A 72089-nucleotide genomic window follows, 5' to 3' on the forward strand; every position below is an offset into this window, starting at 1 on the left:
CCCCATTAACCACTTTTAATTCATCATGGCCCTCCAACATAACACCACAGACAGTGAATGGGCCCCAAAAATGGACATAAAAATAGATCCCAAACAGATGACCTTTGAAGTTCCCATCACCCTGTTGCCTCTAGCAAGAAAGGTTCTTTACCTACGCTATGCTCTTGACATTGACTCTCACCAGGACTTTTCAGTGAAATGGCTGGATGAAGCTGAAAATCCCCTTCGCCACATAACTGTCCAAGATAGTGATTCGTTCACGAATATTCCAACGGCGCTCCCATCGTCTGACCTATACAGAACAAAAATCGTGGTGCAATGCGGCAGTACAAAACTTGTCACCATTACGGTGTTTTACATGCACCACAGGGACAATTCTGATACAAGGCAACAAGTGCCCTACGTGGAGGATGACGGAATTCAACAACATTGTACAGTGCATTCAGACACTAAACAAACTGCCAGCAGACAGCACGTACTACTGATAGCACTACTCTACATGCCGAGCTGACCAGGCTGCCGCTGCCATCTACGTCACGCTCTGCCAGCGGCGGTCTGGTCATGAGCGATACAGATCCCACAAGAACAGAGGTGCCAGATCAGCAAAAACCGCAGATAAGCGAAAGACCCATCAGAGCCTCGCGTCGGCTTCGAGAGCAAGCTGAGGCAACGTCCCCTACTTTAATCTCGCCCACCCCCTCCCGGCCGCCCACTCCTTCCCCCGCCCTAGTCCTTGAGACTGAGCAAGTTGCACCAGACAGTGACAAGGACGACGACTGTGGGATAACCAGCAGTGCCGTTATCTCCTCTGATCCTTCGCCCTCCTCACCGTCTGTTAATGTGCGACCCCCTGAGGTCACTGTCACTGACAGCGAAAGTGTGAATGACCCTCAGATCTCACCACTGCACCTCCTACAGCCCCCCGCTGATTCTTTGACCACAGTCGATCAGGCGTCAGAGGCAACCACCGTGACAGAAGCCCCCACCTTTGCTTCCCCCTCCCTAGCCCTGCCAGATGTCATTTCGCTGATAGAAACGGCAAAAATGCAGGTTAAGGTTGAACTGAAGCAGCACATGAAGATGAAATTTGACAAGATTCTTGAAATCACGGAAACACTTCAGAAAGAGAATAGCATTTTCTCCAAAGAAATTCACTCCCTTAAATCACAACTAGGTGACTGCAAAAAGCAACTGCAGGAACAAAGAAGTTCACACCAGAAGCCAGAGACATCTTCCGTATATATCTTCCTGTCTGTACAAAAAATAAGGCTGAAGGTTCATTCTCCTTACACTCCACAGGAACAACAAACTGCATAAAAACCAAACCCCCGGTCACGGCGGCTGTCTCATATATATGGACTGAAGAATCAGCAAAACGATTTCAAGCTGCACTGAACATAGCGCCAGTTCAAACATCTATTTTTAATTTGCAGCACAAATTAAGCAATACCACCAGCACATGCTCACAGAATACTGATGACAAACACTCGTGTTGAGGAGCTCACAAATATTCTCCAATCGGCTGCCGATATATCACTAACCTGCCGACCTAAAAAAGGCCAACAGTAAGAAACGAAGATGTAACAAAAGATGGTTTGACAACGAATGTGGCAAACAAAGAAAATTCTTTCTTTCTTTCTTTATTTGGTGTTTAACGTCGTTTCAACCGTTCAAGGTTATATCACGACGGAACAAAGAAAAGAAGTTAGGTCACTCCTAAATGCCTTAAACAGAGACCCCTTCAACCGCGGTGTAAGAGAAAAATATTTTACACATAGAAAAAAGTACAACAGCCAACTACGAAAAAAGAAACTAGCCTTCAAAACCTCACTGGTCACAATGTTAAATGAAGCAATGGACAAAAACCCTTCCTCTGTATGGAAACTAATTAAGCTACTCAAGGACTCAGAGTCCGCACACAACCGGAACCAGACGCAAGTGAGTGGAGCCAAATGGATTGCCCACCTTGAGAAGCTGCTCGGTCAAAACACCGAGATAGACGGTACCCGTGATTCAATCATGAAAGAAAAGATAGCTCAACAAACACATCAAACAAACCTACTAGATTTTCCAATAAGAGCCACAGAGATAGAAAAGGCTGCTCGACATATAAAGCCGAAAAAATCTCCAGGAATAGACGGTATTACAACAGCTCTTCAACCAGTTAATACAATATGGAACATATCCCGAACAATGGAAGAAAGGAGTGAATGTGCCCATATTCAAAAGCGGAGACCCACACAACACTAATAACTACAGAGGCGTCACTCTTAACAACACAATGGCAAACTTTTTCTGCCAGGTCATTAACAATAGAATAACAAACTTCCTCGAGAACAACAGCCTGCTAGCTAAAGAGCAAGCCTGCTAGCTAAAGAGCAAGCCGGCTTCAGAAAATCGTCTCGAACGCAAGACCAAGTGTTCATCCTAAAAAAGCTAGTCAATGATACCCTCAGAACTACAAATGGCAGACTGTACGGCTGTTTCATTGACTTCGCTAAGGCATTTTTTTTTGTTTGTTTATTTGTTGCTTAACGTCCAGCCGACTACGCAGAGCCATATCAGGACGAGGAAGGGGGGGATGAAGGGGGCCACTTGTCAAGCGATTCCTGTTTACAAATGCACTAACCCATTACTTGTGTCCCAGCAGGCTTTAGTAAAACTAAATTAATACCTACTGGAAGATTACCAGTTTCCAGTATGTTAAAATAGGCTTAACCTATCTACTGCTGGACTTACATCAGAACACTAACAGATTAAACTATACATGAATCGCGAGACAAGCGGCAAGAGAAGAGATTTTTGGAAAAAATACAGGTGAATGAGCAAGAAGGCAGAAAAAAGAAAAGAATTCATGAAGAAAAAGAGAGCATGACAGGAAAGAGGAACCAAAAATCTACCTAACAGCAAACTAGAAAGCTCCTGCGGTTCCAAAAACAGGAGGGGCCTTTAATTTCATAACCGCAGTGCCCCACTGCGGGATCGCTAAGGCATTCAACAGTATCTGGCACACAGGATTACTATATAAGCTGCATGAGATAGAGATAGGAGGCAAACTACTGCAAGTTGTGCAAGAAATGTATAATAATGCAACCGTATGCTCAAAGACAGAAGTCGTCCTATCGCGGGAAATCACAGTAAGAAAAGGTGTTCTCCAAGGTTATACCCTAAGCCCAACACTGTTTAATATTTTTATTAATGAAATAGTTGATAGCTTAAAAGACTGTGACTCCCCAACTGTGGATGAGGCTGCACTCGTTCCGGTGCCATGCCAAATGTATGCTGACGACATTGTTATTCTCTCAACTACAAAGAAAGGATTACAGGACAAACTCAACAGCCTCCATGAATACTGCAATAAATGGGGATTACAAATTAATTGCGAAAAAACAAAGGTGATAGTTTTCTCCAAGCACGAACCCATACTCTTCTTAAAAATTGGCGATGCCATAATCAATACTACAGACAACTATAAATATCTTGGCATCATATTTGTGTGTTTGCTTTTGCTTAACGCCCAGCCGACCACGAAGAGCCATATCAGGGCGGTGCTGCTTTGACATATAACGTGCGCCACACACAAGACACAAGTCGCAGCACAGGCTTCATGTCTCACCCAGTCACATTATTCTGACACCGGACCAACCAGTCCTAGCACTAACCCCATAATGCCAGACGCCAGGCGGAGCAGCCACTAGATTGCCAATTTTAAAGTCTTTAGGTATGACCCGGCCGGGGTTCGAACCCACGACCTCCCGATCACGGGGCGGACGCCTTACCACTAGTTGGCATCATATTCAATAAACGCGGAGACATGAAAATAGCACAGAACCATCTCTCCCGGCAAGGGAGCAAAGCTCTGCACTCGCTCAAACGAGCAGTACTAACACAGAACATAAGTGTCCCAGTAATGGCGAAACTCTTTGATACACTAGTTGCACCTATTCTGACCTTTGGCTCTGAAATTTGGCTCCCTTACTGCAAAGATATAAACCTAAAGGACACGCACTTTTATACAAATAAAACAACATGATATGCACCGATTCCTTTTCGTCTATAAAATTACCTCGTCGGTCAAGGCATATCAAAAACATTACTGTTTTCAATATTATCATTGCATAATGGAACTGTTATTTGCAAGGCACATCATCAGTAGTGTTTGTGCACAGAGTGTGATTTAACATGGCTTTTATTGTTAATCTTATATGATTTTAAATCCTTTAATCTGTCTTTGCACCAAAGACATGGATAACTACTCTGGGCTCCTGACAGTCCATACATTTTTGACTGGAAATCATAATCCGCAAACATAAACACTCGCAGCCTTTTTCCTTTCCACATCATGCCGTTGACAGCACTGACTCCCTCTTTAATAGTACTGCCTAAAATCTTTTCAAGGTTTTCAGCAGAATCTTTGGCTTCAGTCATCACAACCAACTTTGAGTTCGCATTTGGATGGCCGAATGGACAGTCCCGGCCATTCAGCCCAGTACTGCACTTACAGCTTCATAGAGACAGAGTCAAAACAGGTGGTATCCATCTGTACAGTCGACAAGCACATACAGCTTCATAGAGACAGAGTCAAAACAGGTGGTATCCATCTGTACAGTCGACAAGCACATACAGCTTCATAGAGACAGAGTCAAAACAGGTGGTATCCATCTGTACAGTCGACAAGCACATACAGCTTCATAGAGACAGAGTCAAAACAGGTGGTATCCAGCTGTACAGTCGACAAGCACATACAGCTTCATAGAGACAGAGTCAAAACAGGTGGTATCCATCTGTACAGTCGACAAGCACATACAGCTTCATAGAGACAGAGTCAAAACAGGTGGTATCCATCTGTACAGTCGACAAGCACATACAGCTTCATAGAGACAGAGTCAAAACAGGTGGTATCCATCTGTACAGTCGACAAGCACATACAGCTTCATAGAGACAGAGTCAAAACAGGTGGTATCCAGCTGTACAGTCGACAAGCACATACAGCTTCATAGAGACAGAGTCAAAACAGGTGGTATCCATCTGTACAGTCGACAAGCACATACAGCTTCATAGAGACAGAGTCAAAACAGGTGGTATCCATCTGTACAGTCGACAAGCACATACAGCTTCATAGAGACAGAGTCAAAACAGGTGGTATCCATCTGTACAGTCGACAAGCACATACAGCTTCATAGAGACAGAGTCAAAACAGGTGGTATCCATCTGTACAGTCGACAAGCACATACAGCTTCATAGAGACAGAGTCAAAACAGGTGGTATCCATCTGTACAGTCGACAAGCACATACAGCTTCATAGAGACAGAGTCAAAACAGGTGGTATCCATCTGTACAGTCGACAAGCACATACAGCTTCATAGAGACAGAGTCAAAACAGGTGGTATCCATCTGTACAGTCGACAAGCGAGAAACTGACAGGAAAAGCCCGGTGATGGAGAAGGTATAACGACTGTCCTTCCGCATGAAAACGTACACATGCAATTCTGCAAGCACCAAGCACCCCTCATAAACATTACACTCGTTTATAAAACTTAATACAATACAAAGATTCTATGACTGTTTGAGATTAATTTGAACTGAATTAACTTGAACTGAAGCCTTATGACAGAGTTTGAAACCAGTGATTAACTTTCTCTTTGACTTTGATATAATAAACCCAAAAGATGTTTGTTGTCTGGGTGCTGTTTCTGAACGGACCTTTTGTATCTTTTCCTCAATTTTCCATTGAGGGCACTCTCTTGAGGATCGTTCTTTGTTTCCAGCACTGTAACCGTAACTGTGTATAGGCGAAGTGTACAGCAACATGACATGCTTTATGAAGTTTCGTGATGCATTACTTTTTATGTGTTTTATCATGTTGCTGCATCTCAAGCCGTATGTCGTTGACGGTTAACTGGCTGATGTAAGATTGTAGTGTCCGCCATTTTGACCGGCGTCCCCCGTGTAATGAAAGAGTGTCCCCCCTTCCCCTATTTTCCCTCCGTTTGGTGTGTCCCTTTTCCCCGCCAGTTCAATGGGCTTTGTTTGGGGAAAACACACATACACATTTTGTACACATGTACATGGCTTACCTTCCCTGCTCCTTTTCCCAGTTAAGAATTTATTCAATCAACAGCCATTGCCGGATAACATCTGAAGCTATAGTTAACTACTTGTTCATACCTAAAGCAACCTGGGTGTTGGTTGTTATTCAGACTAAATGTGTTAGCCTGATTCTCTCTCTCTCCCCGTCTTTTGCCGGCTTTGTGTGAGCCAGTCATGTTATGTATTCTCTCCTGGGTCACTCTACTGGTTCTACTCTGTCACATGCATTTTCATACTCTGATACTTTTGCTAGTCTTCATTTGTATTACCTTTTTACCTGTACATAATCATGTGAGTTTTGATTAACATTCCTTTGACTAATTCAGGCATGATAATGATAGTGATCTTCTGAGTTAAAATCTCAGACAATAGGAAGATATACTGTCTACAGGCTGATGCACATTTCAACTATTAATTCCCATGTTGCACTTTAAAGGCGCTTGCCTACAGAAGAACTTTGCGACTGAAACAACCTAACATTTTGTGCAGTCGCATAGGTGCACAACAGACTTTTAATCTAAAGCGATATGATTTAGTCGCGCTTTGCTGTAAAGTACTAGACTGTTGTCGCTTCATTTTGAAGCATGGGAGCGCGCGCTTACCCCATGCCCGAGTTATCTTTCTTATTCTTGTCGTTATTATTCAACTCGATGAAGATTATTTTGCAGTTGCGGTTCATGCAGTTGGTTAATTTATGTAAAGCATTTTTCTATGCAAGGCTTAGGCCTAGGGGAAGATGTTGGTTACTTCCCTTGACATTAGCTGTTGTGGAGTTGTTTAACTCATTGTGGATTCTCTTTCAGAGAATGCTGTGTCAGCAGGATTTTGGCTAAATTGTTACTTGTCTATATTTGTCATGATTATTTTGACAAATGATACATTCATTGGTTTATGCTTTGTTTTATGTCATGTGTGACTTAGAAGGCATGTTGTTTATAATTGTATTTTCTTTTCTTTTTAGTGCCTTCTTCTTTACACTGCTTTCTGGTTTACACCAGAAATTCTGGTCTTATATATATATATATTGTTTCTGGATTACATTGTTTCTGGTTGATACCAGAACTCAGTTATATTTCTTGCTACTAGAATAATTACCTTATAACACTATTTCTGGTTTCATATTCATATTTTATATTTCTGGTTTGCACCAGAAATACATATTGTTTCTGGTTTTACACTAAATACATATTTTCTGGTTCTGGTATTGTTTCTAGCTGATTCTGGTACTGGTAGATATCAGAATTCACAATTGCTATTTCTGGTTAGATGTAAGCATTGCTATTTCTTGTATTAGAGTTCTGTTCATTGTTTCTAAATTATAACTTATAGCATTCTTTCTGGTTGCTACCAGACTTAGCTAAACTGTTTTGGAACATTTCTGATTTAGATAAGCTACCTGAGTGGTTATTTTTAGTTACATTTTGCTTCAATAAAAGATAAGTTAAGATAAGTTAAAGCAACCTCTGTCTTTGGTGTCTTAATTGTATGCTCCTCTGCCTGTGCTATATATCCTTGTCCTTCCACCCGACCTTCCCACAATAAAGACCACACTCCTTAGCTACATCATACGAGGCTCGGTGGGCACCAGGGCGTCAAACGGACGTCTGCCTTTATTCAGCGCCGCTTCTGGTGGCCAAAACAGAGGGCAGACATCGAACGATGGTGCAGCGTCTGCGAGCAATGCCAGTTTCGTAAACTCAGAAGCGGGCCGTCCAGGACACTGCTTAAACAAGACATCGCCGCAGAACCGTTCGAGCGCATCGCCATGGACATCCTCAGCTTCCCCACAACGACAGAGAGTGGCAACACGTGCGTGCTTGTGGTCAGCGACTATTTCACCAAGTACAGCCAAGCCTACGCCCTGCCTGATCACCAAGCCTGCACTGTGGCCCACACACTCGTCACGGAGCTCTTTATGCTGTTCGGCACGCCACGAGTCATCCACACGGACCAAGGAAAAGAGTTCGAATCTGGGTTGATTCACGAGCTCTGTGACCTACTGGAGATCAAGAAGACAAGGACGGCGCCCTACCGACCACAGTCCGATGGTCAAGTAGAGAGACTCAACCGCACTCTCATCGATATGCTGTCAAAGTTCTGTGACGACAACAAAGACGACTGGGACTGCCATCTCCCCTACGTCACGTGCTCGTACAACTCCACGAGACACGACAGTACGGGGTGCAGTCCAAACCTGCTAATGCTGGGGAGAGAAATCACACTCCCTATCGATTTGATGTAAGATACCGAGTCAGCAACGCCCACACGACGCTGCCCGTCCGAGTACGTCGAGTGGGTGAGGGACTCGACAAGGGAGAATTTTCGCTTCGCACGAGAACACCTGCAGAAGGCTACAGAAAGACAGAAGAGAAACTACGACCAGAAAGCGGGCGTCAGAGAGTTCCAGAGAGGTGACTGGGTACTCAGATTCTACCCCCCTAACCTCAACAAGAACAAGCTCAACTCGCGCTACATAGGACCATATCTAGTCCTCGGCAAGATTGGCGAAGTTGACTGCAAAATACAGTCAAGTGCGGGGGCAACGCCTGTCGTCGTACACGTCGATCATCTGAAGCTTTTCCACGCTGAGAGTCCACCTGAGAGTTGGGTGGACGACACGCCCGAGAACGATAAAGGCTGCCAGACAGAACTTGCAGCAACTCATCGCGAGCACGCTGCCGAAGCGCTCGAGACTTGCCAGGAAGACGACGACAATCTATCGTCGGGCCTGGAAGACAGACCGGACGAGGAGACGCCAGCAACGCTAAAACGAAGCCTCCGAATCCGGCGACCCCCGAAGAGGTTCGGGTACGACAACGATTAAGGGAAGAAGCTAGCAACAAACCCACGGAACGCCAGTCATCACGAAGAGACGTCATCGTTTTTTTTAATAAACTCTTTCTATTTTTGATTTATTTCAACCGTCCAACAACAATTAACTCGTCACAGACAGAGGATCCACCAGGCAATAACGGCAGCATCACGTCGCATGATGACGTCAATCAGCGCATAATCCCCAAACGAAGATGTACAAAATGACGATTTATGGTACTTCTGTCATCAACTTTGCGGCTCCCTAGTGAGCCCCAGGGTCAAACCAAAAGGAGATGACGGGCTGTTTTCTGGAAAGACGACGGGATGTAGTCTTGCGGTCCGCGGGAGCAAGAATCAGACCGACTTTGCACACGCAAGAAGGCAGTGAAGTGCTACTTGTGAGGCGGGCGGGGGCGAATGTCAGGGGAATGACAGGAGCCGTGTCGTCCGATGTACCTATGCTGATCACATAGGTGGGGCTGTCAGAAAAACCGGAGAAGGGAAAGCCGGGACAGGGAGGGGAGCCTGAGGAAGATGAAACTCGGAAGGGGACCGGAGTCGAACATTATGACTATAATCGACTGAGGAGCTGCTAGGTGTGCTGAGGTATAACAGTACGGAGCCCAGTCCTGGAGACGACACGTCGGAACCTGATTCTGTCCTATGTTGGAGAAAGAAAGCAGCCACGCACAACAGCGGGGAAAGAAGAATTACGTCATCACATTTCAAACGAGGGAGAGAGCGCGAGCATACATCACCATAAAACGTCACCGGGAAATTCTCTCGCTGACCTAACGAGGACAGTGCAACCGACTCCCACGCTACGGGAGACCCAGACGGCGGGCCGGGCACCGATTCCGTAACCACGGTGTCAAATTACTGGACGGGGGGGAGTGGCACTGACTTGTAACTTCTCGCATGCCGCCACCCCCCCTCCCCCTCGGCGGGGTACGTTGGTCAGGGCCAATGAGCGACACCTATGGGAGCGACGGGGGGTTGCTCGCTGGCTGGCGGGAATGAGAGGGAGAGACTTGCTGCAGTTTACGCAACAACCACTGACTGCTTGCACACGCAAGAGGACGGGAGGTAGAATGGTGTTCCTTACGTGTAGAACATGCGATAGGGTCTTCATGACGAGGACAAAACGCCGACTTCACGAAAGCGAGGCGCACGGCGTTGACAAGTCGAAAAAGAGAAAGTTGGAAACGTCGGATGGCTTTGATATCGACGCTGAACTATTGAAGGCGGACGAAATCGCAAACAAGGCGCTGGGGTTCAGCAGTGACAGCGACGAGATGGAGATACCAAAAACTCCGGGTTGGAGCTTCATTGCAGACCCGGTATATAACACGCTGCGGGATTCCACTGACACTGCAGCTGAAACGGAAGAAACTCGCCCTACCTCCCAGCCGGAAGGAATAGCGTCGCCATCTCAGCAAGAATACGACCCCCCTGAGGAAATAACATCATCGCCGCAGGAAAGCCCCCAGCCTGAAGAGGCAGCGTCCCTAACAGCAGCGACGACACCTGCTACCCCGGGTGACGACGAGCCGGTGATGCGACGACCGTACCCACTGGCGGAGCGCAAGTGGGAAATCCAACAAGACCCACGTCTCGCTTTCGTCGGGGCTCCTTCCCTCTACAGCGTAGAACACCCGGCGTATATCCTGCGCCGGGTACGGGAAGGGGCCCGGGTCAGCGCTCCCCGGGTGCGGTACACAACCCGTAGCGCCAGCGTCGTCACCAAAGAAGAGAAAGCCGTGATGCCAGACGGGGTGGCATATTTCCTGAAGTCCACCTGGGCACCGGAGCCGGGGACAGCGACCACGACAAACGCCGTCACCCAAACAGAGGGGGGCTGCCCGTGTTGCAATCACAACCAGTAAACCCTGTCACCGCCACAGAAGTCGCCACGGATGTCACCCGTTCCTGTCCGGCGCCGCGAGGACGCGCCGGGTGTCATCTGGTCCTGTGTTGCTGTCCGGCGCCGCGAGGACGCGCCTGATGTCGTTGAGTACCACTCTCCCGGAATCCACCGAGAGGGACGACGTCGACGGAGAAGGCGACAACTCAAGCGTCGGACGTAAGCATCAAGGAAATAGGCACCAGTGACTTCGCGATCGATAAGGGTAGGGAGCTCGATGGATGTTTAAAAAAAACAAAACAAAAAAAAAACGTAGATTAGCATAGCCAGTATTGGATTAGATGCATTTAAATTTTTGTTTTGTTTCCGGTGACAATTATCTCGGAGTGATGGTGTGTGCAGGATATAAAAGACTCTAACGATTGAAGGAAAATGTGTGTCGTTTACAGCTGGTTTACCGGTTCGGTCCGATGTCTTGAGCCTGGGCTCGGTAGATAGGTGTAACAGAATCTGTAATTAACGTTGGTTTGAAAGAGAACCGAGGCTCTTGTAGATATTCTGTGTTTGTATTGTAACCTGCATATGGTCATTCAGTGCTTGGACCCATGGTATTTTGTTGTTTTTCTCAAGAAAAACTGTCGGGGTTGAAGATTTGTTCAGGAAAGCTTCTAATAGTTTTATGATGGCTGTCACGCTCATTGGGCGTTGTTTAACGCATGAGATGGTTGTAAAATGTTGAGTGTCATACCAATGTACATTTGAGAAAGTTTTTTGAAGAGTGTAACCAATATAGGCCAGTCGTCGTTTTCTCCGTTGTACTTTTGTTAAAGAATAATCGAGTTAGGAAGTCCATCCTAAGATATTCCTTTTCATTTTTCGAGTTCGTCACGTGCTGCTCGGCTTTACATTTGGTGTCAGGAGAATTTTTGTATCAGCCTTTGTATTTTGTAAAACTGAGATAAGATCGGTGACACTTTTCTCCTTCTTATATCTTTTTGTTGTTGCCAAGTTTGGGGACAAACTTATTTTTTTAGAAGGGGGCATTGTGGAGAAAAGTGCAGTACACCTATGTTTCTTTTTTTTGTATTTCTTATTTCCCCAAGGAAAGTCCTGTATTAGTACAAAAGGTGACCCAGTACAAATCGCCAGTGCGTAAATAGGTCACTTTAAGCCGACAACTTGTGTGCACCAGAATTGGGTCTTTCCTCTTTCTCTTAGCAAGACTTTGGTGCCAAGCGGTTAATCGCTTGCATCTGTAGCACTGGCCCCGACCTGACCGGACCTGAACAGGGCAAGCTGACCCCGAGAGGCAGTTGCTCTGGACCCACCTCCCCCCCCCCCCTTTTTTTATTCTTAGACTCTCTGTCGGTGCACATGCGGTGCTGAGGCCAGCTAGACTGACCGCAGCGCGGTCTTTGTTCTAGTACTCCCCCCCCCCCCTCTTTCCGCCCCTCCCCAAGATAAAGGACCGAAATGGCTGAACTTGCAACTCTCCTAGTTGTACAGTACAGAGTGACAAACGTTTGAGTTCTGGAATATCTCTACCCTTTTTAATAACGTTCTAATCACCTCGTTTTTGGATGCGACGCATTCTTTCTCCCCTTCCTTTAGGTTGCTAAGAATGGAGTTAATGTTTTCTGCCTCTACACACATACATACGTACACATGCACGCACACCCTCTCTCTCTCTAACGTTCTAATCACCTCGTTTTTGGATTTGTTTGTTTGTTTGTTTATTTGTTGCTTAACGTCCAGCCGACTACGCAGAGCCATATCAGGACGATCGTTTTTGGATGCGACGCATTCTTTCTCCCCTTCCTTTAGGTTGCTAAGAATGGAGTTAATGTTTTCTGCCTCTACACACATACATACGTACACATGCACGCACACCCTCTCTCTCTCTTGCTCCTTTCTTTTATTCTGCGCCCTTTTCCTTGATATTCCTTGTATTCATATATACGCGATACATGTACGATACATGTATTTTCATGTTAATCATATAATACTGATGATGTACAGAGAGAGTAAACCGAGTGTGTACAAGAGGGGATACAGTACGGATAGCCTGTGTCTTGAGCAGAGAAAGTAGGTCATTTTAAGCTGACCGCTTTTATGCTGCCAGATCTGAGTTTTGCTCTATTCCTTAGCAAAACTCCGGTACGGAGCGATTTAATTGCTTTCACATGTGTTGATAAGGCGAGCGGGGCTGGCCCTGGGAAACCGAGCTGTTGTTCTAGTCCTCCCCTCCCCCTCCGCAACTGGACTTTAACCCCCCCCCCCCCCCCCCCTTCCCTGTAGTTGTAGGAAATGATTCGACTTGGAGATTTTAGGATCTTCTTTGCCCTACCTTTTCCTGTAATGTTTGAATTACATCGTTTTTGATACAACAAATAACGTCCCTTTTTGTTTCGAGACCATCTTTGTTAAGTTTGACGATCAGTTTTTAGGAAGGTTTTTATGAAGAGGGGCGTGTTCTTTTTACCCTCTTTTTCATTTGCTGATTATTAGGCTTGATGTGTTCTGCTGCTATGTTCCCAAACACGTACTCTCTCTCTCCCTATGTTATTTTGCCATTCTTTTTCTCGGTGTCTCTTTTTGTTCGTATATTCAATATATGTATTCAGTAGAATGTAGGCGTTATGTTAATCGTATATGTGGCGTATGTGAATGTATAAAGACAGATGAAACCGGGGTGTGCCGATGTTTTGGTTATGGCAGTGACCGTTGTTGCTTTGAGCGCGCAGCATTTTTGTGGGGTTTTTATGGGCATGGATTTGCCGTTTGATATGGACGTCTAATGTACGTTTTGTATACTAAAGGAGAAGTATTTTTGTGTGTAACCTAATTGCTCAGTCTTTAAGTGTAACTGGAAGTTTTGCAGTTCGTCTGCGTTTTTGTCTACCTACAAGTGTTTGGTATCTACAGATACGTTGTAAGGTTGGTTGTTTAATGACATATGTGTGTACATCATTTTTATGTGGGTTTTCTTAATAGAAGAACTTTGGTGTATGTTTGAGGAGTTTAACTTCAGTTTGTAAGGAGGCTGGCAGCAGGCTCGGAGCCCTCCACCTCCCCTCCCTTTTGCTCCCGCGCTGCCAGAGCGGGATTCTCATTGGTCCTGCTAGGGTGACGTAGGAGGAAACCCCGTTAGCTATAAAAGACCCCTGTCCCCGTGAGGTCAGGAGGAGTTGCATTGAGCTGGGTTAAAGGTGTGGGAATCTTTCCTTATGCTTGGTGCTTCTCCTCAGAGAGACGTGTGAGAGAGTAGGGTGCCTAATAAGTGCCTGAAACATGCGTCTCCCCTGTTTTAGAGTCAGGGTCATCAAAACTACCACGGAGGAGTCGCATTGAGCTGGGTTAAAGGTGTGGGAATCTTTCCTTATGCTTGGTGTTTCTCCTCAGATTTGCGTGTGGTTTGGATGGTATGTGTGCCTTAGTGCCTGACCTGACAGACCACGTCCTCGATACGCAACTCTTGTCCCACTGGCAATAGTGAGCAGTGCGCGCTGTTTACTCGGTTACCACAAGGCTTATTAGAGTAGTGCGCGCTACTCTAAAGGTTACCCACAAGCAGTGATCGAGTGGCGTCACTCGATTTTGTCCAGGCCCCGAACCCCTGCCCGATTTTTCATCCAGATTAGGACTTAGGTTTTGTTTTCAAAGAGTAAGTTAGATCGCTAGGGTACCTACGGGTCATGCCCGATTTTCCAGCATTGTAAGGACTCAGATTTTATTTGTTAGTGTAGTGTTTAGACTGTGTTAAAGCCAACCTAGACTCTTTATAGATATATTTTCTATGGAAGGACCCACGTATGTTTTCTTTTGATTGTTTTTGGTTGAATACAATTTGAAATCCTATCATACTTTTGTTGACTTTACATTTTGTTCGTCTGTTCGTCTGGTGCGTGTGCTTTGAATGCCATCCTGACAAATGTCTTTTGAAAACACATGCACGGTTACATCCTAGACACAGACAGATAATATTTCCGTGAAGCTACCACCGCTCGGCTTTACAAGCTAAACTGTTTTGGAACATTTCTGATTTAGATAAGCTACCTGAGTGGTTATTTTTAGTTACATTTTGCTTCAATAAAAGATAAGTTAAGATAAGTTAAAGCAACCTCTGTCTTTGGTGTCTTAATTGTATGCTCCTCTGCCTGTGCTATATATCCTTGTCCTTCCACCCGACCTTCCCACAATAAAGACCAGACTCCTTTAAAAAACCCAAAAGAGCTGAAGAGCTGACTTCTGTAAAAATACTTTCAAGCTCGAGGTGCCAAAATACTTTTCTCGTTGATCATACAGATCAGCACACTCGGTGAGAAAATGACTCACAGTAAAACCAGTATCACATGCGTAGCACCATGGTTTGTTTGTTTGTTTGTTTGCTTAACGCCCAGCCGACCACAAAGGGCCATATCAGGGCGGTGCTGCTTTGACATATAACGTGCGCCACACACAAGACAGAAGTCGCAGCACAGGCTTCATGTCTCACCCAGTCACATTATTCTGACACCGGACCAACCAGTCCTAGCACTAACCCCATAATGCCAGACGCCAGGTGGAGCAGCCACTAGATTGCCAATTTTAAAGTCTTAGGTATGACCCGGCCGGGGTTCGAACCCACGACCTCCCGATCACGGGGCGGACGCCTTACCACTAGGCCAACCGTGCCGGTAGCACCATGGTGCCTCTTCTCTTTTAAGCAGATGAACATGAGTGAGATAAGTGTGACCAGTATGTAACCTGGCCAAAACACTTTCTTCTTTTCTACTTAAAGCAATTAAAGGAAGTGGCTTTAACAGGTCAGGAAGAGTTTTATACAATTTGTTTTCCGTGCAGGCAGACCAACGGTCTTGCCAGAGTTTTAAACTGTAGCAAAGTGTCTTCCTACGCAAGTCAGTAAAAGGAACAGACTGCTCAGGGAGACAGAGGGACAGTATACACTGTACTCACAAAACAATTTCAAATTTAGAATCAAAGTGATTGATAGCTCAGACACTGAACATGAATGACTGACTGACGTTTATTTCCTTCGCGAATACCAAAAACGAAACATCGAACGGAAGCCATTGCCAAACAATATAGATGCCAGAGTGGTTTCCCTTGGACAAGGGAAACCACACTCTCAACGTTTGCGTTCGCCGGTTCGCGATAGTTTATCAGTCAGTCAGTGCTTTCGATTTGGATTTGAACATCATGTTGCAACAAAAAAACAAAAAACTAAATTGGCCAAGGTTTGCTACCCGTCGCCAAGGTAAGTGATTCCGGACAAATGATAGGAACACCGCGAATGTGGACAGTGTCAGTGTGTGCGCGTGTTTGTGACCAAAAACGTAACAACTGGATGAAACATCTGTGTGCTCACTCTCACTCAAACTCAACAATCATCACTCAACATGAGACACACATAAACATGTACCTGAATATGTCACTTTATTGTCTAAACGTGAAGCAGCATGAAAGTTGCGAAAGAAACAAATTGAAACACCATAAAATGTACAAGACTTATAAAAAAACAAAAATAAAAAATAAAAAATCAATCAATTTTCTTAATACGAATTTTGGTTAAGACGAACTTTTTTTCCGATCCCCAGTGATTCGTCTTAAGCGTGTTCGACTGTATATGGATTGAAAGTAATTAGAATGTATGTTGGTTGAATAATATTTTGAGATTTTCTGTTGCAGTTTTACTTTGTTTTATGTGTTGTTAACCCAGATTCACAGCAACACAGGCTTTGTTGATACAGCACCACAGGCTATGTCGATACAGCACCACAGGTTATGTTGATACAGCACCACAGGCTATGTTGATACAGCACCACAGGCTATGTTGATACAGCACCACAGGCTATGTTGATACAGCACCACAGGCTATGTTGATACAGCACCACAGGCTATGTCGATACAGCACCACAGGCTATGTTGGTACAGCACCACAGGCTATGTTGATACAGCACCACAGGCTATGTCGATACAGCACCACAGGTTATGTCGATACAGCACCACAGGCTATGTTGATACAGCACCACAGGCTATGTTGATACAGCACCATAGGCTATGTTGATACAGCACCAAAGGCTATGTTCATACAGCACCATAGGCTATGTTGATACAGCACCAAAGGCTATGTTGATACAGCACCATAGGCTATGTTGATACAGCACCAAAGGCTATGTTGATACAGCACCAAAGGCTATGTTGATACAGCACCACAGGCTATGTCGATACAGCACCACAGGCTATGTCGATACAGCACCACAGGCTATGTTCGTACAGCACCCCAGGCTATGTCGATATAGCACCACAGGCTATGTCGATGCAGCACCAAAGGCTATGTTGATACAGCACCACAGGCTATGTTGATACAGCACCACAGGCTATGTTCATACAGCACCACAGGCTATGCAGAGAATTCTTAGAGGACGGAGCTATAGACCAGACCAGAAGATATAGAGCAAGGGAAATAGAGTATAGGAGTGTTGATCAGCAGAAAAGAAATACAAGTTACTACTTTGAATAAGTTAGCATAGAGACAAGTGATGGGAGACCACAGTTGAAGTACAGTGCCAACAGAACAGTCTTTCTTTCTTTCGTTGTTTCCCTTTTTTGTGTCAAAGGTGTATCCCAAATAAAAAGAAGAAATTGTTATCATTCGCTGAAGGAAATGATTTGATAATGTGAAAATGTTGGCGTTGGGCATAACCTGAATGTGTCCAACGTCAACATTGAGATGTTTGATGTGTAATTAACCCCAAATGATGTTTGAAGTGTAAAGACTATGTGTTATTTAACATGATAATGGTTATGTTTTATATAATGGTTTATAAAATGGTTATTTTGTAATAATGTTGAAAAAACATTAATAAGGACGAATGGTTATGATGATTTTTTGTTTTGTTTTGTTCATTCATTTAGCATAATGACCATCCTCACGAACATCAAAGCTGCCCGCCACGATCATGGACAGGGTGAAGACTGTCTTGGCAGTTGTCGCCATGCGTTTGGCGTTAGAACTGGGGACGCTCCCCACACGACTCTTTCCAACCTTCTTACCCATTTAGCATAATGATCATCCTCACGAACATCAAAGCCGCCCGTGCGATCATGGACAGGGTGAAGACTGTCTTGGCAGTAGTCGCCATGCATTTAGCATTAACTGGGGACGCTCCCTACACGACTCTTTCCAACCTCCTTACCCAACCCTGACCAAACCCCTACCCACGGGTTTATCACACGGTGAAAATTAGGAGTTTAGAGTTTAAAAGGGATTTAGGTTTTAACGATAATCGTAAATATTATATATGGAATTTAGTTAATAGTAACGAGTTGTACGAGATTGAAGAATAAATTTAGCAGCCAAGGGGTCACTTAGTACATGAAAGATAGGTTCCAAGTTTAAGTAATAATGTAGATAAGAATTAAAGCCAACAAGGCAAAAGTTTGTTGATGATAAGGAGTTATGAAGAACGTTATGACAGATTCGGTTTAATAAGAGATAGACTGGGCAGCCAAGGGGTCACCTAGTACATGAAAGATAGGTTCCAAGTTTAAGTAATAACCCAGTGTGCACACTACCCTTGGGCCAACCTTGTTCCAAGGTTGGGAGCCAAGCTCATCCTTGGCTCTTGGACGCCAAGGATGTGCCAACCTTGGTTCTAGCTTGGCATCCAGTCATGAAAACGCTGTGCGCGGCATGACTGGATGCCAGACATTTGCCAGGCAAGCTATAAATAGATCACTTGGCTCCCAAGGAAAACCCAAGAAGTCAGCAGAAAATAAAAAAAGTAGATTCAACTTTTACTTGCCATAAAATCCCAAACTCTTTAAAGAGTAAATTTTAAGCTAAAAAGACTGGATTTAACCATAAAAAGAAGCGTTACTACAATCACCGATTTTGCATCTCACAACTACTTCGCAGACTTTGCCCGCTCAATTTGACTGTACTTTCCTCGCCTGCTTTTCTTCACCAGTACCAGAACCAGTGCCAGCAATTAGCGATTGATCTCTCTCATCCGTCATTCTCAATCACCAGATTGTTTCGAAAGGTACACATTATCTATACTTATCTTTCTAGATACCTGTTGTTTTACTTTAGTTCGTTAAAAAGTTAGTATGGCTACCTCTGCGTCTGTCAGCAGAAGAATTCGCAAGAATGTGGCTGAAACAATGGCGGCATGTCTGCAGCAAACCGAAGCCGCGCGCAAAGTGTCGAGAATATCTGACACAGCAGATTCATTAGTATGCCAATCATCTCATCCTCAGTCGGAATCGGCAATCATTGAGAGTGATAGTAATGATGCGACTAGTGGAACCGCAGGTCTGCCACAAATTAAGCCAACGGCACTTGCATCTGATTCGGACTCTCAGTCTCAACCCCTCTGTCAGTCTCGCTATCAGTCTCAGACCGTGACTCAGTGTGAAGTTGACACTGACAGTGATGAATCGACTGATAGGTCCGATTTTTCAAACCAAGCAGTGGATTCAGAGGAGTAGTATGAATATTTTGATGCTGTTTCTGACACAGAGAGTGTTGACTGGAATTGTGCTTTTGATGATGTTCAAGAAAATGATATGCCAGAAGAAGAGCAGCAGAAAAATCTTGCTTTTGAGATAGGTTTGTGGGCAGCAAATTTCAACATTTCTGTTATTGCTCTGTCAGCTCTCTTGACTCTTCTGCGTTTTTACCACCCACTTCTTCCCAAAGATCCCAGAACTCTGTTAAAAACCCCTCGTCATTGTGATGTCAGGGAAGTGAATGGTGGATCATACTTCCATTTTGGTGTTCAGAAAGCTCTTTCCTTTTCATCTTGTTTGCTCCAGTTTTTTCGATCCAATCTGCTAGAATGTCGGTTGCGTCCCACTGAAATTTTTCTACAAATTAACATTGATGGTCTTCCACTATTCAAGTCTGCATCTACACAATTCTGGCCCATTCTCGGGAAGATTTCCAGTCCTATACAGTCGGAGCCATTTATAATAGGGTTATACTGTGGTGAGAAAAAGCCACAAATTCTGGAAGAATATCTTCATGATTTTTCAGAAGAGATGCTCACTCTGAGAGAGGAACCTGTTAACTTTGCTGTTGATGGACATGAGATACCAACATATATTAAATTATCTTGCTTTGTTTGTGATGCACCCGCCAGGGCCTTTATTAAACGGGTAAAAGGACACACTGGTTATCATGGCTGTGAGAAATGTGAGCAGTTGGGATTTTGGCTGGGGAGAATGACATTTCCTGACATGAGAGCAGCAGTAAGAACAGATGAAAGCTTTCAGCATGGAGCCCAGACAAATGGTCCTCATCATACTAGCCCTGTACCATCACCTTTGCTTCAGATTTTGGACATAAAAATGGTTACACAATTCCCATATGAATACATGCACATGGTTTGTCTTGGAGTGATCAGTTTGGCTGCGTTCACCAGTAAGTAAAGGATTGAGGTTAGGGCAGGTGGGGATTAATGAAATCTCACACAGTTTGCAGTGTTTTAGGGGCTACATTCCACGAGAATTTTCACGGAAATGTCGTGGTTTGGACGAGGTTGACCGATGGAAGGCAACTGAATTCAGGCAGTTTTTACTCTTCAGTGGTGTTGTTGCTCTTAGGGGAAGATTGTCTCGTGCAATGTATGAACATTTCTTGCTGCTGTTTGTTGGCATTCATTGTCTTGCTAGTCCTGTTCTTTACAGAACTCACGCTGATTATGCACATGGCTTGTTGTATGGCTTTGTTGAACAGGCTATTCATATATATGGTGGTGAATTCATAGTATACAATGTACATGGTTTACTGCATCTTGCAAATGATGTTAAACTATTTGGGCCTCTTGATTCATATTCAGCCTTTCCATTTGAAAATTTTCTTCGACATTTGAAGACGTTGGTTCATAAACCACAGTCTCCTTTGCAGCAAGTTGTGAGAAGAATATCAGAAAGGGTACAGCATGGAGTCTTTGGCTTCAGAAACTCTAACAAACTGCAGGATAACAACGTGCCAAGGAAGGAGCATTTGCATGGACCACTCCTACCACACCAAGCTACTGAAGATTGCAATGGGACTTTCCTGTCTGTGAATCGTGGAGACAACTGTGTGAGGGTCAATAACAAGTTTTTTCTTATTCAGAACATTTTATGTGTCAGAGATGTTGAGGAAGTTGTGTTGGTATTGAAGAAGTTTAATAGAGTTTGTGATTTCTTTCAGTATCCTTATATTTCCAGCGATTTTGGTATCGTTCAGTGTGACCATCTGTCACAAGATCTTGTGAGAGTCTTTCTCTCAGAGGTTCAAGATAAAATGGTGTTGCCTTACAAAGATGCATTTGTCCTTTTTCCTCTGAATCTTGTCCGCGGCCACTAGTTCAAGACTTGCTCAGGATTTTGTTGTCCCAGCTCCGTAGCAGTGGCAAACTGATTTTGTTCTAAATTATATCTGCAAAGAGATGAGATGGTTGGCATAATGAATATTTAGAATAAGGTTGTATTTTTTTCATCAGTTTTTTTATCTACCTTTTTTGTGAGCTATCAAGCTTGTCTTTGGTTTCTACCGTCGGAGGAAAGTTGCTGAAATTCTGCTGTCCCTAAAACGTGGGGGCAGGTTTCTCCTGTGATTATTACTCTGTCAGGACTCGTCCTTGGCGGGAAAACCCAGACAAGCATAGAAGCTTAGTATGAGAGTGAAGATGTAATTTATTTTCATTTTTTACAAGAGTAAAATGAGCAGAGACTGTATGATTACCAAATACTGATACAGTTGAATTTGAAACTTGAAGGGTTGTGGCCACTTTACCCAATAAATTTATGATTTCTTTTTATTTCCTAAATCAAATGTATACAAAGTACAACTAGCACAATCTCTACGGTAGAGATGTTCTTCTGTGATTTGTTATAAGTTATCCTTTGTGCTAAAGGCATGATAATCCGAATTTGCTGGTTATGCTGTGCAGATGTCTAGCTCCACGATTCATTACCACCTCATCGAGTGGCAGATCGAAGACACCGACAAAGACGGGAATCCTGGTGTCTCTGTGGTGCCAGACTCTTGGCTCATCTTTGACACACTAGAGTGCATGTGGCCGCCTTATTGCACAACAGCGATGATGAAGAACGGCGCGCTTCCAAGGCCAGACTGGGCGAGATTCCCGTACCGCAAGTTGGTCACGAGTAGTAGTAAGTGACTTTGAATCTGTTATATGATCTAGTTGAGCTGTTTCTTATAAATCTGAATAACTGTCTTTGAGACCAGGGCTCGAAATTAGGGGTGCCCGGTGCATTTTACACAGAAAGTTGGTGACGGGCACGCAAGGTTGGCGTCAAAAAGGTGTCCGATTTGCACGCAAAAAAATCGAAAACAATGACTTTGATTTAGTCAGTAGAAGCATAGCACCCCCCCACCCCACTGCAAAAAATCTGGTAGAGAAAGTTTGAGTTGCCCCCCCCCCCCCCCCCCCTTAAAAAAATCTGGTAGACAAAGTTGAGTTGTGGTGTGCTTCACACACACACACACACCCCGCTTCGCAAAAAATCTGGTTGACAAAGTTTGAGTTGCGGCTTGGTCACCCCCCACCCCCCTTCGGAAAATCTGGCAGAGAAAGTTTGCGTCACAGCCTGGTGACTCCCGAAATAATCAGGGCACTCAAAGTTCCATCAGGGCACTCAAACTTTTTCAGCAGTGCGCCCGGGTTGCACTCAAATAAAAAAAGTTAATTTCTAGCCCTGGAAACTAATAATATAATTGATTTTGATTGTAAATACCTGATAGCTCCATTTATATATCATTCTAATGAATCACTTTTACCACTAGAGCTCCTAAGTAAGAACTAGTCTCAGAGTCTTTGAATTGAGATGATAAAAGTTAAAACACCACATGTAGATTTTGATATTGTTATCAATTCAGGCAGGCCAGAAATTGGATTACAATCTTTTGACTTTTATTTGTGGTTTTGGATTTCACAACCAGTAAATCAGTCCATGTCGTATTTGACCTTAGTTGCAATCTTCAGTGACTAATTAATAATTATGTTTTGACAATGTATTTGAATACAGGGGTGGTTAAATGTCAAAATCTCAACTCACCAACAGGGCTAGTAACTCTACATCTGTAATATATATCTCAATACATACAGGTTTAACTCGCCAACGGGGCGATGACGGGATGTTATTTACTCGCCCGGCTGAATTTTTACTCGCCTGTTGCGATCAGGCGATGGATTTGGTAATCCCTGTGAATATATGTAGTGAGTGAAAGGTTCCATGTAGGAAATACCAGTGTCAATTAGTTCATCAGACTTTGCAATTTAAAAAAAAAAAATTATACAGCTAGCTGGGACACCATGCAAAAAACTGAGCGGCGGTACCTGGACAAAAGTGATGTGAACGCTACTACTACCGAAGACGAGTTTGACGGTACAAACCGCCAAAAAAGGAAAAGAAAGGCAACACGTGTGCTTTGGTAAGTCATCAGCATACTGGACTCATTGTTGTAATATATAAGGCCAAGAACAACAAAAACAAAAAAATACTCATGGCCCTGACCCTGTGCTTTACAATTGACCTTAGGATTTTTTTTCTTCATTTCCTCCGCAAATTAAAATATTATTGAGGAAATTTTGAGTGTTTTGGACCCTGAATGCTTTGTAAAGATAAGAATGTTCATGTCATTTCTGAGTTAACAGGCCCGTGTTTCTTCCGCCGATTAGCGGAATTCCGCTTTTTTCAAAGCTCCAGGGGTCATTCTTGAGATTCGTCTAAATCCGTTGAGAAAATGTTGGGGTATATATGTGTGCATAGTCAATACGATTTGGCGTCAGGCGATCGACCGACGATGTTTCGTTCTCAAACGGTTGATTCCTATTTGGCTCAATTTCTCCTTTCCGCTACTACGACACAGTAAGGTTCACCGAAACTTGGCCGGAAATGACCGCAAACGGCTCAAAACCGTTTAGCGACAGAATTTTCAGTCGCCGTTTTGTTGCGCATTTTCTCTTGTTCGAATGTGTGGCAGAGAAGATGTTTCGAAAGCTTTCGGCGGGGGAGAAAGCTCTTGTTGCCGAAATAGACAAGGGGCTTAAAAACAAATGGTGTTTTTCGTGGATGGAGGAAAAATGCTCCACGAAGACAACAAAAATGAAAGGGAAAGAAAAGGTCGACATTGAAGTCACAACTTTCGTAAAAGACTCGATTTAAGCATGTCAATGAAAAATTAGCACACACAAAAATAAGAAGTTTCTGACAGTCAAAAGCAAATGTGAAAATTGGTACAGACTCAAGTTGCAGTTTGTTCACAAAACCAAGAGGGGCACATGCATGAGAAAACACGCATCACAGTTCACACACAATCCATTTTGGCAAGGAATTATAAAAACGATGATGAAGTGTAGCTCAAGGAAGAAAAAAAAAACAACCTCAGTCACACACAATGCATAAAACAAATCTTGAAATCAAATATATACAGTAAAATCAAGCCAACAGTACATTAACCTGAAAAGTATGGCATTTGCTTTCATTTGTGTATCTGTTTGAGTTGGGTTGTTTTTGTCTAACTTTGCAGGAATTGAAGTTTTTTGGGGTGTTTAGAAGCTCAAAATCTCCGATTTCCAACATTGCTCAGATGTGGGTAAAATGTGCTGGAAATGGGTTTTTATGCTCTTTCAGACCCCCCAAAAAATCAGCTTCAGGGGGCGTTGCCCCAGGACCCCCACCGGGGCGTTGCCCCAGGACCCCACTGGGGGCCTGCACCGGCCCCCAGACCCCCGCTAATTTTCAGCTTTTTTGACAAATCTGGAATCTCATGTCTGGTTAAAGATTCTGAAGATGAATTTTAAACCTCACAAAAGAAAATCAGTCCCCCTACTTAGTGCTTTTGGCAAATATATAAAGGTTTTCCAAACTAACTTATCCTTGTTGACATAGCAGCTTTATGAAATTCATTCGTGTATACAACTGTAAATTAATAAAAAAATAAAAAAAATTGTTCTTTTACTTTATTAGGCACACTTGAAGGCAAATGTTAACACAAACAGATAAGATTCTGCTTGTGTTATACTCTATGATGTATGTATGTAGATATCCCCCCATTTCCAACCAGTCCTAGCACTAACCCCATAATGCCAGACGCCAGGCGGAGCAGCCACTAGATTGCCAATTTTAAAGTCTTAATTATGACCCGGCCGGGGTTCGAACCCACGACCTCCCGATCAAGGGGCAGACGCCTTACCACTAGGCCAACCGTGCCGGTGCTTCAGGCAGTCGTCCACTGGAGCAGATTGTGCTTAGATTGTGAGTTTCAATACGCCGGTTTAAGCCAGAAAAGAGGGAAAATCCACAAGGAAAATACTCCACTGGGGGAGCACTTTCATGGGCCATTGGCATTGAAAGGGAACTACCAGAATGTTCGTCAGTTTCATCAAATACATTTTAACGATTCCTTTTATGCCGATTCTAAAGGGGATAATTGTGTCTTGATAGAAGATGCTTACTTCTTGTTACAAAACATATTGAAACAGGATGGTGTTGCTGATGAACATTTGGTATTTGTTTGTTTGTTTGTTTGTTTATTTGTTGCTTAACGTCCAGCCGACTACGCAGAGCCATATCAGGACGAGGAAGGGGGGGATGAAGGGGGCCACTTGTCAAGCGATTCCTGTTTACAAATGCACTAACCCATTACTTGTGTCCCAGCAGGCTTTAGTAAAACTAAATTAATACCTACTGGAAGATTACCAGTTTCCAGTATGTTAAAATAGGCTTAACCTATCTACTGCTGGACTTACATCAGAACACTAACAGATTAAACTATACATGAATCGCGAGACAAGCGGCAAGAGAAGAGATTTTTGGAAAAAATACAGGTGAATGAGCAAGAAGGCAGAAAAAAGAAAAGAATTCATGAAGAAAAAGAGAGCATGACAGGAAAGAGGAACCAAAAATCTACCTAACAGCAAACTAGAAAGCTCCTGCGGTTCCAAAAACAGGAGGGGCCTTTAATTTCATAACCGCAGTGCCCCACTGCGGGAGAACATTTGGTAGTTGTTCAACGTTTCCATCATGTGTCAGATTTTTTTTATCACCCCATGAAATCTTCTGATTTAGTAATTGTCAAAGTCTCTTCGCGTGATCTACCAAGGCGGATTCAAACATTCAGACTGTCTGATGTAACTTGCAAGTGCTTTATGCTGCCGTATAAAGATAAATTTGTACTCATTCCCTTGGCTCATTAAGAGTAAGCATTTTTCAAGAGCTGAACGTTGACAATCCGGACAGTATACTATCAATGTGATATTAACAAGTTTGAAGGCCCATTTGAACATACAGAAAAATAATACGTTCCTTCAATGCCCTGCTCTCTTTGCCATTGGTGTAGTATTAGCTGGTACTCTCGCAAATTGCCATTAAATTGAACATCTTTGTTGTTTGTGGGTTTACGATTTTGTCTTGTATATAATATTTGTTTTCTGTGACGTGATGTGGTTTTGAAATGATTGATTTGTTTCAATAGTGAAATGTTTAAAATGCTCATTTGTTTTGTGTCGTGTTTCTTGTTTTGAGTGCGTGTTATCTTCCCGCATGCGTGTGTGCGATAGTGTGTGAAAATGTGAGTGAGTGCATGAAAGGGTACATCCCGTGCATGGAAAATCCAATACCAGAACACAAAGGCAGCTAACATCATGTTCTGTGCATAATATTAATATTGGTCACAAAACTAATATTCCAGCTAGGATTACACATTGCATGTTTGGTTATCACGTGGTAATTTACATTAATTTTCTCATAAAAAAACAACAACAGCTGAAAGCATCTCAGAGCCAAAAAAAACAAGAAGAGCAAACGCTCGATCGAGTCACTTTCGCAGTTCTGAATATTATAAGAGGCATCAGATGGACAGGAAGAAATTGCTATTCACAACACAATACAGATGTAAATAATTTGATGTAAAGAATAATCCTATAAAGTTTGAATCAAATCCGATGAATAGTTTCAGAGATATGATATTTCAATTTTTTTCCTTCAAGACATACCTGTGACCTTGAAAAAGGTCAAAGGTCACCAAAGCAGACGTCAAAGTGTAGAGGTCACTGGGAGTCACGTTCACATAAAATTTGAGCCCGGTCACTTTTATAGTTTCCGAGAAAAGCCCAACGTTAAGTTGTGTGTTGCCGAACAGAAAAGGCTAGTTATCTCCCTTGTTTTTCTGATAACGTTCGTAAAAGGCTACAGATGTAAATACTTTGATGTAAAGAATAATCCTACAAAGTTTCAATCACATCCGATGAACTTTGTCAAAGATATATAATGTCTAATTTTTCCTTTGACGCTGACCTGTGACCTTGAAAAAGGTCAAAGGTCAACGAAACCATCGTTAAAGTGTAGAGGTCATTGGAGGTCACGACTAAACAAAATATGAGCCCGATCGCTTTGATAGTTTTCGAGAAAAGTCCAACGTTAAGGTGGTGTCTACGGACGGCCGGCCGGCCGGCCGGCCGGACGGACAGACTAACACTGACCGATTACATAGAGTCACTTTTTCTCAAGTGACTCAAAAACACAAACACAAACAAATTAACCCCATTTCAAAGATGGCTGCTTAAAACGAATTGTGCGATAAACTTATAAATAGCACAGCTGAACTCGGCTTGATCAGACTTAATTCGGGTTTGTTTAGAATTGCTGGATTTCTGAAGTATTTTTGCAGGCTGGTATCATGATGTGGCAGTGCTAGTCACAATAGTGGTATTTGAATGTTCAATTGCTTGTTTTTACAAAAAAATAGATTTTCAAGATGGCGTTCGTATTCAAGAGGTATGTCCTGTGCGAGTTTGCTGATGCTGATCCCAATGACGATCAGCAAACCATCCGATCTTTGGCGGTTATTCCCAGTGCCTGGGTTGAAATGGGGCAAGTGGAAATGGACAATTTTTCCGACATTTCGGACCTGAAAGAGGTCACTGTGAGAGTCTGGTGGCCGACAATGAAAATTGTCCCAGAGGACTTCATCATTAAGGCAAAGGCTCCCAACAAAGCCACGTGGACCAGGCTTTCAGCCAAACTTGTGGCACACAGCAGTAAGTAGTTGCATGTTATTTATGTATCACGGGTTGATATTGATGTTATTATTATAGTGTATTATTATTGTTTTTTTGGTGTGTGCATGTGTGTACGTTGAAGGCAAACCTGACGCAGACAAATTCTCTTGGCCATCGTGTAGTACAATAGTAGCTGAGTAAGCGTTATTTTGCAGGGTAAGCAATAAGTAGCGGGCAGTAATCAGTGCACAGCCGCGTGTGTATAGTAGGGCATTTCCTAATACGCTATAGCCGTACGATACCTGGCGATAGGTGCCACGATGCGGATACTCTCTCTCACTCACTCTCTCTCTCTCTCTCTCTCTCTCTCTCTCTCTCTCTCTCTCTCTCTCTCTCTCTCTCTCCACGATGCTGGAACCTGTGACGTAGGTCTCCAAAAATGGGAAGACGGCACAGGGCCCAAGCTTACTTAATCTAGGGGGATAGGGAAGACAAAAAGGACGGACTGCACAGACTGACTGCAGGGATTTCTTAGAGGACGGAGCTATAGACCAGACCAGAGGAAATAGAGCTAGGGAAATAGAGTATAGGAGTGTTGACCAGCAGAAAATAAATACAAGTTATTACTTAGAATAAGTTAGTATAGAAACAAGTGATAGCTAGGATACGACAGTTGAAATAAGAGTGCCAACAGAACAGTCTGCATCAGGTAAGCAAGTTCGCATGTTGTTTCCCCTTTTGTGTCAAGTTGTACCCTAAATAAAAAGAAGAAATTGTTGCTCTTGGTTTCGTTTGCATTCTTAAGATTGTTCGTACCTTGTTCTTTGTCTCCATTATAAAGATCTGTCTGTCCTCTCAACACTCATAAAGCCAAGCGAGTAAAAGTAATTATGGACATCTTTAATAAGCATCATTAAAGACCAGGTCACCCGCCCAGATCGTCCCCGCGATAGTTGGTGGAGATGCAGGGTAATGGACAGAACATTAGTACGAAAACTTAAGCGAAAATGAAGAAAATGAAACGAAAAAAATGAGCAATTTTTTTTTCAACCCCTCTCTCTTGTTGATCCCACTGCCACCCTTTTCTTCATGTCCGTCTCAATACGCTTCAACAGGAAAAAAAAAGCTTCCCCGCTCTTACCTATTTGTGAAACCCCAGCAGACCGTGTTTAGAGAAGATTTTGTTTTGATTGTTTGACGTTAATACACAAGCATATTGTTGGACAACGTGTTCTGATTTCATAAGTGTATAAAGGCAGTGAAAGATATGTATAACAGGCATAAAGGCGACATGTATAACTGATCTGTCATTTGTATAACGTTTTTCAAGACATTGATATTTTCAAGCTTTGTTAATGTAACAAGGGAAGGGAAAAGTTGTGTCAAAGGCTGCTGTCGTCATCAATGATTATATTGAGCTGTTGATGTATCAATGATTATATTGAATCTTCTGTATATGCCACAAAGATGATGTAGGATCTTCAATGACTGTTGAAGTTTAAAAAATATTTTAGAAACGCATCTCCCCAACGTCTTGTTATACTTTTCTTGAATTGTCTTTTAATTATGATACTTTTCTTTCATGATCATAACCCTTGTGCACGTTTGTTGTCATGTTCACAGAGTTGTTGTGCTACTATGCAAATACCCTCCCTCAAAACAACCCTCGCATCTCGTTTTACCTTCCTCTAGTTTGCGGTGGGGTGCTGTGATGTGTTGGATTTGTGACGTGCAGCGAGATTGCCAAACTGTTCCTATGCATCTTTCACAGGGTTCTTTCTCTTCTCTCACTGTCCCTCTGCTTCATGATTTATTCCTTTAAGTTAAATTGTGTTAGTAGGTATTTGGCATTTGATTTTGATGTGTCTAGGATAGGATGTTTTGATAGCCGAAAGTGAAGGAAGTTTTATTTAAATTTTTAAAATTTTATGGAAGATGATTAAATTAAGGAAACCTGATAATGCGGATGATGAGAGTTTCTACGAAGATCTTAGAGAGGAACTATTTCCCATTTCCACCCCCGGGACCTTGCATCCAAACCTGCACGATCGGCTGACCTCTAGGGAGGACGATTTGTTTAGCAAGGAGAGCGGTGCTACTGCCCAAATTCAGACAGGTAGAAATATTGTTTCAATGGATAGACTGCTATTTTCACCACTAGGCGCTCATTCTGGTCTAAGCAGCGTAGACAATAGCATGGATCCACCATTCCCTATTGAAAGGGATAGACTTAGCGGGAGTGACAGAGAAGTTAAGTTGAATTTTCACGGCGCTGAATTCGTTGGGGAAGGTGGCGTCACCACTAGGATGGACAGAGGAGTACAGTTCGAAAAACAGGACCTTGGTACTGGCGTTTCTAGCAGTGCATATTTTCCATTACCACGTCAGTTGTCAGATTTCCCAGGGCCACAGCTAGACGGAGGGTTTCGAGTGCCAGCGCACAGCGGAACACATGGTGTTAATTCGTCAGAGTCGGCGATACGCGGCGGAGTCAGAGTGTCAATGGAGCCACGCGCTGGAATACCCTTGGCACCCAACCATAACGGGAGCTCGCTGGGAGCCCAGTTGTCAGGAACGCCGACTGACCGCAACACAGGCGCAGGAAGAAACAATTTCAACACTTCCATCAACACAGCACAGGTACCAAGGATCCCCAACTCGCCATGCCCAGAGCCGTTCAGGGGTACAGATAGAGAGGACGCCGCCGTCTGGTTTCGACGATATGAAATGTACTTGAAGCTTATGAACTGGGATAGGGATTACGCAGCCGGCGTTCTTCCTATGTTTCTCAGGGACTCTGCCTCCATTTGGTATGACAGCCTGGGAGAGGAGAACAAAGCCACATGGACGACGGTGAAAACAGCCTTTGAAGAACGTTTCCTGCCACACCCAGCCATGAGATGGGCTAACCTGGATAGATTCAACTCGAGAGCACAGCGACCGAACGAGTCGGTAGATGACTACGTACAGGAAATGCTTAAACGAGGAAACGATTTGCAGAAAAGCCAGGCGGAGATAATGGAGACGATAATCAGAGGACTGTCGGATTACATCTCACAATTCGTCATCGAGAGAGAGCCGAAGACGATGTCGGATACGCTCCATTACGCCAAGCTGGCGGAATCCATCAAGAGAAAGCCCGGGCAGGACGACGCGGCGAGAGGAGTTGCTGCGCTCGCGGCACAAATTGCTCAACTGCAAGCGAGCATGACGGAACTGGCCTCCATTCGTCTGGACGCTGGCGTGATGCCTGCAACAGCTTCGCCGCTGCCAACGGACAACAGGCACCCGAACCAGCAATACTATATGTCCGACAACCAACCTGTCAGCAACCAGAGCATGCCACCGCAGTACACACCAAGACCAGGCAACTCAGCCAGCGGTTTCCAACCTCGCCCAGCCGCACCCGCCGTTCCTTTGTACGGACAAAGGACAATGCAATGTTATGCATGCCATGATTGGGGGCACTCATTTCGTACGTGTCGTTTCAACAGGGCCCAGTGTCGAGGCTGCCTTACGGTGGGACATATATTGAAGGCATGTCCAAAGCGGCAGGGTGCCGCTCAGCAATAGGGGTACGCCCAGTCTTCTTTTGTTTCGGTCAGGGGAAACACGGGTGGACTGGATAGAGGGAACAGAAAGGTGGAAGGATATTCTACTATTCCCACGAATTCAGTCTCGTATAAAAAGAAATGTGAGTGGAGGAGGTTAGAGCGTTAGGATAGGATAAGGTCTTGTTATTGCAGCTTGTTATCGCGCGCATATTTCAACATTCGAGGCGCAGGAGGGATTTATTTATGCCGTGTAACACAATACATCACGCAATGATCAGTAGCCATTTCGGCGCATATATCCTAGGTCTATTATTTCAAGTCACACAGGGGGGGCGGGGGGGGGGGGGGGGGGGTATTTTTGGTGGATATTTTTACAATTTTGACAGGAAAGATCCCTTCGTGGGACCTTTAACGTGCCACACCCTAATGGAGTGTATACTTACGTATGAATATTTGTCAACATGTACGAACAGCTGCACACCGCGTTTGACCGCAGTTTGGTTACAAGCGACGTACGATGCTGCACAAGTAGGAAGATATAGGTTGATATCTTTAAAAATTATTTATTTTATACTCCCCAGGATGTCTACCACCAGTTGTTCATCGTTCCTGGTGGATCAACTGAGATGGAACGTGGGCCAAGGTGTGCCCACCTTTTTTATTAACGGAGAAGGTGAGGTTATCCTAGCAATTCAGCCCCAACAGGTTGTCACGGTGGTCCCGCCGACCCTCCCCCTCCCTGTATTTGGTAGGGGGAGAGGCGCGAAGGTCTTTGTAAAATTGGGAGCGGCCCAACCCACCACCACCCCGCCAACAACACCCAAACCGCCACCCCACCACCGACCCTACCTCAAAAGCTGCGAGGTAGAGGTCGAGGGGGGTTGAAGCACCCTTCCTCATCCGCCCCAGGACTCCTCACCCCACGAGTCCATCTAAAACAAGGCCGCGGACGAGGAATATTGCTAAGAAAAACATTAGGAGAATATCAGTCGGCCCAGTTCGAAGACGCTGAGTAGTTCAAGTTCAAGTTTATTAGTCCATAACCCATGGGGGCATTTTGAACATATTGTATTGTAAATAATTTGGGTCATCTCGAGGGACAGTATAGATGGATTGAAAGCAATTTTGTTTGTTTGTTTGTTTGTTTGTTTGCTTTACGCCCAGCCGACCACGAAGGGCCATATCAGGGCGGTGCTGCTTTGACATATAACGTGCACCACACACAAGACACAAGTCGCAGCACAGGCTTCATGTCTCACCCAGTCACATTATTCTGACACCGGACCAACCAGTCCTAGCACTAACCCCATAATGCCAGACGCCAGGCGGAGCAGCCACTAGATTGCCAATTTTAAAGTCTTAGGTATGACCCGGCCGGGGTTCGAACCCACGACCTCCCGATCACGGGGGGGACGCCTTACCACTAGGCCAACCGTGCCGGTATTGAAAGCAATAGAATGTATGTTGGTTGAATGATATTTTGAGATTTTCTGTTGCAGTTACGTTGTTTTATGAGTTGTTAACTCAGATTCACAGCACCACATGCTATGATAAGACAGCACCACAGGCTATGTTGGTACAGCACCACAGGCTATGTCGGTACAGCACCACAGGCTATGTTGATACAGCACCACAGGCTATGTTGATACAGCACCACAGGCTATGTCGATACAGCACCACAGGCTATGTTGATACAGCACCACAGGCTATGTTGATACAGCACCACAGGCTATGTTGATACAGCACCACAGGCTATGCAGAGTTAGTTAGTTAGCTGTTATCGTCATGAATGTTCTCCGCTTTCTGTCATTGGCAATCTGCCTTTACGTTAAAGTCATGTTCCTGCTGAACCTGATGCTTCTTCAAACTCTGCATGTGATGAACTTCCAGGTCTTGCGTCTTCTGCAGGGGCCAGTTCGATTCCAGTATTGGCTGAACCTTCTCATGATGGTCTTCCTGTACCGTGTGGACCTAAGAAGCGCGAGCCAAAGTTCAATCTCAAGAAGATTAGCGAGGTGCCTACATCTCCATCTATTTCTAGCTCTGCACTTAATGTTGCCTCTGTTTCAGGTCCAGAGTCTGCTGCAGGACCCAGTTCATTTCCTGTACTGTGTCAACCTGCTGCTTCTTCAAAATCTGAATGTGATGAACCTTTAGTTCCAGGTCTTGGCAATCTGTCTTCACTTTCAGGTCATGTTCCCGCTGAACCTTCCCATGATGGTCTTCCTGTACTGTGTGGACGTGGGAAGCGCATGACAAAGTTGAGTCTCAAGAACGTTAGCGAGGTGCCTACATCTGCAGTTCCGTCTGTTTCTTGCTCTGTTTCAGCTCCAGAGTCTGCTGAGAATGAACCCTGTACGCAAGATGCCGATGATGAAGACGTTGTTATTACTGAAATTTGTGGACCCAGGCGCCGCACAGCTGAGCGTCTCTCTGTCAAGAAGGCAAAGAAGTGTCCACATGAGCTTGTGATCATGAGAGATGGCCTGAGGCGGAAGCAATGTTTAGAAGACAATCACATTGACCATTTTTCAGCAATGTTGCAGGAACAGTTTCAGACCGTAGATGGCTTCCAGAGAGTGTCTGTGTTTGAAGATGGAGTAACATACTGGATTGGGACACCCAGTCACAAGTTTGTGCAGATTCTGAATACTGACAGGAATCATTGGATCACTGTCAGTAATCTGCGTTGTGCTTTCCCTGGGCAGGTGAAGATCTACGACTCCATCTACAACGCCTTTACAGCTTCTTCCAGGAATGCTAAAATGCAACAGATCGCGCGGATGCTTCACACTGATGCGCCAAGGATCACTTTCCAGTGGCAAGACGTTCAGCGCCAGATGGGAAACAAAGCGTGTGGACTTTATGCTCTCGCCAATGCATATGCTCTGTGTGCAGGAACAAATCCAGAGGACTATGCATGGGATCAAGGGAAGCTGTGGGGACACTTCATGCACTGTCTTTCCACTGGAAGTGTGAAACTACCCCCCGTTACAGGTACTCGATCCGGTCGTGGCGTTGTCAACACGGTGACGCTGCCTGTCTACTGTGTGTGCCGTCAGCCCCATTTGCGAAACCGTTTCATGATCCAGTGTCAGTCGTGTAAGGAGTGGTTCCATCGAAGATGCCAGAAAGTACCTGCCATTGTGGATGAGACAACAGTTTTTCCTTGCAGCCGGTGCAGCTCCTGATTCTCAGACTCCATTGCCAGGATATGTTATAGTATGTCTGATGTGGTTGGTGTTGGATGCCTTGTTCATGTTCATTGATATTCGTGAAAAAATTGTTTGCATCATTTATTAGATAGTTCATATTCAGCCTTTCCATTTGAAAATTTTCTTCAACATTTGAAGACGTTGGTTCATAAACCACAGTCTCCTTTGCAGCAAGTTGTGAGAAGAATATCAGAAAGGGTACAGCATGGAGTCTTTGGCTTCAGAAACTCTAACAAACTGCAGGATAACAACGTGCCAAGGAATGAGCATTTGCATGGACCACTCCCACCACACCAAGCTCCTGAAGATTGCATTTAGTTTAAACAGATTAATTTCAATGGGACTTTCCTGTCTGTGAATCGTGGAGACAACTGTGTGAGGGTCAATAACAAGTTTTTTCGGATGTTTAGCATTACGTCAATATGCTAGGAATCATATGACGTCATGACGTATCATGCTTGCCTACGTATATTGTATGTTCGAAAGTCTGACTTCTGTTGGGAATTCGCGTGGTGAAGACTGCGGTAAATCTGTAGATGATAAGAGAACAAGGATTGTCTCAAAAGAAACGACTAAATGTTTCAGACCGGTAACTTCATTTCAACATTGCACTATACAATGGACGTTCTATGTGACAGGAGAGTTTGCTGATTTTGTGTTAAACATTGGAGAGATCGTCTGCTAGAATCAGAGATCAATGGCTGACTTCCGCCGCATTATGCTTTGATGATCGGAAGAGACCATCCAATCACAGCCCCCGAATTCCCCCACGTGTTCATCAGAATAGCTATATAAGCATATCAATGCTTCAGTAGTGTCTATATTTTAGGCATACTGCGATATTTGGCGAAAAGTTTGCTTGAATCAAAATTTAATTAGGGTAATCTGTATGAAAGTAAAAAAGATTCAATTCATTTGTTTTGCAGATGCAGTTCATGAGCGCCACCAGACCCCAAAAGATGAATTTAACAGCTACCTTGGTGACTGGCTCGGCACATGGAGGGACAGGCTGTCAGGGGGGAAAAAACAGGGTTGGGGTGCAGCAAAAAGATTCCTAACCATTTTGTTGACTCTTATGAGAATCATAAAGAGTCTATGTAATGATGCGTGTATGTCTCGCTGTGCGGCCGTGTGCCGGCCGCGTCAAAACTTTAACATTGGACTTTACTCGGAAACTATATAAGCCACGTGTTTTAAACTTTGTGTGATGATGACCCTCATTGATTAAATGAACTTTGACCTTTTTCAAGGTTACAGCGCAGCTTCAAAGAAAAAACTGATGTTTTGTATCTCAGAGACTTTTCATCAGAATTGCATCAAACTTTGTAGGATTACTCATCCCATCAAACCAATCACATCCATAGTTTATGTTTCATCGTCAGCGGAAAAACAAGGGCAAGTTGATATTTATCATTGTTGATGCAAATATAAATTATGGATACTGCACATGTGAAATGGACATTGTCTTGTGTGAGCCTGAAGGGTAATATTTGGTAACTAGATTGTTGCTCATGGAAAGTTTAAAGCTGGTTCTTGTGTGTCTGTGTGTATGTTTGTATGATGACGATAGGACCCGAAACGGCTGCACGGACTGAGACAGGAATTGCAGAGAATGTCCTTTATCACTCGAGTCGTGTCATAAGGTACTTTTGGAATAGCAAATTTGAAAGGATTCTTCAAAAAACGGCGGAAAACATTATATACCCTGTGAGCTATCGAGGATCCTCCCCGTCTGGGCTGTCGAAACATGGTCTTGTTAAAAGACGTTTTCAAATGCGGTTAACGGGGAGATACACTCGAAGCACATTTAGCGAAGTTATGTTGCCAAATCATCAAAGATCAACATTTCACTACACGGATCGATGCACACAGTCGAAATAGATGTGACTTTCACACGACCGAAGACTACTTACTAGCAGACGACAAGATCTAAATATTTAGATCAGTGTAAGACCAATCCGTTGAAGAACAGTTACTCCGCTTATTCGTCTTCAGTTAAGCTTATTTCCCCTGCCATAAGTTTCCTTGCATATCTGCAGTCGCGTAGTGAAATGAACTAGTGTCATCGGAAGATTCTTCTCAGTCAATGATCAAAGCACAGTAAGTTCTATGCTGACAAAAGTCACTTTCGGACAACACGACGATTGACTTAATTTATGAGCCCAAAGGTAACAATATCGACAAGAATGTACGCATTTGACATTGAATGAAACATTCATAGACAGTTTCCAACTCACCAGATCTGCCAAAGAGCCGTCATTCGTGAAAAAAACGATGATTTTAATCAGACAGGTATCGGAAACAAGCCTTGGTCACCTGCGTTATTCCTTCCAAGGCGACGTGACGGCGCCACATTTGTTTGTTTATGGCTGTACAACACAGTTGAAATTTGTGTGTAAAATACCACAAATTTGTGGTGAATCAGTTCGTCATCTGCGTTTCGATTGTAATTAAGTCAGATTGGAGTTACTTTGAATCGAAGGCGAGGGTAACCTGCGTTATTTGTGGGACATCGTGAACAAATTTGATTGCAATATTTTATACAGAAAGTAAATTTCAATGATTCTGGCTCAGACTTGTAGATCTGTTATGCAGTGTGTTGGTAGTGTATCTGCTTTTCTGCTATGAAGCTCATTTGGAGTGATACGCTGATCGAAGTGGGGTACCCTATGTGGGACATCAGCCGTATGCAGATTACGCCTCAGAACACTCTCGCATTTCACAAAGACAACAATAATTTGCAACATTTCAAGAACTGCATCAGTTTTATTAGATACTATTTCAACAACAACAGCACAAACACGACTATTATCAACAACACAGAACGGGAGGTAAGTCTTCAAAGACGCACCAAGTGTGCGTTCCCGTTTTTGGACGCCATTTTTGCTGGCATTTTCACAGTAAATCTTAATATTTCCATATCTATTGAATGATTTTGGTATTTTCTTTGATTGTGCCGATTCTCCTATCTCTCTGGCATGTACTGGGTGCTTTGTGACCAGTTTCTCCCCTAGACTGTATTGAAAAATGCGTCCGTGTGAGCTGACCTCCACTTGTGACCAGTAGCAAAGAACAACTCATATGTAATATCAGTTGTGTGTGTATTTTTTGTAGCTATTTACACATTAATGATGCAACCTCGTGTAACAAAAACTAACAAAGAAATTCATCACAGGAAAATATGAACAGTGACATGAATTTAGGCCATATAATAATGGCTTGTTTAACAGAAGAAAATAGACGGATCAAAACAAAATAAAACAGTGAGCAAGAGTTCTTTTTGGAATTTGTGCTTTGTTGACTGAATTTGAATAGTGTACATGTATAAAATGTTCCTTTGATCTTTTTTCTTCTTTTTTCCTACTTTACCGTTTGATTCAGAATACCATCATTGCTGTATGTGTGAGACAGAAAGGATTAATTTTAAAAGGCCTATTGGCCACACTAGATCTTTGCTTTACTGTCACATATCAGCCTGTAGTTTTTATTAATTACATGCATCCCACTTGATCGCATTATAAGTCTACCAGTCTGATTTCATTAGCCTTACAATTTCTAATTCATTTCGCAAAAAAGAAAAAAAAGCACACATGTAAAAGACAGCACTGATACGTGACAGTGAATCTGATATAATTCCCAGGCTGGAGCTAACTTGGCTCCCAAGCATAAGCCACCTTAATCTCAACCAGGCTGCCAAGCAGTGCCAAGGGTATGCCAACCAGGCTGCCAAGCATGTGCCAAGGGTATGCCAACCAGGCTGCCAAGGGTATGCCAACCAGGCTGCCAAGCATGTGCCAAGGGTATGCCAACCAGGCTGCCAAGCATGTGCCAAGGATATGCCAACCAGGCTGCCAAGCTTGTGCCAAGGTTGGCCCAGTGAGCATTTCTACCTTGGCCCAAGCTTGGCTGCCAGTCTGGGCCCAAGCTAGTAGCCAAGCTTAGCCCAACCTTGGGACAAGCTTGGTGTGCTGACTGGGAATGTAGATAAGAATTAAAGCCAACAGGGCAAAAGTTTGATGATAAGGAGTTATGAAGAACGTTATGACAAGATTCGGTTAATAAGAGATAGACTGGCAACCGAAGGTCACGAAACGCAGAATAGTAGATCAAACGAATGGTTGGTTGGTTGGTTTTTTGGGTTTAATGTCTCTTCAGCAGATGCTAGCTGCTATTCGAGACCGATGCAGTTATTTTCTTTTCCCTTCATATGGCAAGTTCTACGTTTCAGACTATTTACATTCAAATCTATCACTGTAAAAGAAGGTTCTAAAAATTAATCATTTTCACTTCTGGTACTTTAAATCTTGTAAAAAATCTTGATCTCTTTTAAAAAGTTAAAAATCTTGTCCGGGGGAACATCCCGGAATAAAACCTTCAATGTTTCCGCATTGTAGTGTTTGTCTCGAAATTCTTGAACGTCTACACATTTTGTGAGAACATGTTCTAATGTCCATGGTTCGTCACATCCAAAACAGTATGGTGGATCTTCACCAGATCAAACGAATAACCAATGAAAAGGAAGAATAAGAAAAGACAGATACGGATATATGATTACAAATTAAATATTTGCTCTCAGCTCAGCTCTCAGCTCTCGGCCCTGACCACTGAATAAGAAGACATCCGTCTGGTACCCAGTCAACGAATAGTCAAGGTATGACGACTTTAACCCGAATAGGATAGGGAAATAGGATGTATATTTTGTAATATGTTGTGATAATTCTTAAAGTAAATTCTCAAATTGTTTTCCTGAATTGTGTGTGGTATGCTTCAAGATTCTTTCTTGTCTAAAGGTTTTGAATGTGGAATGTTAATTTCTCTATAGTCTAAACTGATGTGATGTCGGTGCTGTCAGCAATGAGCGTATCCGCGGTTCAACCGCACGTTTGTTTGTACATTGTCCGTCATCATTGTACGTATGTGTGTACGCCCACTGTTATACGTTCTATGTGTTTCTGTGGTGGATCGCAAGACTAGCACACCTAGCAAACATTGCAACCAAATGTGACACACTCTTAGCACCGGTACTTAGCCACCACACGTAGCCACCATGCACCATACATTCATTTCTGAAGAACACATTAACCCAACACATTGAAATACATACCTATAGCACGAAGAAAAGTATAGTGTAGTTAACGAAACATCTTCAGACACCATGACGACGCCACGCACACAGAACAATACGCACAACATACAAGCACAACCACAACACGCACAACTCCCCGTGCGATAGGTTGAACATCCCCATACCCAGCAAACTGCCTGAGCACGAAGCCCTGTTCGTCACAAGTATTCTTGTGTTCGACACACCCATCACCAATCCTACCATGGACAATGTCTGGGCCATCCTCTTATCCGCTCTAGAATTGAAATCCACATTCCTCTTCAAGAGATTGCTTGCCGTCATCAAACCTCAACAAGCGTGTGAGGTTCTTCCCTACCTCATGAAAAATAACTTTGCCCGAGCCAGCAGACTCAAACAGGCCATCTTTCGGCTTCCCCTCATCAAGATGACCACCCTAAAACCCCTCCTTTCCCGCACTACCTCGGAACAGTTTGGTTCCGACATACGTGCCCAAACCACAAACCTTGTCCAATTCTGGGATAAAAACCTCCCCGATCTGGTGGAACGGACATGCATGCTCTGCAAAACCAGGATCACTCGTTATGACCCTATCTTTGGCCCAGCAAAGAAAGTGACTGTTTGGTTCTGCTGCCAATCGATCGTCCATTCCTTTTGCCACGACCTGTGGATAATGCGCGAACACCAAAACTCAAAAAGTTGCCACGCATGTAATAGAACCCCAGTCCTTACTTACGATGTAGCCGTCCAGGAAAGTAGCATGTACCATGTTCAACTTCCCTTTTTGCCCGAGAATCTCCTACCTCCTTTGCAAATGGCCCCCAGTGTGACAAACCACCTTTCCTATAAATTCCCTCCACCTACCCTCCCTTTTGCTCCCGCGCTGCCAGAGCGAGATTCTCATTGGTCCCGCGAGGGTGACGTGGGAGGAAGCCCCGTTAGCTATGAAAGCCGCTGTCCTCATGAGGTCTGGGGAGAGATACATTGAGCTGGGTACAAGGTGCGAGAATATATGCCCTATGCTTGGTGCCTCTCCCCGGAGTTGCGTGTGGTTTTGCTGGTATGTGTGTATAATGCCTGACCAAATAAGCCACGTCCTCAATACACGGCTCCAGTCCCACTTGCAATCGTGAACAGAGGAAGATACATTGAGCGGGGTAAAAGGTGCGGGAACCTATGCCCTATGCTTGGTGCCTCTCCCCCGGAGTTGCGTGTGGTTTTGTTGGTATGTGTGTCTTATAAACCACGTGTCTTATAAACCACGTGGTGCTTTGACATTTAACGTGCGCCACACACAAGACAGAAGTCGCAGCACAGGCTTCATGTCTCACCCAGTCACATTATTCTGACACAGGACCAACCAGTCCTAGCACTAACCCCATAATGCCAGACGCCAGGCGGAGCAGCCACTAGATTGCCAATTTTAAAGTCTTAATTATGACCCGGCCGGGGTTCGAACCCACGACCTCCCGATCAAGGGGCAGACGCCTTACCACTAGGCCAACCGTGCCGGTGCTTCAGGCAGTCGTCCACTGGAGCAGATTGTGCTTAGATTGTGAGTTTCAATACGCCGGTTTAAGCCAGAAAAGAGGGAAAATCCACAAGGAAAATACTCCACTGGGGGAGCACTTTCATGGGCCATTGGCATTGAAAGGGAACTACCAGAATGTTCGTCAGTTTCATCAAATACATTTTAACGATTCCTTTTATGCCGATTCTAAAGGGGATAATTGTGTCTTGATAGAAGATGCTTACTTCTTGTTACAAAACATATTGAAACAGGATGGTGTTGCTGATGAACATTTGGTAGTTGTTCAACGTTTCCATCATGTGTCAGATTTTTTTTATCACCCCATGAAATCTTCTGATTTAGTAATTGTCAAAGTCTCTTCGCGTGATCTACCAAGGCGGATTCAAACATTCAGACTGTCTGATGTAACTTGCAAGTGCTTTATGCTGCCGTATAAAGATAAATTTGTACTCATTCCCTTGGCTCATTAAGAGTCTTTCTTTCTTTATTTGGTGTTTAACGTCGTTTTCAACCACGAAGGTTATATCGCGACGACTCATTAAGAGTAAGCATTTTTCAAGAGCTGAACGTTGACAATCCGGACAGTATACTATCAATGTGATATTAACAAGTTTGAAGGCCCATTTGAACATACAGAAAAATAATACGTTCCTTCAATGCCCTGCTCTCTTTGCCATTGGTGTAGTATTAGCTGGTACTCTCGCAAATTGCCATTAAATTGAACATCTTTGTTGTTTGTGGGTTTACGATTTTGTCTTGTATATAATATTTGTTTTCTGTGATGTGATGTGGTTTTGAAATGATTGATTTGATTCAATAGTGAAATGTTTGAAATGCTCATTTGTTTTGTGTCGTGTTTCTTGTTTTGAGTAGGTGCCAGCACTACTCTATACAGCTATGCGGGAAACTGACAAAACTCCTGAAAAAATGTGTTTGTTTGAGACGAGATTTCTCCCTTCATTGTTCACCCCCGTGTTTAAAACTTCTTGAGAAATAAAGATTGAACATTTATCTGTCGATTGCAGTGTTCGTTTGTCCATATTGTGCGAGAATGTGAGTGTAAAAATTAAATAGATATACCATCGATGCGCCGTGAACAAAGCGCACGCTGCAATGGCCGCCATAGGTTTGCACTCGGGACGCAGTCGGGTGTCATCGAAAAACTCCGGTTTCACCGCCTAAAAGTTCCATTCATGCTATGCAAATGTGCGCAGTTCAAAGAGTAATGATTGAGCCGTATTTTCGTATTTTTTCTTTCATCAACAATTATTTCCAGTAAGAAGGATTGTCGATTAAAAGTAACGCTCAGAAAACATCAAACTTTAAAGAACTTTTTGTCATTATTTACAAAAGATAACCTATACATTACGGGTAGCGTCGGAAAGCTTGTTTTTCACTGAATTTAATGAGATGCGAAACTAATGTGTGGGACGCATGCGCACAAAACGCCAGCCAGCCAACCAACGTCGACCACCTCAAAAGCTGAATGTGCAAGCATGGCGTCTACCGAACATTCACGCGATCCACCTGACCCTCATTCAGCGTCATTTCTCCAGAAAATTGAAAGGTTTTTCGGTAAGCATAACAATTATTTCATAAAGAATTGGCATATGATTATTATTGTCGAAGGATTTGTGGTTATTTGCTGAAAAAATCAAGAAAAAGTAAATCGAAGACGCTCTCAATTTTAGAACAGAGGCTTCTAGAAATCCCGATGTGCTTGTTTCCAACTTCGGAGATTTTTTTTGTTTTGTTTCATAAAACCTGGTAAAAAATTATTGAAATTGAAAGGCAGATGCATTAGGAAGAGTTCTAACTTCGATGCAGTTCATTTTGTGGATTTGTTGCCTAAAAAATTGATATAAAACGCAACGATGAAATACCGGAAGGGGTGTGTCGTAAGTTGTTACTCGTCTGTGTCGTCTGCTACTGCATTCGAACTGACACTCAAGGGTAGGTTTAGTTTTTGGCGAAGGACTTGCTTAGGCCGTGAAGCCTATTTAGCGTCCTCCATCATGTTTTGGATTTCATTAATAGAAATCAAGCTGTCTTAATTTGATTAACGACCAAAAGAATACAGTAAGTTCATGTTACTTCGAGCTGTTGAAACTTAACATGTTTTACAAGTTCCCCATGCTGTTTTAGTCGCACTATCTGCATATTGATTTGTTTTTAAACCTTGAATTTGCTTTGTTTTCAAGAGAATGATGCTGAGCTGGACATAATGAGAAAGTACTTGAGCTGTACTGGGAGAGGTCGACGCCCCAAGTTGGACAAGCAACCACTCACAGTGAAGTTGTTACAACTTGAACTACTGCGTCACGAGTAAGTAAATTATTTTAATGATCAAATTCTGCAATGTGTAAAACCTGTCAGTGTAGTTGTTACAACTTGAACTACTGGCGTACTGCGTCACGAGTAAGTATATTTCATGATCAAATTCTGCAATGTGTAAAACCTGTCATTGAAGTTGTTGTTACAACTTGGGACTACTGCGTCACGAGTAAGTATATTTCATGATCAAATTCTGCAATGTGTAAAACCTGTCATTTTAAAAGTCATCAAGTGTGTATTTACTGAAAGCTGGCCTTCCAAAGTACCAAGTGTTGTTTTGTTTTGTCAACATTTTGTAACACACCAGCTGACAACTTATAAGGCAATCAATTTATGTTGCAGGCTGGAGCTTAGCTGGCAAGCTGTTGATGAGGTTTTCGAAAAAGTGGCTGACAGAAATCTGCTGGGAGGTTTGCAGCTGAAAAGTGAAATTGAAGGAGTGGTGAAGGATGCAACACGGAGTACAGATGAAGATTTTCCTGCGTTTCTTCAGACAAGCTTAGCGACCTGTATTGAAGGCAGGAATGAAAAATGTTTGCGTACTGTACACTGAAAGTGAACGATCGTCTCCTGAAGCTTGGAGCCTGAACAAAGCGTCTACTGGAAAAATATATTATACAAGTAACCTTCAGAGGCATTTTATTCATGACTAACAGTATGTGTTCCTTATGATGAACAGAGACTGGAGGCCTAATGTGAAAATTCCATCTACAAAAGTTCTGAAGATATGCGTATTTAAAGTTGACTTTTTTTTACCATGAGGCGACTAGATATCATGACTAAATCGCCTTCAGAAGGAATTTTGTTTTAATAATTGACATTTTGTCTTATTTTAGCATGTGTATATGTTGCTTAGGTTGTACACAAGCTGTTGACCAAAAATGAAAGCTCTGCGTGCAATAGATTTGAAGATACTGATTTTCAAAGTTGACTTTTTATACTGTGCGGCCACTGAAAATTGACTAAAAATTGTCTTCAGAAGCAAATACTTTGTAAAATACTGACACTAAGCACTGTTTAAGCATGAATATGTGTTGCTTAGTATGTATGGAAACTGCAGGCCCATTTTGAAATCTCTATCTGCAATAGATTTGAAGATATTGGTCCACCAAGTGTACATTTGGGTAAAATAGCGTTTTTTCCATTGTGCAAATTGATGTTTTTGCCAAGTTTGAAGCTCTGTAACTTTTTTTCAAATGAAGTGTAGGGCCTGAAAAAAAATAGGCTAAGTTAATATGTACTACTGTGCAAGGAAATTTATTGTGAGACATTTGTGTCCCATACATTTTGAACTGCAGACCTGCCAACATGGTACCCTGAAAATTTTTTACAGGCTTTCCAATTGATTTTGAAGCCACTTTAGCATGGCATTTCTCCCAATATCTTCACGCTGACACTACTGTTTTTTCTGATGTGTGCTGTCATGTACTTATATTTTACAAATATGCCATTCTCTGTACCCTTCCTCATCCGCCCCAGGACTCCTCACCCCACGAGTCCATCTAAAACAAGGCCGCGGACGAGGAATATTGCTAAGAAAAACATTAGGAGAATATCAGTCGGCCCAGTTCGAAGACGCTGAGTAGTTCAAGTTCAAGTTTATTAGTCCATAACCCATGGGGGCATTTTGAACATATTGTATTGTAAATAATTTGGGTCATCTCGAGGGACAGTATAGATGGATTGAAAGCAATAGAATGTATGTTGGTTGAATGATATTTTGAGATTTTCTGTTGCAGTTACGTTGTTTTATGAGTTGTTAACCCAGATTCACAGCACCACATGCTATGATAAGACAGCACCACAGGCTATGTTGGTACAGCACCTCAGGCTATGTCGGTACAGCACCACAGGCTATGTTGATACAGCACCACAGGCTATGTTGATACAGCACCACAGGCTATGTTGATACAGCACCACAGGCTATGTCGATACAGCACCACAGGCTATGTTGATACAGCACCACAGGCTATGTTGATACAGCACCACAGGCTATGCAGAGTTAGTTAGTTAGCTGTTATCGTCATGAATGTTCTCCGCTTTCTGTCATTGGCAATCTGCCTTTACGTTCAGGTCATGTTCCTGCTGAACCTGATGCTTCTTCAAACTCTGCATGTGATGAACTTCCAGGTCTTGCGTCTTCTGCAGGGGCCAGTTCGATTCCAGCATTGGCTGAACCTTCTCATGATGGTCTTCCTGTACCGTGTGGACCTAAGAAGCGCGAGCCAAAGTTCAATCTCCCCAGGCGCCGCACAGCTGAGCGTCTCTCTGTCAAGAAGGCAAAGAAGTGTCCACATGAGCTTGTGATCATGAGAGATGGCCTGAGGCGGAAGCAATGTTTAGAAGACAATCACATTGACCATTTTTCAGCAATGTTGCAGGAACAGTTTCAGACCGTAGATGGCTTCCAGAGAGTGTCTGTGTTTGAAGATGGAGTAACATACTGGATTGGGACACCCAGTCACAAGTTTGTGCAGATTCTGAATACTGACAGGAATCATTGGATCACTGTCAGTAATCTGCGTTGTGCTTTCCCTGGGCAGGTGAAGATCTACGACTCCATCTACAACGCCTTTACAGCTTCTTCCAGGAATGCTAAAATGCAACAGATCGCGCGGATGCTTCACACTGATGCGCCAAGGATCACTTTCCAGTGGCAAGACGTTCAGCGCCAGATGGGAAACAAAGCGTGTGGACTTTATGCTCTCGCCAATGCATATGCTCTGTGTGCAGGAACAAATCCAGAGGACTATGCATGGGATCAAGGGAAGCTGTGGGGACACTTCATGCACTGTCTTTCCACTGGAACTGGAAGTGTGAAACTACCCCCCGTTACAGGTACTCGATCCGGTCGTGGCGTTGTCAACACGGTGACGCTGCCTGTCTACTGTGTGTGCCGTCAGCCCCATTTGCGAAGCCGTTTCATGATCCAGTGTCAGTCATGTAAGGAGTGGTTCCATCGAAGATGCCAGAAAGTACCTGCCATTGTGGATGAGACAACAGTTTTTCCTTGCAGCCGGTGCAGCTCCTGATTCTCAGACTCTATTGCCAGGATATGTTATAGTATGTCTGATGTGGTTGGTGTTGGATGCCTTGTTCATGTTCATTCATATTCGTGAAAAAATTGTTTGCATCATTTATTAGATAGTTTATTTCATGTCATTGTCATTCTTGTTACATATTTTGTTTCATGATAGTAGTACTGTTGTGCAAGCTGCGTGCTCGCAGACTGGTTATGTACAGTAATGTAATTTTCTTTGCCTTTTTGTTTGGTTTTATGCGCAGCTATTGTGTATGATGCCGATTTGTGTGTCTGCCGTGATCTGTGCGCATGTGTTTTAGGTCTTCCTGGGAAGAAAGATGTCAGAGAAGCGACACCTGCAACTGCAACAACGAAGACCGCAGCAGCTATATTTCATTATTGACATCGTCAGAGGAGACGACCCATGTACGGAGTTTTCGCTTCAAAGGTTGACATCGGGGCACATGCCAGTGTCATCCCATACCGTGTGAATTTAGCTCATCAATTTTTCAATTGTCGCTGTTTGTGACACTGTTTCTTTTCGAAATAGACTACTCAAACCAATCTCCTTTAACTAGTTTTGCCTTCAATTTTTTTTAGCTCGCGACAGATGCCTGTGGAAATAGTTAACCTGATAAAAATACGAGCTTTTGAAGTTATTTTGAACACTCTGTCGGTATAAATGAATTATGTTTTGTGTCATTCCCATGTCAGTAATTTTTCACTTTTTAATCTGTACATATATTTGAGATATATTTTGTGTCGTTGCTGCGTCAGTATTTTTTTTACTCATTGTTCTGTACTTTTAAATGAAGTATGTTTTCTGTCGTTGCCGCGTCAGTATTATTTTTACGCGTTGTTCTGTACTTTTAAATGAAGTATGTTTTCTGTCGTTGCCGCGTCAGTATTATTTTTACGCATTGTTCTGTACTTTTAAATGTATGTTTTCTGTCGTTGCCGCGTCAGTATTATTTTTACGCATTGTTCTGTACATATTAAGGCGCTCTCACTGGACCTCCATGCTAATACATTTATTACATAATAGTTATGTAACAGTGACTGTCCAAGGACCACTGTCCACCACAAGTTACACAATAGCAAATTGTGTTAATTTTTTGGCGATTAAACTATCGTTTTAACAGTTTCTTTTACCTTCACAACTCGGGAAATTTAATACAATCAATGGGACCCAGATATTGATCACTGTGTCAAATTTCAACAAAATCGGTTAGACAGACACACAGACAGATAAAGCCTGCTGGACCTCCATGGAGCATGGAGGGATAAATGAGATGTTTTGTGTCGTTACTGCGTCAGTGTTTTCTTTACTCATGGTTCTGTACTTTTAAATGAGATATGTTTTGCGTCGCTGCTGCGTCAGTATTTTTTTTACTTGTTCTGTACTTTTAAATTAAGTATGTTTTGTGCCGTTGCCTGAAAAGTATATAATGTAATTCATTTAGGAACAACGGACCTACCTACACAATTTCATACAGATAAGTGAACAAATGGGATGTAACTTTTTTTATCTGCCACCATTTTTTCCCTTGAATTGAAATTCAGGTGGGCTTGAAGCAGCTAGATATTAAACAATGTGAAATAAATCAATTTTCAACCTGCAAACTGTCTAATGGAGTTGATTCTCTATCACGCTCTTGCTTTTTTTTCTCTCGCACTCTCTCTCTCTCTCTTCAAGGGTTGGAAGCACGTCACAGCGGTATTTTTATTTATCTTATTTTTTTTAATTTTAGCGCAGGTGCTTCTAGTAATAACTAATACTAAACGTACCTCCCCTTTTGCATAATGGAGGCCAATCATTCTTCCACACTAAATCCACAGCCTATATTGCGACCGTGACCCAAAATAATTCATTGCCATCGACTCACAACACATCGCTACTAGTGCTACTGACCTCACTCACAAAATAAATGCATTGCACCTACAATTGAGTATTTCCACTTAAAACCTGAAAAGCAGTCTTTACCACACAACACACACACACAGGTGGACAAAGTGATTCCAGTATACCCCCACCCTAAAGAGGGCGGGGTACTACGCTTGTACCACGACTTCCGAGCATACACTACGTTTGTCAAAGCACTGTCAGCTTAATAAAATCAACTTGTTTGTTTATTTGTTGCTTAACGTCCAGCCGACTACGCAGAGCCATATCAGGACGAGGAAGGGGCCGGGGATGAAGGGGGCCACTTGTCAAGCGATTCCTGTTTACAAATGCACTAACCCATTACTTGTGTCCCAGCAGGCTTTAGTAAAACTAAATTAATACCTACTGGAAGATTACCAGTTTCCAGTATGTTAAAATAGGCTTAACCTATCTACTGCTGGACTTACATCAGAACACTAACAGATTAAACTATACATGAATCGCGAGACAAGCGGCAAGAGAAGAGATTTTTGGAAAAAATACAGGTGAATGAGCAAGAAGGCAGAAAAAAGAAAAGAATTCATGAAGAAAAAGAGAGCATGACAGGAAAGAGGAACCAAAAATCTACCTAACAGCAAACTAGAAAGCTCCTGCGGTTCCAAAAACAGGAGGGGCCTTTAATTTCATAACCGCAGTGCCCCACTGCGGGAAATAAAATCAACTTGACCTAACTTAAAGTAAGTGTGCCAAAGGACAACTCAGTCCGTCCATTAGTTCCTGAGATGTAAGCCATAAGGGGACCAGTGGACACACAGACGGACAAAGTGATTCCAGTATACCCCCCTCCCAAAAGGGGGCGGGTGTATAAAAATGTTTTCATTTTGTTGTATTAAACATAAAAAAAACTGAACCACAAACAAAATGGAAAATTTAATGTACGGAGTTTGCGGACACCGTGCCCTGCCTGGTTTCGAACTCATGACCCTCTGATTCATGGTCGAACGCTCTACTTTCTTTCACCATTCACTATCAGCGCAATTTAGGCGCAGCCATTGTGGATCCATGATCAACAAACCCTATCTCTGCTTTCCACTTGACGAGATGCGTCTAAGGGAGTTAACTTTTTACAAAGTGTTATTATTATCTTTGGTCAAAGTACACATTCAAAATAATTTTCGCAAAATTTGTCACTAAACAGACATATAAGGGGAACTCAGATTGGGGAGAACTCAGATTGTTAACAGCGATCTGAATTCGTTCACTAAACAGACATATAAGGGGAACTCAGATTGGGGAGAACCCAGATTGTTAACAGCGATCTGAATTCGTTATGCAAATGAGGTGTATTTGACGCATGCGCATCGGAGCCGCCAAGGGATCTCAGCTTGAGGGGAACTCAGATCGCGACACCGGCGTGCATATGTGCATCGCTCGCAGCGACAATAATTCTTTGGTACGTCTTACTTTCTTTCTCTGTTTGCCTACCAGTGTGTCAAACACACACACACCACACACAAAGTTAACACTACAGCTCTTTCCGTAAATAACATCGACCCAGAGAGAGAGAGAGAGAGAGAGAGAGAGAGAGACACACACACACACATATATTCCGTATAAACAGGCAGGTGGGGATATTTCAATAAGAGAGAGACAAACAGACAGAGAGACACTCGCACAGACGTAATACAGACAGGTGGGGATATTTAAATAGGTCCCCCAATTTTTAATATGTACACCCCATACATCAACTCCCCTTACTTCTCTCTCTTTTCCCCAAAAAAGAACCCTTTTGAGTGGAATGGTCTAGTTTGTCAGTCATATACACACACAAAACATAAACCGGCAGGTGGGGATATTTTCAAAGACAGAGACAAACAGACAGAGAGACACTTTCACAGACGTAACACAGACAGGTGGGGATATTTAAATAGGTCCCCCAATTTTTAGTATGTACCCCCCATACATCAACTCCCCTTACTTCTCTCTCTTTTCCCTAAAAAAGAACCCTTTTGAGGGGAAATGTGTAGTTTGCTGTGTGTATATATATATACTCCCGATATACCCCCAACTCCTTCTTTGCGCCATGTACAGAAAGTACTGAGTCCTTCTTTGCGCTATGTTCAGAAAGTACTGAGTTGGGGGTATATCGGGAGTATATATATAGAGAGACAGTCCATGGGAGAGTAGCACCGCATTCAAGTACACTCAACTTGAAGTGGTTCTCTCCCTTGAATATCAAACCAGAATCGGTTTCGTTCCGTTTGAGAATAATTTCCGGTGGGGGTATATAATAATAATAATAATAATAATAATAATAATAAAGTGTATTTATATTGCGCCTATCCCTTACAAAAAACAAAAATATTTGGCTCTAACTCTAAGGGCATTACAACATGTGTAGGGACTTGGTACAATCAAGTCTGACAAATACAATAACACAATATACAGTCGGTCTCTAGTCTTAGGTAAAACTGGGAAAAGCAGCTTCGTCATTTAAACACTGCTACTAAAATTTGCCCACAAATACACAATTACAAACACACCACACACACTCCACAGACCTATAGGTCCCTGCATATACAGATACGTCTCAGTCTCACTCTGTGGTTTTTTTTCTTGAGATATTAATTAAATATTAACTTAGCGTCAAATTTGTACATGTATACCAAATAACCTATCAAACCTTAAAGTTATAGTTACAAGCTTACAACAACTCACATTTTTGTGTGATAATTAAGGGCCTGGAGTAATTTTGTCAAAATGAATCATGTTGTTATGTAACATTTAAGTTATGCATGAGTGTTGTCAACGTTACTTAAATTGTGAGGGTAAACTTCACAAGCACCAGTTAAAATGGCAAACTGAAGCGCTCGTTTGTTCAGAACCACGTCAAAAAGATCTCAGCCGGCCAGGTCAGTGTTTATTTTTCCAAGGTTCGTAAGTAAGAAAAATAGCAGTTGGTATGATTTTGTCTAATGCATCTGTTTTATTACAACCAACTATTGATATTTTAAACATACGCTGATCATTGTAGTCCATCAATTATCATTTAATCATCGCATTCTAAGAAAGAGCAAAATTCTCACTCTGCGCGCGGTTCATTTCCAGAATCGCGTAGCGCGAAGTTGGAATTCCAACAATGGCGGCCATAGTTGGAATTCAAACAAAGCGCAGGTCATTTCCGGAAAAGCGCCGCTGACTAGATGGGACGCAACACCACCACCAGCCAAATATATATACGTCACCGGAAGAAAAGTCTAGACAATAAGGCACGATCAAAAGATCGTTACACTAGGCCATCTTAAAGTTAGGATAGTCAATAGTACTGGTCAAAAGATCAGATATAGGCCTCGCGGCCTTAGACATCATATGTAATCGTGATACAAACACCTCGCAGTCTCAAACGCACACTGACACAGCGACACGCACACACCTCGCAGTCTCAAACATGCACTGTTTACGATTGCAGAATTTCGCACGCAAGCATGCAAGCACACAAAACCACACAGTTTACTCATGGTTAGAAACATTAACATTTTGTCCGATGAAAATACGTCTTACTCTTAGTCACACCAAAATATCATTGCCCAAACAGTCGCTAAAGCAGCAACATGCAGCCGCCATCTTTGAAAAGTAACGTCATAACTAGTCACGTTACCAGCGTCACGTGAGTATAGGGTGCTGGATTTACTGGCGTGTGACATCTGCAAATTTATCTCTATCTCTTTCAAAAACAGCAGTACTCACATTTAGATTTTGCTGTCAAGTCCGTTGTTCTGGCAAGCGAAGGCATCTCTCGACTCACACTCTCTCGTTGTACTTAGAGTGAAGAGTGAAGCCTTAGCCAAAATTCAAACAAGTACAGATAGCTAAAAGGCAGGAAAGGCAGACACAAACCACACGTGTGTTATTCTGTTTGTCAGTGACGAGTCCAATTTGTTTCCCTCTTTCTTGTGTGTGCTGCGTTCCACACTGTGATAACCCCACGTTCGCTCAGTCGTCGGCAAGAGTGGGCTTTTCCCCCTGCCTTTCACCCCGACGCTTCCTCGCCCCCATAACAAAGAAAGTTTTGTGAGCACGCCAGCCCCGTTCTCTGCAAGCAGCAGAGAACTGCGCGTGCCGGCCAGGCGCACGCGCAGCCATGCGTTGCTCAGAATCACAATAGCCCGCTCAGAGAAAAGTCGCTCTGGATTGGTCTATGCAACGGGCTCACAGCGAGGCAAATCGCTTCACGATGGCGACGAAGAAAGCACGATTGCTGCGAGATATGAAAAAAGTTGTACTTCTTAAACTAGTAGACGATTCGGTCAGTGAAATCGTCAGAGAGAATGTAGTTATGCTGGGAAATTTAGCTGGGGAAGTCCCTGAACCTTGAAAAGCGGTGGATCCCTCGGGTCACGTCGAAAACCACGCCGAGAAGATCGAAACACGCTACACGGCATCGCAGTGTAAACACCGCCGCCATCTTGGATAACGCGGCGGGCGGTGGGCGAGCATATATACCAAAGCCGCTCGCCGAGTGATTCGCGAGCGCTTTCCTGCACTGCCCTAACACGGCTTTTTGTCATTCGCACTGCGAGCGACCCGTGGCGAACCGCTTTGGGCAACTCGTCTCAGGTCTATGCGCCCCCTTTTCTATTTACTGGCCAAAATTGGAGATACGACACATAGAGTAGACTCCGCCCACACGCGCTGGTCAGTCAGGTTTGGACACAGCTGTGTGTGATCGTGGAGCTGTTCTCACGCCGTGGATGGTGGCACGCCTAGTTTTTTCCACCGCAGGAACAACACCCAATTCGTTCCCCCGCAAGACGAACAACATGGTAGGTGTCTCCAAATTAATGCCTTAAAATAGTAGATAACCAGACTTTCTAGTATTGAAGTTTATATCATACTGTTCGGTACTTTATTTTGCATTGGATCAGTTAGTTGTCTTACCATTTACACTCTCGTGTACGACATGAGAGAAGAAATGTCATCAAGACAAGTCATAAATACTGTCTCCCACGTTAAAAATGATGAAATAACACAAAGCACGGTCAACAGAAGGGCTTAAATCTTTTTGCTGGTCAAAGTCAAACTACTTGTGGATACTGCTCTTCATTTTTAAGTTTAAGCTTACCTTAGTTTAGACTCACGATCGGTTCAAAGATCAACAGTAAAATTTGACGTGGGTAAGATCCCCCGCAGCTTGGTCAAAAATGCGGGGGACCGTATCTGGTGTCTGCGGGGGACCTTACCCACTGAGAATCGAGTACCACAAAATAACGCTAGATTAGAGCAGCTTATCCACGATGCTGGTGCCCAAAAACGCGCACACAAGGCTGCAAGGTATCGAAGATTAAACTGTGAGTATTAAAATAGTGGTAGTTCTAGGTTAATTTGTACGAAATTGAGACCTCTCTGTATAATTTTCACAGACTTCGGCAGAAAATCGAACGCCACTGTTCACGAGTACACAACAAGACATAAATTACATATTATACATATAGCCTAGGCAATTCTGCTTTAGAATATCTATACTTAATAATGTGATTTGCCACAACGTACCTTCACAGGGCAATTCCTTTGCGAGATAACAATTTTGCTTCCGCGTGCGGGGGAACGAATTGGGTGTTGTTCCTGCGGTGGACAAAACTAGGCGTGCCACCATCCACGGCGTGATTATTTACTGGCCAAAATTGGAGATACGACACATAGAGTAGACTCCGCCCACACGCGCTGGTCAGTCAGGTTTGGACACAGCTGTGTGTGATCGTGGAGCTGTTCTACATTTCTGTGCTGCGGCTTTGTCTTTGTCTGTCGAGTGTGTGTCAGTGCCTGTTACGCACGGCGCCGCGTACACACACACACTGCACACACACACACACACACACACACACACACACACACACACACACACACACACACATATATGCATACATACGCACGCACGCACGCACGCACGCGGAACACACACACTGGCACACACACACACACTGACACTGTGAAACACACACACACACACACACACTGACACACACCAACATATAGCAAGAACTACAGGTGGAAGATATACCGAATAGCGGTTGCCGAACTGCCGGTTTAAATACAAAATACATGTTTGCTGTCCGTGTCCGAAACTGCGGATTCGCAGGGTACATCAGGACGTGCATGATTTAGAAAAGGTAGTGACTATATCCACGGGTCCGTGCCTCTAGTCCCCCATGCTATATCCACGTCAGTGACGTCATTTCCTCGGAATCTCGGAATCACTCGGCAGTCGAAGCCTCGCGTTGGCACTCGGGACTCTTGGCGCCATATTGTTGAGATGGAGGAGGAGGAAGAATCAATTTGTGTTGGCGAAACATTCAACTCCTTTGACAACCTACAAACTAAACTGAAAGCCTTTGAGGAGCGCACCCATGTGCAACTTTCGAAACGTTCTTCGATCGAGATCGCTAGCAGCACAGAGAAAGCGCGCGCCGCCGAACAGAACGTTCAACGATGCCTTGCAATTTGCCGAGATCGACTATGGCTGCGTTCAAAATATACAAACTACCCACTTGATGGGTGTTTTACCAGCCAATCCTGACTTGCTGAGTTTGAATTGTGTGGTTGTGAATGTGTTTGGAAGCACTGTTCTCTCTCTTTCTCTCACACCCACACACTCACCTTTACGTCAACATGAGAAATTCATTCACAATTCTGTCAACAGATTGTTGGTACACATAAAGCTATGTAGTTTGATTATACAAATGTTCAGGAATTTTGAAAGATTCCCAATTGAAATGAAAACGATTTATTTTTTTATTTTTTGGAGGGCTTAAAAGGAGAGTTCCACTGCAGCATAAAAAATGTCTAATATTGCTTGCTGATTACACGTTAATTTTTAAAACATTTTCCAAAACATCCTGAAAGTGACATGTACGAACATGTACACCAAAGGAAGTAATACTTAGATATGTGACAAGTAATAAGACTACATCATGAGTGGATAGTGGAAAAATCAATTTAATTTGAATGAAGGCGAATTTGAAATTTAATGTTTACATTTGTAACATATATGTATCTCAACATAAACGGGTATATATACTGCTAACTAAAAAAATTGCTCATACCCTGGAACTTAAAATGGCAGATACACCAACATATGCAGGAAGATTCTGAAATTGTAGTCTTGTGGAGGATGAAATAAATTTTCCTGATAACTGTACAGCAAACTTGATCTTCAAACATCTTTCATTACAAAAATTGACGAACCTGGATATAAGATTGGCCTATTTCATTATGTGATGAACACAGCAAACTTTTGACAAGCAGATACAAATACACAAAAACTAACACATGAGGGAATTTGTGTTGCAATTTGTTTTCATAAAATAACAGACCCTGTGTTGGGTCTTGTAACAATAAAGAGAAGTAACTGAATTCACAAACTCATTGCTGAACGACCGCTTGATCTTCTTAGATTTTAAGAGAGCAAAAAATGGTGAATTCAAAATTAAATCATGGGAGTACTGTGGACAGTTGTGACTTACGGAGTTCAGCCCCTCAGCACCAATCTAGCGAATAGGGAAGACCAATACATCATTCTTCATCTTCCGGTTGGTAGCTTTAGTCCACACGTTGACAACATTCACTTAAACATTTGAACAATCGACACATGCTTCACACTGCATCAAAAATCACCGCAAACTAGGAAAGTGCAAATCCCGAATAAACATGCAAGTTCAGGTGAGGTTCGTATTAAGAGGAGGGGGGGGGGGGGGGGGGGGGGCCTGCAATGTTGCAATGTCACCACAGAGAACGCTGTATACTCACACCGGTGACACTGTGACGGTTCCCCTACGCTTTGTGTTCGGTGCAGAGAGAAAGGGGGAATGTACGTTCTGGCTCACCGATTCCGACAGACCCTAAATATTAACGCAAAATAGGCTTCTGGACTAAACTTTTACTAAAATGAAACATGCGACAAAATCAGAAAAATACTGCATAAATCCATACAAAAAAAAATACAGTAAAGTAAGGTTGTTTTGAACCAATGCCGGGTCTGTCGGAATCAGTAACCCAGAACGTACATTCCCCCTTTCTCTGATACAACATTCTTAAGCTCAATACGCTCTCTCATTTACAAACTTTACTTCATATGTTCTTTCACTGTTAGAATTATATCTGATACATGCAATGTGACTGTCTAAACGAATAGTTAACTCTTTACAAGTGATTCTATTTTTACTTTTTCTTCCCGTCCTATTTGAATCCCCTTTTTTAAAAACTGCTTTTTCAGATCTTCTATATCGAGTGGCTTGTTATATTCAGCTCGTGTTTTTGTTTGAATACTTGCTTTCTTACTTTTGTAGTCATCAAAGTCTGTTTGTATCTGTTTGAATTCTTCGTCAGAAACTTTTGAATCTTCAAGTGCTTTACTGATAGACAGTTTTAGGCTAGACAATTTTGATGATGCAAGAGTGGAAATGGATTCGTGTTTTTCAAGCTTTTTCACAATTTTTTTCATTATAGCTGATGCTATAAATGATAAACCACCAACTGCTGCTGCCACACCACCTAGGATTAGAGAAACTGGAGTCCCTACTCCGGTAGCTAACAGAATTGTTCCCGTTACACCTGCAGCTGATGCAAGGATAGTAGAACCAGTGCTGGCATTAGAAAGGCTGTTGTAAGTTGTTGAGTACTTACGTCTAGCGCGAGAATATTTTTCTAATTCATCTTCTAGTTGTTTTTGTATATTACTAATGTGTGCCAGTCTGAATTGTTGACTTTCTGCTGCACTTTCATCAATATTAGGATAAAGCTTCACACTGCTAGTCATCTTTTTAATGCAAAATATAAAATATTTATCTTAATTCTCACTGGCCAGTGTTTCTGCTAAGCTTTGAAGCTGTTCATTGCTTAACACCTTATCTGTATAGTAGAAAGCAATCAAATCAAGATAAGTAAGATTAATACTTCTTATTTCTGTTAAATTATTTATATCTGCGTTAACAACAACATTTTGGTTTGACGTCTGTTTTTTTATTGTGTTAGAATCCTTTTGAACAGCAATAAATACTCTGACTTCTTCAACATTTAATGGTCTCCAGTTGAGATTTATTCCTCTCATTAGAACAGTGTTTGTGGTTTCTTCCCTTTTCCTGACAACTATATCAAATATCATAGTTGCATTCTGCCCTATTGGAAGCTTGGGTATAAAATCGACAATGGTGTCAGCGTCCTTTTCAACACTTTGTTTTCTGTGAATGAGATAGTTGTTCTTATGGAAAGGTTTAACTGCAACTTCTCCCCTGCTGTTAATCGCAGGAACAAGGCTAACAATTAGTGGTTTAGCATTGATTGACTTACGGAATGTGTCGTCTTTTCCAACAAGAGTGTATGGACTCACAAATTCAAACTTCATTTCCCAGTCAATCTTTTTTATAACAGGACTAAGTACCCATTTTTTATTCTGATGTTTCCACATGTAGTATATGTCATCGACAATTGGATCAGGTACATTAACATCACGGATTTGGCCTAGTTTGAGAAATCTTGGTTTCTTTTCATCGTCGATTTCCTTTCTCTTGTAATGACCAGTGTCTGTAAACTCGAATGCATACACTGCACCAACTTCAGCATTGCTCTCAAAGTCGATAGCGTCTGCTAAATCTTTCAACTCTATAGTTGAACATGCAACAGGATAAGCTATTGTAGGTCCACTCGACATTTTAATACTCAATATTTTATGGAACTATTTCCAATGTAATGTTAAACAAACAATCAACTGGTTGTCCACTTTGATTTTTCAGATCAATGTGTAGGAATTCATGACACCCTTCCTCCAAGTCCTTGAACTGAAGTGTCTTAAATGTTGGCACGTGCATTTTACAAAAAGAGGCATCACTCGGTGGAAGAATCCTAAGCAGATCAGAACGCTGATCATTAAACAGATTATAGGATGTGTTAAGCTCTCTCATGTGAACAAACAGTACACTGTTAACATCCATGTCAATGGGACGTGTTCCCTTGTATAAATTTGTAATTCCAAGCATATCAAGGAGTTTGGTTGGAAACTCAACGTTTACTTCTCTAGTTTTGGGCATAGTAAGAGTAGCAATGAGACTTGCATGATTTAAACTCGCTGTAATACCTACTGGAGCAAACAATTCTTTCTCTAAAGTGCAGAAGTCATAGTAACCATCTTCTACAGAATGTGTTTTACCATTAATTCTAACCCAGTTGTTAGCCTTTTTTTTACTGATATTATACCAAGTAACCTTGTACATAATTTCATGCAGTGCAACTTTCATTCCTCCATTTTGATTGTTGATAGGGTTTGCAAGTTTAACTGGCACACTAGTCTTCACATTTGTTAGTGTGATAAACATTTTTTATTCAACAACAAAAATGAGTCAGTATAAATTCAACAAAGACGTTAAATACAAAACTGGACCATATTACAATCCAAAGACTATTTCTTTCCATGAGTTGGACTTTGCTGTAACAGAAACACAATCCATTCGCGTTAAAGTGCCTGACCCATTCCATTCTTACCTAAATCCCCCAATCAAAAATGATAGTGTTCCAAAGATGTGGAACTCTCACCCAATTCAGTTCTATCAGAATCAGTTAAACTTTGCAATATTCTGTGCAACCACAGGATGTGGAGTGTCCTATGCAGACCACATGAATAATTCAAACTTACTGACAAAGTGTGTGTACACATTTCACGTTTACTATCAGTGCAGGAGAATCTTGTCTGAACTTCAGGCACCAATGCCGCATGAAAAGAGCTGGAACCCATTCAACAATAGGATAAACATGAAAGTGTATGAGCGTCTCTGCAATGAATTCAATATAGATTTTAAGACCGACTTTAGGCAAAAGCAAGACAAAAACCATGGCATGGGAACACTATATTTATGGGGTGTCCACAGGAGGTATAATTTTGATTACTGGCCAGGTCATACATCTTTTTCTTCAAATGTGCAGGTACAGTTAGGATCAATAGAACAACAGCACCACAATGCATGGACTACTTTTATATTAGACACCGGCAAAGGTTTCACTGGATCAGGTGTTGAAAGGATCAATGAATCTATCCGAACATATGCGTGGTGCTTGCTAGGCTCGCAGGCACAGACACGATCAAACATAATGAGAACAAGCACAGGGTTTGGTGCGCAGAAACAGTTGTTATCAAATTTAGAAGATGTCATAAACTCTGCAGTTGATCTGCCTTCCAGCATCAAAAGGTATCAAGACTCTCTCCGTTATGCAAGATCAAAAGTTGACTTTGCTGTTGGTAACTGCCTTTACATGTTACCTTCTGATCTCCAGCTGCAGATTGGAATAATAACAAATTATAACAATGAAATCATTATTGCTAGTGACACCCAGCCGCTTGGAAAGGGTGAAGAACTGAATTCAGAAATCAGAACGATGCTACAGCCATATCACAATGAACAGAAACAAAGCGTGACAAGTGAAGATCGGGCTGCAGGTGAAGATCATTCTGTCACTAGTGATGATCAAGCTGTTAGTATTAGTGATGATCATGAATCGCAGAAGACTGCTCTAGTAATTGGTGGAGTGGGTGTAGGCTTACTTTTGCTTTATTCTCGTTAGCAGAACACCTGCAATTAAAACTATTAGAGTCCAGAGATGTTCAGCCATGAAACCAACAACTTTACCTGCAAAAGATAACAGCCAGCTAACAATTGAACCAATGATTCCTGGAAGTGCATCCAAAGCTTTTGCTGCTAGTTTCTTTAATAGTTCTGCAATGTGTTTGAGTTGTTTCTTTACCCATCCCGGATCAGATGGAGATGAAGGTGAAGGTGGAGGTGGAGGTGTGACAGTGCCACCTGTGAATGTTAACACTAATGTGCTTATTGCAAATCCTAACGCAGTTAGTATACTAGCTATTGTGATTCCCTGCTCTCTGAAAAGCGTTCTAATTCTTTCAGCAAGAGTTGTGTCTTCGTAAAGGATTCTTTGAATTGTATTTTTTATTCTGCTGACCTGTGTTCTCAGTTGTTCTCTATTGTTACTTAGAACTTCTAACCTTATGGCTTTCTCCTCCTGCAAATCTTTTAAACGCTTAGAAATTCTGTTTTTTACTTCTTGTTCTAGGTTCAAATCATCAGCATCAGCAAGTTTTTGTTTCTCTTTGTTTATATCTTCATCCAGCTGACCTAGTTTTGACAGATTATTTGCTATTTCACCTCTGATGGTTTGTAGTGATTGATTAAGGGCTTCTATTTCTCTCATAGGTAATAGTTCATGTGGAGTCTTCAGTGAAGTTTCCTCAGAAAAAGAAGTCTCTATCTCTTGTATAAGTTGATCAGCCTCATCTGCAAGTTTATTAAGATCTTGCAATGGAACAGATTCTATTTGAGTAGCAGTTGGTAGTCCTAGTTCTGCTTGTTGAAGTAAGGAAACAACATGGGAAGATGATGACCGTGTGCTAGGCACAATATCTAATTGCCTAAGTCGATTAGCAGTAAGTTTTTGTTTTAGTGAAACTTTTGATAGAAACTTAGCAGGATTAGATTTATATGTAAGTTGGACTTTTTCTCCTTTATCGCTAGTTGTATATAAATGATTTGCTTCCATTTTGAACTGGTTTGGATCTAAAACATCAGGTTCTTCTCCTAAACTTTTGTAGAAATCTCTAACTTTACCTTCCAGAAGTTCATGTCGTGCCACCTCATAATGCAGTGAATGATGGTAGGGAACCAAAGGGATTGCTTCGCTCATGTCGTCCGCTGGCTCAAATAAATCTTCAAATCCACCTTCTGCCATTTGTAACTTATTTTTTATTTTGAAAATAAAAAAAGATGGCACAATCGTTCGGTTCTGTTCTTGATCCTTACAGAAGGCTGAAAGAACCTCTCGGGGTAAAAGGAATAAGGCAAACAGTTATAGTCACAAATAATCCTTCTACTATTGATCAGAATGAAATACTTACTGTTAGGTTTCCTAATCTAGGTAAGAACGATGTTATTGTACCAGGCACTGTAAGACTATCATTCAAATTAGAATTAGAATCTGGCTCAGATGAAAATAGGACTTTGGCTTATAATGTAGGAAGAGCAATTGTGAGGAAGATTACTGTCAAACTGGAAGGGCGGGAAGTGATGTCATTGAATAATGCAGATGTATTTTTAGTTTATGCAGATAATTGGTTAACTGACAATGAAAAGAAAAACAGAGTGTTTCAAGGGATTCAGTCAGACAATGGGATAAAAGTTAGAATAGGAGCCGGAGATAAAGCTGACAACAAAAAAGATAACGCTGTCAATGTTGCTTTTGGAAACAAATTTTGTATTCCACTTGACTTTGAACTCATAAATTCACATCCTCCCTTCTATCAAGGAGCATTGCGTGACAGGCTGTCATACGACCTGACTTTCAATAGTTATGATCGTGTTATGCTTTCACAAGACCCGGAAGCAAAGTATAAGGTGTCTGGAATTTCTTTAGAGTTTGATGTTGTAAACCATCCTGAACTGGCTAGACTTATAGAAAATCAGTACAGTTCTAAGCTGCCTATCTATTATGAAAGAGTGTTGAATCACAGTACACTTTCAAAAAGCCAGGCTGATCCAATCTGGAACATTAACTTGAATACACCAGCTAGGTCAATGAAGGGAATACTTATGTTGTTTGAGGAACCAAAAGATTCATATGAAAGGCAAATAGAAAAGTTTTACAATCCACTAATCAATAGAGTATATTGCACAATTGAAGGGCAGCCAAACCAAATATTTGCATCTGGCATGCTGCCATACCAACACTATGATGAAGCAAGAAAGTACTTTACTGGAGGAAGATTGAAAGACCCAACATCTGATCTTGTGGCTAAAGATCTACATTTACACGGTGTTGGCGTAGAAGATTTCTTGACAAATAAATATGCGTTATGGCTGGATCTCAGAACAACTGACGACAACAAACTGCATGGAAGTGGAAGGCGAATTGAAAACGGATCAGAAGGAATCACAATACAAATTGAAAAGGAAGTAGGGAGTAGTAGTAAATCAGTTAAGATCTACGTGTTTGTTGTGTCAGATGCGCAGTTAAACATCTCTGAAAGCAGATTACAGGATATTGTTTATTGAACGTGTTAAAATGAAGTATCTAGATTTTCTTCCAAAAGATCCACACTGTTCTTTGATTTGTGGGGCAACAGGTTGCGGCAAAACAAGATATGTTTTGGATTTATTACAGACTGTTTACATAAATCACTTTGAACACATAGTCATATTCTGTCCAACCATAAAGCATAACAGAACATACAAGGAGAGAAAATTCATATGGTCTGATCAAAATATATTTATTGTAAATCCTTCTGATCGTCTAAATGTTTGCTTGGAGCATTATTTCGATCTTTTTCAGAACACGCCAACACTGTTTATTATTGATGACTGTGCAGCAGAACGTGACATTGTTAGAAAGAAAAGTGCACTAGCAAAGCTTGCATTCAGTGGACGACATGCATTAATATCAGTTTGGATATTAACACAAAAATACAATGCAGTTCTGAAAGACTTTAGAGAGCAACTCAAAACAATAACATTGTTCTATTCAAAGGACCGTGACAGTTTTGAAGAGTGTCTTCGAGAAAATGATGTCATTGAAAACAAACAGGAGAGAGAAAGAATAAAGAATAATCTGAAATCTTCTAAGCACTCGAAACTGGTTTTAAAAACTGATCAACCAGTTCAGTATGTATGTTTGTAGAAATCCTTGCTAAGTTCTTGTCAAGTTCTTACTCAAGTTCTTGTCAAGTTCTTACTCAAGTTCTTGTCAAGTTCTTACCCAAGTTTTTACTTAGTTCTTGTCAAGTTCTTACTCAAGTTCTTACTCAAGTTCTTGTTAAGTTCCTACCCAAGTTCTTACTAAGTTCTTACTCAAGTTCTTACACAAGTTCTTGTTAAGTTCTTGTTAAGTTCTTGTTAAGTTCCTACCTAAGTTCTTGTTAAGATCTTACTCAAGTTCTTACTCAAGTTTAATTACTAGATTTTAATTTTATTCTGCATCAAAATAAAATGAACTGTGATGAATTGCTGATGCAGACTGCTACAGATATTGAAATCTGTGACAGTAGGACTATACCTGATAAAAAAGAAAGATTGTATTCACTTGCTGTTTGTGGAAAAACAAAACACTACCTTGGGCAGCAGTTAACTGTGGAAGAAGTACAACATCTTTCCTCAGAAGATATAGAAAAGTATCATGGACGGTATGAATCAGTGCTTGGTTCTAAGATGGTTAGAAGTATTGGACAGACTGTTATAGGTTTGTACACAAAGATTTTTGGACATTTTACACCTCTCGACTCGGAGGAAGACTTAACACATGATCTAACTCATGACCCTGTTGTTTCCAAGTCCCTCGAATCTCTTGCCTGTGGCCTGTATTATCGATTTGGTGCTTTATTAGTACCATTTGTTGCTGGATTAATTACTTTCAAACACATTAATTTTCAGAATAAAAAAGATGACGGATCAGTTGAAGCAGACAGTGGAGCAGACGAAAATACCAGAAGTGAACACAGTGACAAAGAAACCTGGTAGAGTAGAAGCAGGAAAAAAACTAGCCGAATGGAACAGACAAAAAAAGTTAAACCAAAAGGCAAAGCAGAACATTATGTCTGAGGTTGAGCAGACACCAAACATTCCTGAAGTGACTAAGGTCACACAAACTGATCAAGAATTAAAATCTTCATTTCTATCATACAGAAAAGTAGCTGTAGCAGCTGTTGTTGGAGGAGGTGGATACTTGCTTTACAAACTTTGGCAAGGCAAATATAAAGTGTCAGAAAAACCAAAATCAGAAACACCAAAATCAGAAACACCAAAACCAACAAACAAAGCAGTACAAACAATAACAAAGCCCACAGTAGTACCTGCAGTGGATTCATTTCATATGGAATAATTTTAATATTTTAATTTTGATAACATAAAAATGAGTTCTGAAAAGACAATAGTTAATCTAGTTTATCACGCTGCAGTGATTGGAGGCTTGAGTGTAGGTTACACAATGCTGGGTAAAAGTCTCCTCAGAATGAAACCAGCCGACTTGGGAAAGTTAGACTTCGAAGACGGTGCTAAACTAATTGGTGTTGTGACAGCTTCCTTTGCAACAAAAGACTTCCTGGTGAAGCAAGGAATTATTCCAGAAAATATAAACATGTAAGACAATAAAATGGCTAGCTTGGTTATGATGGTGGGAGGTGCGATTGTAAATGCGCTTGCATTTTCTGGCAGCAACTATTTGTTTTCTAAACTGCAAAATGGTGAAGAGAGGGAAAGGCACAACAAAGCCATGGAACAATTGGCGAAAGCACAGGATGAATACGAGAAGAAACGAATTGCGCAGTTAGACTTTATGAATGATAAACTCAGGCAGCAAGGACATGCAAACAAAACCTTTGCCAATGTTGATGCAGCCATTCAAGAATACTATCTTGTAACTGGAAAGAAAATGAAGACAAGTGCTCCTCCAAAACTGGGTGACTTTTATCAGCCTTCAGAAGAGCAGAAGGTGGGCGAGATTGTTTTCATTGTTATTGGTATGGCTGTTGTTTACTTTATTGCGCGTGCTGTCAAATCTTAATATTCTGTCATTTAAAAAACCATGAGTGATGCTTTATCTAAAATATATTATTCCCCAAAAGGATACTGGAAAGGAAGAACTGCTATTGACAAGCTCAGTGACGCAGCAGGTGTTTCTCAAGATATAGCAAAGAAATGGTTGTCAAAGCAGGCAGTTTGGCAGATCTATTTACCTGCACCAAGAAAAATTACACGACCACACTTTGTTAACATTAAACCGAATGACACTCATCAAATAGACCTGCTGTATTTACCGCATGACACAGTCAGAAGGAAGAAATATAAGTATGCACTGACTGTAGTTGATGTTGCAACAAGATACAAAGATGCTGAACCGTTGACAGAGAAAAGTGCTATAGCTACAGCTGTTGCCCTGCAAGAAATTTACAGACGTGGACCACTAAAGTATCCCAGAATGATTCAGTGTGATGATGGTAAGGAGTTTAAAGGAGCTGTCAACCAGCTTCTGTTAAAACATCATGTTACAGTGAAGAGAGGTATTCCAGGAAACCACAGGTCACAGGCTATTGTTGAGAGCTTTAACAAACAGTTGGCAGAAAAACTGTTTTCATATCAGTACCATCAGGAATTTTTGGACACAGAAAGTAAATTGCGTAACACTGAATGGGTCAAAAGATTACCATCAGTACTTAGAGCAATGAATCTGGAGGTATTTAAAGCTACAGGGTTAAGACCAGTTGATGCAATCAAACAGAAAACAATACCTGTTGCTCCAAAGTCAACAACACCAGTGGCATTACTACCTTTCAATCAGAAAGTCAGATATTTATATGCACCCGGTGAAGCTGAGGGTGACAGCAGGAAGCGTGCAACGGATCCAATCTGGAGTATTGACATTCATGAAATCAAGAGAGTAGTAGAGACAAATCCACTTATATATTACTTGAGAGAACCAGCACCGCAAAGAGCCTTTGTAAAAGAGGAATTACAATTAGTTCCACGTGGTACAAATGTTAAATGATTTTTTATTTCAGATTTTATAGTGTTAACAAAAATGGAAGCTCTGAGAAAGAATTCTAAGCAACTTCATTTTTTTGATTTATATTTTTATTTTGAGTTATAAAATCAAACTCACAGCGATGGAAGACTCTGTATTAGAATCTTTATCGACAGTATTTGACACCGTTGAATTACAAGTAACGGATCCTCAAAATGTGCAGTCCAGTGTGCAAGACGCCATTGAACAAATTCCAAACAATTTGTTGATTGAACCTCCAGTAAAAGTGCAGATAGTCAGTTTAATAAAATACAAAACAGTCAGTGATGAGGTGCTAGAAGTTCATGTTTCAACCAGACAACTAGCACTTAATTCTATGGCAGAATTGAATGGAAACTGGGCAGATGAAATGATGAAACGGTTTGAGCAAGCTGCAGAGGATGCAAAGATGAAAGGATCCGGATGGTCAGAAGGTGAAATTCTAAAAATAGAATTGAAGCTAAGTAAATTTGCCCCCATCAGAGGTAGAAGTTACATACCTTTACCTCCTGCTCTTGTCAAAAAACGTGCTGTGCTGAACATAAAGAATGATGATGACAAATGTTTTATGTGGTGTGTTCTGGCAAGACTGTACAGTGTAAAGAAAAATGCAGAAAGAGTGTCTAACTATCATGCATACAGAAATAAACTAAACTTTACTGGTATTGAATTTCCTGTCAGCATTACAAGCATTGACAAATTTGAACAGCAAAACAAACCCATCACCGTAAATGTTTACACGTGGGATGAGGAAGATGAACTGAAACCAGTCAGAATATCAAAGAACTCACCAACGATTGGTGATTGTGATACTAACCATGTTGACATGTTACTAATGACTGATGGTGTAAAATATCATTACACTTTGATTCGTACAATGAGTAGACTGATGGCGAGCACAAGCAATCACAATAGTAAACAAGACTTTTGTAGGCGATGTCTCTTGCGTATTCCATCAATTCATGCAGCACTTATACACAAGCAACATTGTAAGAGCGTTGATGATGCGGTTGTGAAGTTAACAACACCACCGCCAGACAGCAAAGTGTATTTTAAGAATGTATGCAAACTACAGAAAAGTCCTTATGTTGTTTATGCTGACTTTGAATCTATCATTGTGCCATATGAAGGACCTTTACCAAAAGACCTACCTAAAACAGTAACTCTAAGTAATCATCAAGTCTGTTCATATGCATTTATTGTTGTTAGTTCAGATGGTAAACATTCTAAACCGCAATTGTACAGAGGACCTAATGCAGCAAAGAACTTCTTACAGCAAATGAACCAAGTGCGAAATGACTGCTCCAAACAACTGAATCTTTCAGACATTGTTATGAAACCTGAAGACCAAGAACAGTTTAACTCTACCACACAGTGTTGGATATGCGAACAAAGTCTAACACCAAACACAGACAATCCAATAGTAAGAGATCATGATCATGTAAGTGGGCAGTTCCGAGGAGCAGCACACAGCAAATGTAATCTACAATTAAAGTTTGATCCTAAGATTTGGAAGCTTCCAATCTTCTTCCATAACTTGCGCGGTTATGATTCACATCTGATCATGCAGGCAGTAACTGATGAATACAAAGCAAGATGCATTGCGCAGTCTTCAGAAAAGTACATGGCCTTTACTCTGAATAGTTTACACTTCTACGATTCTGCTCAACATCTGATGGGAACACTTGAGTCTTTATCTTCATCACTAACTGCTTTCCCAATCACATGTAAGTACTTTGACAGTGACTTAGTTAGAAAGGGAGTCTATCCATATGAATACATGGATTCGTGGGAGAGGTTTGATGAAGATGAGTTACCACCAAAGGATGCTTACTTCTCACGGCTGAAGGGTAAAGGTATAAGTGACGAAGACTATGAACACGCTAAGACTGCATGGAATAAATTAGGATGTAATACAATGGGTGATTATCATGATCAATATTTGTTGGCTGATGTTTGTTTACTTGCAGATATATTTGAGAATTACAGAAGAACATGTATGAAGCACTACAATCTAGATCCTTCACATTACATATCTGCACCAGGCATGAGCTGGGATGCATTTCTTAGATTTACAGGAGTAAAGATTGACTTGCTATCAGATCTACCTACACTTCAGATGATTGAAAATGGACTACGTGGAGGAATCAGTATGGCTTCACACAATTACTGCAAAGCCAACAACAAATACTTGGACGACTTTGATCCTATGAAACCTTCTAATTACATCATGTATCTAGATGCAAACAATTTGTATGGTTGGGCAATGTGTCAGACGCTTCCACTTCGGAACTTTAAGATCTATTCAGGACCATTTTCACAATGTGTTGTGCTGACAATATTAAAAGCAGGCCCAGACAGTCGAAAGGGATGGATACTAGAAGTTGACTTAGACTATCCACTATCACTTCATGATCTACATAATGATTATCCTTTAGCGGCTGAGAGGTTAAAAGTAAACCCAAGAGAACCTCCAAAGCTGGTGCCCAATCTGTTTCACAAAAAGAAGTATGTGTGTCACTACAGACTGTTACAGTTTTACATTAGACATGGATTAATTTTGAAGGCTGTTCATCGTATAATTTTATTTGATCAAGAACAGTTTATGAAACCTTACATCATGAAAAACACAGAACTGAGAACCAAAGCCGCTGATGCATCAGAGAAAGACTTTTTTAAACTGATGAACAACAGTTGCTTTGGTAAGACAATGGAAAACCCACACAAGAGAAAGGATGTTAGACTTGTTACAAGAGAAAATGAGGCCATCAAGCTGACATCCAAACCACAGTATCAAAACTTTAAATACTTTCATGAACAGCTGTATGGTATCTTAATGAAAAAACTTGTAGTCAAGCTTGACAAACCAGTATTCATAGGCTTTACTGTGCTAGAGTTGTCAAAACTGTTGATGCTTGAGTTTTTGTATGATTATTTGAAACCAAGATATCCCAAATCGAGAGTACTTTACACAGACACAGATTCATTCTTACTTGACATTCCAGCGGATGACATTTACAAAGATCTAGAAGCTGAAAGTCCTGCAGTAAAAGGAAAAGATTCTTTTTATGACACTTGCGACTACCCTAAAGAATCACCATTGCACTCAAATGTTAACAAGAAGGTTATTGGAAAGATGAAAGATGAAATGAATGGGAAGATAATTAAGGAGTATGTTGGATTGCGTGCAAAGATGTACAGTGTTGCAAGTGAGAAAGGGGTGGTTAAAAAAGCAAAGGGTGTAAGCAAACAGGTTGTAAAGTCGAGCATATCGCATGATAACTACAAGGAAGCACTGTTTCAGAAGCGAGTGTTTCACCATGACAACCCTAAGATCAGTTCCGCGCTTCATCAGATCAACACAACTATTGTAAACAAGAAATCTTTAGATGCTAATGACACAAAGCGCGTTTATTCATCACCAGAATATTCTTATGCAATTGGCCACTGGAGGACAAACGGATGCGGCTCCAAATAGTCTGAGTGTGTAATAAGAATTTTTGTCAATCGGGAAAACCCGCTATGACAGCTTTGTTTTGACTGCAGCGGGGGAGAGGAAGTTGCTTGCGTTTGGGAAGTGTTTGTGTGAAAGGGGGAGTGGGCTTTGTTGAGTTTCAAAGCAGCCACCAAGTACACTTGTCAAAGCTTGATTCAATAAACAAGTCATTTGCATAAAGTGCACTCGGTGGCCGCCTGAAAAGGCAGCCTAAATATTGAAGCGTAGTGAAGCGTAGTGAAGCGTAGTGAAGCGAAGCGTTGAAACAGAGTGACCCAAGCCGCCGGTTTACCAGCAAGACCTACCGTTCACGCGTGAACGGTACTATTTTTAGAATCCTAGAATTCTTGAGAATGTTGGAGCTGGCTTGTTTCTGGTACATGAGGATCTTGTTTCCAGATGGAAGCAAATTCTGGCACTTGCAGCATGCTCTTAATGTTATTTAGCTTGCTGTAAATAAAACGAAAGGGGAGACCAACAGCAAAAAATCCAGGATATCCATAAAGAACACCTGCAACGGCTCGTAATTTCCGTGCATGAACATCGGAATAGCCTGTTTTTGCTTTCAACCAGTCAGCCCAAGTTTCTGTTATTCTCCCTTCTTTCCTCTCCTTCTCCTGCCAGTTTTTACACAGAATTAAAAAGTTGCCAAACTGAATGTAAATCATCATAGTCTGTGCATCTTGTCTAGCTAAATTTCTCACTCCTTTGTTTAATCTTTCTACCATTTCGTCTTCATTTGATGGGTTTTCAAATAATTTCTCAGAAAAAGCTTCTCTGGAAATCGTTGTTTTTATATCAGCTTGATTAGAAATCAGATAATTGTGTAATGCCTGTGGAGTTGTGAGATCATTTCTGCTTTTCTTTACTCCTGTTTTTTCTTTGAACAACTGCTCAATCTTTCTTTTCGGCTTTTTAGGTAATTCTATCGGCCCTTCTTTTACAGCTTTATCTACAATTTGCACCATTTCTTCAAAATACTTCCGATTCTCTAACAAAGTTTTCTTCTCTTCTTCTGTCCAAAATTCTGATGGTGTTGGTGGTGGAAGAGGAATTTCCTGAGCTTGCTCAAAAGCCATACTTTCTGAATCTAACAGTTTTTGGTTAGCTGCTTGCGCTTCACTAATTTCCTGAGCTAATTCTTGTGAAGAAATACTGTCTTGAGACATGAGATTAATCAACAGAAACACAAATTCAAACACTTCTCTCACAGAAAACTGCCACCGCTTCCAACAAGTCTGAACAGCACAACCACCAAAGTAATATGACAAGCTATCCCAGCCCCGTTGCTAGCCACAACAAAACATTAGGGTGGACGTGACGTAACTGTTGCTATCACATGATTTAATCTTGTCTTGCCATTGGAGGAATATAGAAGACTAGCTTGCGGCAGGCTGGCTGTTTGTTTTTACCAGATCAATACGGTAGTCTTGGGCTTGGCTACGACGGGCAGATTGGATTAATATTTCAATGGAAACTAAATTTAGCGTTGTATCAGAGAAAGGGAGAATGTACGTTCTGGGTTACTGATTCCGACAGACCCGGCATTGGTTCAAAACAACCTTACTTTACTGTATTTTTTTTGTATGGATTTATGCAGTATTTTTCTGATTTTGTCGCATGTTTCATGTTAGTAAAAGTTTAGTCCAGAAGCCTATTTTGCGTTAATATTTAGGGTCTGTCGGAATCGGTGAGCCAGAACGTACATTCTCCCTTTCTCTGGTGCCCTGACCCTTTGTGTTCGGTTCCCACTCGGTTCCCACACGCCAAAATTCGCGGACAAAACATCCATTTATGGTAGTATTACGCAATGTTGCTCTCTGAGAATGGTCTTGTTGGATCTGTGAGTGTTTACACTACATGCCTAGGTGCTGTTGGATTGAAGGTTTTTGATATTTTAGCCGTTATTAGGTAGAATGCCTTCCACTTTACTGCAAAACTGCATAATTCGTAGCATCGGCAAGAAATATCCTACCAAAAAATGCCTGCTTGGAACTGTCGTTGGTCCAGCAAAAAGTTCAACATGTCTGTAGCAGACAGCCCAAGTTTCAAGATTGTAGGGCCATCCAAACAGCCGTAATAATAAAAACAACAAAAGTAGTCAGTGAAATTGGCTGTGTTCGGTCCCCCCACACTTTTGTGACGTAGGCGTGACGGTTCCCATAATTCATTGTGTCGGTCCCCACTTTCTGTGTCGGACCCCACTTTCGACCTAATTTCTCTGTGACGGACCCCACAACCAGCCTATTTTGTGTCGGTCCCCACACCTTCTTGGATTTATGACTTGCCGGTTACTTGTATCATTGTATTCATTGAATCTAATTGTCTCGGAGTTATTTTTCAGCAAAAACCGGCAAGGCAGCACCTTTTGTGATACCAAGTAAGTCAGATGACATCAGTATGTGTGTGTGTGTGTGTGTGTGTGTGTGTGTGAGAGAGAGAGAGAGAGAGAGAGAGAGAGAGAGAGAGAGAGAGAGAGAGAGAGACTAACTTTATTAGTTTATGCCACAAATAATATATAACATTATTTATCTCTGGGACGGTTCCCAGTATACCAGCAAATTATGTGTTGATCCACC

General features: G+C 42.1%; 1 protein-coding gene and 2 long non-coding RNA genes across 3 annotated transcripts; all 3 read left to right on the forward strand.

Moving 5' to 3' along the window:
* Positions 1-13542: 13542 nt before the first annotated feature.
* Positions 13543-14888, forward strand: LOC138973449 (uncharacterized). Its single transcript, XR_011458024.1, has 2 exons — positions 13543-13977; positions 14132-14888. It is a non-coding gene; the product is annotated as an uncharacterized lncRNA (long non-coding RNA).
* A 15485-nt stretch (positions 14889-30373) lies between these two features.
* On the forward strand, positions 30374-31432 carry LOC138973450 (uncharacterized). Its single transcript, XM_070346170.1, has one exon. The coding sequence runs from the start codon at positions 30520-30522 to the stop codon at positions 31363-31365; it is 846 nt and encodes a 281-aa protein (XP_070202271.1). The 5' UTR covers positions 30374-30519; the 3' UTR covers positions 31366-31432.
* A 10869-nt stretch (positions 31433-42301) lies between these two features.
* LOC138973451 (uncharacterized) lies at positions 42302-44239 on the forward strand. Its single transcript, XR_011458025.1, has 3 exons — positions 42302-42750; positions 43377-43500; positions 43852-44239. It is a non-coding gene; the product is annotated as an uncharacterized lncRNA (long non-coding RNA).
* The last annotated feature ends 27850 nt before the right edge of the window (positions 44240-72089 follow it).

Source organism: Littorina saxatilis, linkage group LG8 (assembly GCF_037325665.1).
Source record: "Littorina saxatilis isolate snail1 linkage group LG8, US_GU_Lsax_2.0, whole genome shotgun sequence".
NCBI lineage: Eukaryota > Metazoa > Mollusca > Gastropoda > Littorinimorpha > Littorinidae > Littorina > Littorina saxatilis.

Bases quoted from the DNA above. Each gene is read 5' to 3' on its own strand.
- LOC138973450 (XM_070346170.1), top strand. From the start codon at position 30,520: ATGTACTTGAAGCTTATGAACTGGGATAGGGATTACGCAGCCGGCGTT.